General features: G+C 44.6%; 1 long non-coding RNA gene across 1 annotated transcript; it reads left to right on the top strand.

Moving 5' to 3' along the window:
* The first annotated feature begins 24,735 nt into the window (after window positions 1-24,735).
* Window positions 24,736-26,754, top strand: LOC125524227. Its single transcript, XR_007290630.1, has 3 exons — window positions 24,736-25,065; window positions 25,773-25,822; window positions 26,706-26,754. It is a non-coding gene; the product is annotated as an uncharacterized LOC125524227 (long non-coding RNA).
* Window positions 26,755-72,089: the final 45,335 nt, after the last annotated feature.

The raw sequence follows: 72,089 nt of genomic DNA, 5'->3' as shown, positions 1-72,089 counted from the left end.
GACCATTGTATTGAGAATAAAGAGAGAGAGAGAGAGAGAGAGAGAGAGAGAGAGAGGAAGCCATCTAGCTACTGCCTACGGACCTGTAGGTCTATGGTGAACTACTCACGTATCATCGGAGAGGCATCAATGAGGATGATGAACCCCTCCGTGATGGTGTCTAAATTAGATCTCGTGGTTCTAGAACTTGCGGCATCTGGAATTATGTTTCGTCGAATCCCCTAGGGTTTATGGAATATTTGGGGATTTATAGGACAGAGGCGGTGTGGGAGGCCATCGAGGTGGGCTCAACCCACCTAGGCGCCCCAACTATTGTAGATACAACCCGATTGTTGGCGATCAATGCTAGTAGGGGCTTTCCGGGGATGCTTGGTAGCATAGATTGTATGCACTAGGAGTGAAAAAACTGTCCTTCTTCTTGGCAGGGGCAGTATAGGGGCCATGTCAAAACTAGCACTATCATACTCGAGAATATGGCTTCACAAGGTCTCTGGATTTGACACTCTTTCTTCGGCATGGCCGGATCTCATAGCGATATCAACATGCTTCAGTGCTCTTCGGTGTTTGCAATGGTTGTAGAAGGAAACTACATGGAGGTCAATGTGAGATCAGTGGCCACCACTACAACAAAGAATACTACCTAGCTGACGTTATCTATCCTTAGTGGACTACTCTTGTGACGACAATCCCCAACCCTGTAGGAGAGAAGAGGAAGAGATGCTCCCAAGAGCAAGAGAGTGCTAGGAAGGATTTGGGGCATGCCTTTGGTGTTCTTCAATCTCGATGGGGCATTATTCGCTATCCTGCTAGAACTAGGAGCACCAAGGAGTGTGAGAGGTGATGACTGCTTGTGCGATCTTGCACAATATGACCGTAGAGGATGACCGTCAGGATGATATCTATGACCAGGGTTTTCAGTTCCAGGGTGAAATTGTTGTGCCTGAGCATGGAGGAGTGGCAACTTTCGCACAGTTCGCCGAATTTCATCATCAAATGCGTGATTGGGAAACACACATTCATCATTTGGTTGAGCATATGTGGGCTTATGTTGGCAATTAGTACATGTATCCCCTTTTTTTCTTTTCAAATGTATTCGATACAACTTAAATTTTATTTAGCTTGTAAACTATGAGGTATTTATTTGGTTGTGAAACATTGAGATATTTGTATTTTGTTTGAATTATGCGAACTTGGGATGATTTTTTTAAAAATATGTTGCAAAAACAGCTTAAAAAGGCCCCAAACCGTCTGCAAGGACGAAAATGCGTCTGTGCGTTGGGCGCACTTCCAACCCAAATGCGGAATGGGGCGAACTTGCCAACCCAAATGGACAAAAAAGTGGACAAAATACATGCCCGTTTGGGCCGGCATTGGAGTTGCTCTAAGGGCATCTACAACTAAAGTGACCGGCCATCACTTGTTTTTTGGTCTGTTGCAACTACATACCTCAACTTTCAGTCCTCAAATCCATACTAGATCATGAAACACACAAAAGCTGTGTAAATACATCCTACATAGATGAACCTAGCCTACTCATCATTGGAGGTGTAGATGATGCCCATGCAGACCTGGTGGATGGACGCCTCCCGCCTCTCAGGCTCCTCGTCGTCGTCCTCATCAGCAAAGACCACGTCGGGCTTCACGGCAGCCTAGCAGAGGATGCGGCGGTTTGCCTCGACGTCCGCCTCCGATTGGATGGAGTCGAGGAAGGCCTTCTACTCCGATGCCTCCTCTGGTTGGGCCTCTTCGAACTTCGCGAGCGCGTCGGCCATGGCGAAGCCTGTAGTCGGCGATGCCAGTCCACCCCGCCGGTGTCATCTTCATCCTCCCTGACTCTACATCCTCCATGGTCGTGCTCTACCCCTGGTCATGCTTTGTCATCGCCTCTTCCCGCTTCGACGAGTTCAAAGGCAGGTCAGCCGCGATCTGGGATTCACGCCTAGCCCGGATCTCCTGAAGGAGCTCAAGCTGCCGCTCTGGCATGAGCATGGCATATGTCATGTTCTTTTGCCAGTCCATGGCTAGCGGCGGACAGCTTGGGAGTTGGAAGGTGGCGGCACGGAGGGGACGCAGAGGGTAGAAATGGTGACGGGATAGGGTTTGGATGCCGTCGTCCATCTTAAATAGTCGGAGCGGCACCGCGCGGCACCATGAATGCGTCCTCACTTTGCTCACCACATAAATGAGGAATCTACTTTTTCACCAGAAGGTTTTGCCGAGGCATGCATGCGTGGTTAGAGATGGTTTCTTTCTTGTCCAAACAAATTATGCTGAGGTGTTGATTTCCAATTTGGATATACACTTATGAAAGAAAGATGATTCTTTTGATGTTGATTAAGGTTGTACCCTAAATAGCTTTTTCAAAATATTTAACAGATAAAACAACGTCATATTAAGATTGTACACATTTTTCTGACCAATTTTCATATATGACATGTCAAAATAGGAGTTAGGGTTTGGAAGATATGAATATTTTAAAAAGGCATTTGAATCACATTTTAAAAATGTTTAGAAGGTAAAATAACATCACATTTATATTGTGCACATTTTTAAAATTAATTTTCATATATAACATGTCTAAATTAGAATCACAATTTAACAGATATGGATATTTTAAAATTTTATTTAAATCCGCCCAAAAATAATAGATGGACGGTGGGTTGATTTACCAAAAATCATGGGGTTTTCGGGAAGAAAGTGAATCATTTTTTCCATTTAAAATAGGACCGTGAGTTGATTAACTAAAAGTTCGGGAGGGGGGGGGGGGGGCCCAAAAAAAAGAAAAAAAAAGCAGTTTTTTCTCACTTAACATGGTACCACGGGTTGATTTCCCCAAAAGTGGCGATGGACGGGCATAAGCACTCCTCCCTTTCTTATTAGGTAGAGATATCCTTGTGCTATCTTGGTACAATATTCTGAATGTGGGTTAATATACAGGTTCGAGAACTTTGTGTTTGAAGGATGATGTCGGGAAACCTCGGGCTGAAGGTTGAAGATCCACACTTTCTATACCTTACCCAAGAGCTAAGAGCACCACATGAGCTGTCTAAGGCAACACATATTCTACAACATTTTGACTATAAGATCCAAAATTCACACGAGATACGCATATAAGCGTTGCAGCATATGTGTTGTATACTTACGGTTTGTGTCAATAGTGTCGTATATAGATTGCAACAAATCTTGTAGGCTGCCATGTGCGTGTTGCAAATTATGTCAGTTAAAAGACTGTAAAATTACATAATTAAAAATAAAAATTAATTAGAAACGTCAGCACACATAAGAATGTGGCACAAACATGTGTGCTAAACGTTCGAGAAAAGCCCAAATCACTCGTAGTCCATTCCATTTATTCTCCGATCTAGATCACGTCAAATCCTATTCAGCGCCCGTTGCCCCGGTTAAAGTCATCGACACAATTGGACGCACACACCCCACCTCCATCAATGCTGCATGGACCGGCCCATTTACCATGTTTTGTTTAAACTTCAAAAAATGTTGCGGGCGACTGGATCAAATTATAGACCTCTTCTTTCGTAGACTACTTTTGCTTGTCCCTTTTATTATTTCTAACGCTTGTGCCTACTCACTTCATTTGTCCCTTTTATTATTTCTTCAGTTCACGGAAGCCCTCGGTTTCAGGAAGCTTCTCCGGACAGTTTTTCCTGGAATGCTTTTGTTTTGTTTTTTCTTTTTATTTTTCCCTATTATTTTCCTTTTATGTAATGTTTTCTGTTTTCTTTTAGCAAAATGCATGAATTTTTTTTTAATATTGACAATTTTTTTAATATCGATGAACTTTGTAGAATTTTGAATTTGTTTTTAAAATTGATGAACCTTTTTCCCATCGATGAACTTTTTTTCAAAGTCAACGAACTCATTTCAAATTTGAGATTTTTTTTCAAAATTGAGGAACTTTTTTTTTCCAAATTCGTTGATTTTTTAAAATCAATGAGCTCTTTTCAAAGTTCGTGTACATTTTTCAAAATTAATGACATATTTAAAAAAAATCATATTCGTGAACTTTTTGAAAAAATTCATAAACATTTCTAATTCCGTAAAAAATTTCAAAATCTGTGAACTTCTTGTCAAATTCATTCACTTTTTTCAAATGGATGAACTTTTTTCAATTTCAGGATTTTTTTATCATGATTTTTATTAAAATCTACAAAATTTTGAAAATCACAAAAACCAATGGCCGATGTTTTCCCTTAAGCTGAAGCTAAACACATATAAGAAAAAAAGGAGTGCAGAATGGCGAGTTGAGGAAGAATAAATAAGAGATGGACTTGGAGAAAAAAAAACCCAGTAACAAGCCGCTCGACGCCTCGGAGGTGTCACGCGCGAGGTAAACCCTATTTTGCACTTTTTTCAAATGGATGAACTTTTTTCAATTTCAGGATTTTTTTATCATGATTTTTTTTTAAATCTACAAAAATTTGAAAATCGCAAAAACCAATGGCCGATGTTTTCCCTTAACCTGAAGCTAAACACATATAAGAAAAAAAGGAGTGCAGAATGGCGAGTTGAGGAAGAATAAATAAGAGATGGACTTGGAGAAAAAAAAACCCAGTAACAAGCCGCTCGACGCCTCGGAGGTGTCACGCGCGAGGTAAACCCTATTTTGCACATTCTATTTCTTTTCTTGTTCGTTTTTCTCTTTAATTCTTAAATGTGCAAAGTTTTTTTTAAAAATTCGTAAACTTTCCAAAAAAATAAGATTTTTTTTCAAATTCATGAATATTTTTCAAAAATCAATGAAATCTTTTCAAAATCGATGAACTTTTTTCAAATTTGAAATTTGTAATCAAAATTGTTGAAGTTTTTAAAATATCAATGAACTTTTCTAAAATTTGATTTTTTTTCACAATTATGATCTTTCCAAATTCATGAACTTTTTTCATTTTATACATGAACTTTTTTCGAAAATCTATGTAATTTTTGAAATCAAAAGTTTCTTTCATTTTTTGACATTTTCTCTGATTCTTTTTTTTTTCAAAAGTCCAATAGTCACGGGTTAGTGTCTTGACTAGTCAAGGCATGAGTGCTCAAAGGCTGATCTTCAACCTGTTAGAATAAATCCGAGGCATACCGTCGATCATCCGAGGACTAAGCAATCACACAAGCACGACATCGAAATTTGTTAACGAAGTTCACCGATATGGCTACATCCCCGGGACTTGACTACGGGCGCTCCTCCCCGTGACACCGTCACAATACCGCACATCGGACATGTTGGGGATATGACTACCAGGTATGACCCGGCCAGGAGGGGCCGGGTCCCAATGGCAGGTTACTTAAAAGGAAGCCCGAAGAGTATACAAGGTGACGTTCTATAATAAAGCTTGTAGTAGGCCCAAGTCCAGAGGCGGCTTAAGGCCCGTAAGTGTAAACCACCATGTATGAATAAGGCTTGTATGATAAGGCATGTAAGAGTTGTCACCGAGCCGGACACATTGTATGAGCCGGCCGGGACTCTGTAGGCCGCAGGGCGTCAACCCGTGTATATAAGGGGACGACCCGACGGCGGCTTAGGGCAAGAAACAACAGATCGAGAGCCAAGCTAGCGTATTTCGCTCCTTGGTCATCGAAACCTAGCAATACCACATCAACTGGACTAGGCTTTACCTACACTGCAAGGGGCCGAACCAGTATAAACTTCTCGTGTCCTTTGTCCCGATTAACCCCTTTAAGCTTCCTAGTTGCGATGGCTCCACGACTAAGTCCTTTCACTAGGACATCTGTCGTGACAATTCCACGACAGTTGGCGCCCACCGTGGGGCCAGCGCACGGTGGATTTGAGTTCTTGAAGGGCAGCTCCTGAAGGGCTCAAGGGATACGCTGTGGGCCAGATGATCAAGAGTCTTCGCGGCAAGCTCTAAATCGACGACGCAGACTGGGGCCCTGACACCGGCTCAATTGAGTACGGGTACCGGGTCTCCTTCGGCGGAATCCATGTCTTCATCGGCCGGATCGGCAAGCCGGGTGATACGTCTCCAATGTATCTATAATTTTTGATTGCTCCATGCTATATTATCTACTGTTTTGGACATTATTGGGCTTTATTATCCAGTTTTATATTATTTTTGGGACTAACCTATTAACCAGAGGCCCAACCCAGAATTGCTGTTTTTTTGCCTATTTTAGGGTTTCGAAGAAAAGGAATATCAAACGGAGTCCAAACGGAATGAAATCTTCGGGAACGTGATTTTTAGGAAGATTATGATCCGGGAGACTTGGACCCTACGTCAAGAAAGAAAACAGGAGGCCACGAGGTAGGGGGCGCGCCTACCCCCCCCCCCCCCCCCCCCCCCAGGCGCGCACTGCACCCTCATGTGCCCCCCTGTTGCTCCACCGACGTACTTCTTCCTCCTATATATACCTACGTACCCCCAAACGATCAGATACGGAGCCAAAACCCTAATTCCACCGCCGTAACTTTCTGTATCCACGAGATCCCATCTTGGGGCCTGTTCCGGAGCTCCGCCAGAGGGGGCATCGATCACAGAGGGCTTCTACATCAACACCATAGCCTCTCCGATGAAGTGTGAGTAGTTTACCTCAGACCTACGGGTCCATAGTTATTAGCTAGATGGCTTCTTCTCTCTTTTTGGATCTCAATACAATGTTCTCCCCCTCTCTTGTGGAGAACTATTCGATGTAATCTTCTTTTTGCGGTGTGTTTGTTCAGACCGATGAATTGTGGGTTTATGATCAAGTCTATCTATGAATAATATTTGAATCTTCTCTGAATTCTTTTATGTATGATTGGTTATCTTTGCAAGTCTCTTCGAATTATCAGTTTGGTTTGGCCTACTGGATTGATCTTTCTTGCAATGGGAGAAGTGCTTAGCTTTGGGTTCAATCTTGCGGTGTCATTTCCCAGTGACAGTAGGGGCAGCAAGGCACGTATTGTATTGTTGCCATCGAGGATACAAGATGGGGTTTTCTTCATATTGCATGAGTCTATCCCTCTACATCATGTCATCTTGCTTAAGGTGTTACTCTGTTTTTAATTTAATACTCTAGATGCATGTTGGATAGCGGTTGATGAGTGGAGTAATAGTAGTAGATGCAGGAAGGAGTCAGTCTACTTATCTCAGATGTGATGCCTATATACATGATCATACCTAGATATTCTCATAACTATGCTCAATTCTGTCAATTGCTCAACAGTAATTTGTTCACCCACCGTAGAATACTTATGCTCTCGAGAGAAGCCACTAGTGAAACCTATGGCCCCCGGGTCTATCTTTATCATATTAATCTCCTACTACTTAGTTATTTCCTTTGCCTTTATTTTACTTTGCATATTTATCATAAAAATACAAAAAATATTATCTTATCATATCTATCAGATCTCACTCTCGTAAGTGGCCTTATAGGGATTGACAGCCCCTATTTGCGTTGGTTGCGAGGACTTATTTGTTTTGTGCAGGTACGAGGGACTCGCGCGTAGCATCCTACTGGATTGATACCTTGGTTCTCAAAAACTGAGGGAAATACTTACGCTACTTTGCTGCATCATCCCTTCCTCTTCGGGGAAAACCAACGGAATGCTCAAGAGGTAGCACCGGGCCCTGAGTCAGACATCTGCATCGACCTCATCGAGACGGCTCAGCATGTGAGACCTACCTGGACTCAGCCCGCCGTGAGGCTTGCCTTCGTGGGTTGCATCCATGGACGGGAGTTCTCTGAAGGATCTGTGGATGGCGGTGAGACGACCATCTATTCTGACGGTGAGTCGTCCACAAGCGAGACAGATTCATTGTATCAACTACAAGATGGCGGGCTTGGGAGCTGTTCCGATGGCAGCAGTATTCCGGACCCCTTTGAGCTGCCGAACAGAGCAGGGATCTTCATGACTGGTATGCAGACCGCTCAAAACTCTACGGCTGCGGCAGCAATAACCACCGGGACGGCAGCGGCCAGGTCAGGAGACCCCGCGCGCCCACCGGCTCAGGTGCTGATGGATCTCATGGATATGCCGTGGTTGAACCGACGGATAAGGCTCATCATGATTCGAAGGTGGCACGGTTACGTGGGGAGGTAGCGCAAGCCAAGGAAAACTTGGCAGCGGAGGACGTCGGGATGGCTGCAGAGCGGGCGGCTTTGGACGCTCAGGCTCAGCAGCTTCAATCAGAGGCCTTTGAGCTCTCGATGAATCAGAATGCATCAAACGAGGTCATGAGGAGGAGGCACCAGAATACTCAATCACGTCTGTCCCCGACTTACGATCCTAGGAACCTCTTCCACACACCCGGAGCAGGTCCTAGTAACCCGCCGGAGGCAAACCGGATTACAACACCCGAGGCTGGGGCGCCGGGTTAGCCGCGGGCTATGGAGCCCCCTCGTGTAAATACTGCTCCGCCTCGTTATACACTGACAATACCGGTTCACTTTCCTAGCCCTCTGGAGAATCTGATCGCTGCATCGGCGCGTTTGGCGGCTCTCCCCATGGAAGGCGATTCTCCGACGGCGATCGAAACGCGAAGGGTCAGAGAACTTCTTCAGACGGCTCTGGCACAGCAGGAGTCATGCTCTTATAGTCGAGACATAATTCATTCAAACCCTCGCCCAAGCCGGAGCCCAAGTGTAACGCCCGGATAATTTCGCTACAGTAAAACTCTCCTAATGATGCCATTTCATCTGCGATTACTATTGCTAATCTCGGGTTAATTCGAAACGGTTTCAAAATTCAATTCAAATTAATGTCAACAATAAAAGTTTTCAAAAGTTAGAACAAAAATCTTCGGGCTGTGCCAAAAATGGCATAGGTAATTATAGTGCAGCAAACTCATTTTTAGAAATTGCCTAAATGATTTAAAATAAAATAAAACAGAATAGAAAATAAATAAAAGAAAGAAAATACAAAAGAGAGAACCAAAAAAAAGAGAAAGCCCTCCCGGCCCCTTGGGCTTCGGCCCACCAGGCCACAACCGATCAGGCCAGCCCACCAGCCGTGCCCTTATCCCCCCACTGCCCCGAAACCCGAGCCCCACCGACACCCACTCCCCCACTTCCCCCACCCACGACGAATCCCTCCCTCGATCCGATCTGGATCGGGGCACGAACTGCCCCCAACACTCGACGCCGTGCGGCGCCCCCATGCTTCCTTCTTCGTCGTCGTCCCCGCCTTCCTCCCCGAGCATCGCTGCCACGATCCCTACGCCCACAGTGAGCCCCGCCGCCGCGCTCGTCTCCTCCGCCCCCTACTACTCTGCTGCTGCCGTGCGACCTCACCGATGCCATGGCCGCTGGCGTCGCCTCACCTCTGCTCTGCCATGCCGCTTCGCCAGCGCCCGCCCGCGCTGCCGCCCGCGCCATGGCCGCCCCCTCCTGGCCGCGCCGAAGCGCGCGCACACGCACCCCGTGCTCCGCGCGCACCCATAACCCCCGCTTCGCACGCGCTCACCGGCCGCGCAACCACTGCGTCCCTCGCCGCGGCATGCTGCCCGCGCCGTCGTCGCGCACCTGCGCTCGCATGCGACCACGACGGCCCCGTCTACTGCTCTCTACTCCCCATGGCTCTGCTCCGCACGCGCTCGATGGCGCTCCCTTTCCTTCGCACGCGCGCCCGCTCCCCGCCTCGCCGCACTGGTCGCGCCCCAGGCGCACCCGACCCCGTCCTCACGCAGCTCTCCCCGGCCCCGGCCTCTCTCTGCTCTCGACCCCGCCTGGCCTCGTCGTCGCCGGGCAGACCGCACGCGCCCACACCCAGCTGCTGCGCTAACGCCGCCGCACCCTGTTTTCCCCTGCACTGCTCCCCGGCCGCCCCCTCGCGAGAACCCCCATCCTCCGCTGTTGTTCGCCACTCGGACGTCTCGCCGGCGCAGCTCCCGGCTGGCCTCGCCGTGGCCAACGCCCCTGCTCCGGCCCCTGTTGGTTCCGCCCGCACCTGGGCATGCGCCAATTCAGGTCGCGCCCGCCAACGCCCGGCGCCTGCTTTGGCCTTTGGTCCTATGACGAACGGGGCCCATGCCCGGAACAAAAATGCTTAAAAGAAATTAAATAAAAATTTTAAAAAAATAATAAATAATAAATAAAAGTATTAATTAATTAATTAGTTAAATAAATAAATAATTAAAGAATTAGTTAACTTAATTAATTTTGATTAATTAAACTAATCAATTAACTAAACTAATTAAATTTTTAGCTAATTAATAAATTAGTCAATGATAGTGGGGCCCACCCCCTAATTAATACTAATTAGGGTAATTAAAATGTTTAATTAAAATGTGTCACTCACTATTGGGACCCACTGCTCAGGTTGACCAGTCAACCCCTGTTGACTGCTGACGTTAGGATGACATCATGCTGATGTCATAAACCCAATTTCGAATTAAATTAAATAATTAATTAAATTCCAGAAATTAATATAATCTTTAGCAAATCATATCTTTTAATCCGTAACTCGGATTAAATTATTTTCAACATGAAAGTTGCTCAGAACAATGAGACAAATCCGGATACGCAGCCCGTTCGTCCGCCACGCATCCCATTGTTTCATCTGATCGAAAACGCGAAACACCAGGGATACTTTCCCGGATGTTTCCCCCCTTCATCGGTACCACCTCATACCGCGTTAGGGCACACCTAACATCACGCTTTGTCATGTCATGCATCACTATGCATCTGTTTGCTTAATATTTATTGTTTCTTCCCCCTCTTCTCTCGCTAGACACCGAGACCGACGCCGCTGCTACTTAGTACGACTACGGTGTTGATGAGCCCTCTCTTGCCAGAGCAACCAGGCAAGCCCCCCCGTTGATCACCAGATATCGCCTAGTCTTCTCTATACTGCTTGCATTATATTAGTGTAGCATGTTACTGCTTTCCGTTAATCCTATCTTGATGCATAGCCTGTCCTTGCTACTACTGTTGTTACCTTTACCTGCAATCCTAATGTTTTGTATAGGATGCTAGTTTGCCATCAGTGCCCTACATTCTTGTCCGTCTGCCATGCTATACTATCGGGCAGTGATCACTCGGGAGGTGGTCACGGGTATATTCTTATATACATAATATATGATACTTGTGGTGACTAAAGACGGGTCGGCTCGTAGGAGTACCCGCGAGTGATTCACGGATTGGGTCCGATAGGACATTTGTCTCGACGGCGCTCTGGGTGGATCTTTATGGCGGAGCGACAGGGTAGGTTGAGACCACCTAGGAGAGAGGTGGGCCTGGCCCTGGTCGGCTTTCGTGGTTATTTCAAGATAACACGTTTAACGAGATCTTGGTATTTGATCTGAGTCTGGCCACTAGCCTATACGCACTAACCATCTATGCGGGGACAGTTATGGGCACTCGACGTCGTGGTATCAGCCAAAGCCTTCATGATGTCAGCGACTGAGCGACGCGCGCCGGATTGGACTGGAACGCCTGCTAGGCTAGGTCTGCTTCCGGCCGCCCTCGCAACGTGCGGGTGTGCAATGGGCGATGAGCCCAGACCCCTACGCCATAGGATTTAGACCGGCGTGCTGACCTCTCTATTGTGCCTAGGTAGGGCTGCGATGTGTTGATCTTCCGAGGTCGGGCATGACCCAGGAAAGTGTGTCCAGCCAAATGGGATCGAGCATCTTGGGTTATGTGGTGCACCCCTGCAGGGAAGTAAATCTATTCGAATAGCCGTGATCTTCGGTAACAGGACGACCTGGAGTTCTGCCTTGACCTTATGACAACTAGAACCAGATAATTAATAAAACACACCCTTCCAAGAGCCAGATACAACCGGTGATCGCTCTCTCACAGGGCGACGAGGGGAGGATCATCGGTTAGGATTATGCTACATGATGCTACTTGGTGAACTTACCATCTACTCTCTTCTACATTCTGCAAGATCACTAGTAGAAAAAGGGCCTTTAGTCCCGGTTCATAAGGGCCTTTAGTCCCGGTTCTGGAACCGGGACTAAAGGGTCGGTACTAAAGCCTCCCCCTTTAGTCCCGGTTCTTATACGAACCGGGACTAAAGGCCCTCCACGTGGCCGCTGCCTAGAGGTCCACCCTTAGTCCCGGTTGGTAACACCAACCAGTACTAAAGGAAATTTTATGATTTTTTTGAAAAAAAATTGATTTTTTTTATTTTCAAATTTCTGAATTATTTTAACCTCTAATCTCTAATCACCCCTCATCACTGCTCAATTTAACCTTTAATCTCTAATCACTCCTCATCATTCCAAATCATCTAACTTCCCGAACGGTCACCCATCCTCTCACTACTCCAGCCTGAGCACGCTTAACTTCCGGGTTCTATTCTCCCTCGTTTCCAAGTCTGCACTTGTTGTTTTCCTGACAATAGTAAGATGTCAATCCTATTAACCTCAGGAATTTAGCTTGAGCATGAAGTCACACATTTCACTGTTTGAGTTTGAAACTATTGTTCTAAAAAACAATAATTATTTAGTAACACTAATATTTCTTGAATAAGTGGTTTGACCACAGTTTGACCCTAGTTTGACCATAGTTTGACCATAGTTTGACCAGATTTGACCAAAATTCAAATAAAACTGAAATAATTATTTAGTAACACTAATATTTCTTGAATAAGTAGTTTGACCACAGTTTGACCATATTTGACCAAAATTCAAAAAAACTGAAATAATTATTTAGTAACACTAATATTCTTGAACAATTATTTAGTAACACTAACACTTCTTGAATAAGTAGTTTGACCATAGTTTGACCAAATTTAACAAAAATTCAAAAAAAACTGAAATTTGAGCATAACTTTTTTTCCTTTTAGAATTTGGGGATTCTAAAAATTTGCAAACAGGCCATAGGCCGTCAAAAACGGAACCGGATTTTCTTTCTGAACATTTTGATATATTATACATTTTTTTTCTGACATCGTATGCAAAAGTTATAGCCGTTTTACATTTTCCCTACATTTTTTGCAAAACATGTCCAAATTTAAGTTTTTAAATTTTCCTAACTAGTAGATGTAGTAATATAACTACCTCTCGAAGGATTTTATTTTTTGAAGTTTTTATCATTTTCTTTTGATTTTTTCGAAACAAAAAAGGTGATCCACGAGGGGGGAGGGGTAGAGTTTGAAAATGGGACCTTTAGTCCCGGTTTGAGACACAAACCGGGACTAATGCCTTAGCCGCATGAAACGAGACCAATGCTCACATTAGTCCCGGTTCGTGACTGAACCGAGACTAATGGGCTGACCCGGCCTGGACCACCTTTGCCCCCTTTTCTACTAGTGGATGGAGGTGTCCAAAAGCGTAGTCTTCGACAGGACTAGCTATCCCCATCTTATTCCGGCATTCTGCAGATCAGTCCACATATGATACCCTTATTCCGTTTGATACCAATGCATACATATGTAGTGTAGCTCCTTGCTTGCGAGTACTTTGGATGAGTATTGACGGTTTCTTTGCTCCCTCTTTTCCCCATTTCTATTCCCGATTGCTGCGACCAGACGATGGAGCCCAGGAGCCAGACGCCACTATCGATGACGACTACTACTACTCAGGAGGTGCCTACTACTACGTGCAGCCCGCAGACGACGACCAGGAGTAGTTTAGAAGGATCCCAGGCAGGAGGCCTGCACCTCTTTCGATCTGTATCCCAGTTTGTGCTAGCCTTCTTAAGGCAAACTTGTTTAACTTATGTTTGTACTCAGATATTGTTGCTTTCGATGACTCGTCTATGATCGAGCTCTTGTATTCGAGCCCTCGAGGCCCTGGCTTGTAATAGGATGCTTGTATGACTTATTTTGATTTGTAGAGTTGTGTTGTGATATCTTCCCGTGAGTCCCCGATCTTGATCGTACACGTTTGCGTGTATGATTAGTGTACGATTGAATCGGGGGCGTCACTAGTTGGTAACAGAGCCGACTGCCTGTAGGAATCCCCCTTCTACACTCCTTGGCCGAAGTCGAGTCTAGACATTACAAAACTTTTACTAACATGGTTGTGTGCCTTACGGGCCCACGTCGCCATCTGGGTGGTATTAGGATCTTTTACTCCTCGATCCTTACTCTGAGACTCTGAACTCTCTTCTACTCGGGTTAAACAATTTTACTAACTCTAACATTAGGATCCCGTGAACACGTTCACCCCAAAGTTGGATAAGCCCTAGTTATTCTTTAGAGTAGTAATTGAACATTATCCGCATTGTCATTTGACTCCTTTGAAAACATCTTTGTTTTCAGATGGAACCCACGAGACAGGTCATGCACCACACGACGGCCATTGGTGCCTCAGGATCACCTGATGTGTTGGTTGAGATGATGACCTATCTGGGTTATCGCTAGCACCCTGAGTACACCATCTACGAGGAGTACCAGGACTTCAACCAGGAGAATTACCGTGCCATCGTCCACCTCTACTCCCGGGAGTATGACTCCACTACCGTGCTGCACACTGCTCATGGTGTTGGAGTGACTATCGACATGGAGGTCCACGATGCTGCTTATGCTGCTCTGACACGTCTTCGTGGAGAGTACCGGGAGTTGGACACCTCCCCCTTCAGGCACATTGCTGCCTACTCCACTGTCACCCGAGAGCCCTTCTACCATCAGAACCTGGTTCTGCATGCCGATGGGCTGGAAAGAGCTAACTGAGCTCTTCGCCACGAGTTGTACACCACCCGCCAGCACCTGTACCGTGCTCTGACGCTATTTCACCCCTTTGTCCGATCTGGTGATCTGTCGCGTTCTGCGATCTACCCTGCCAGGACCGTGATGCCCCAGGGCGTCGACTGGCCAGATGTGGGAGGCTACTCTCCCGCACTTGGTCCTCTCCTGCCACCTGCACGTCGGGTTCCGCACCAGAGTATCCGCAGACCCTAGCCTACTCGCGTGGAGGTCTTCCCTTCGCGTCACTACCAGCTGTCAGGCTACACCTACCTCCACAATTCCTCCTGAGACTGATGTAGGCTTGTTTGTTAGTGTTAGATGCATTCGCCGCGAGCCTGCGTGCCGCCTATGATGTTCTTAGTCTGTGTACTGAACTCTGTGTACCGAACTCTATGCATGATCACTTTTGTAAGATATGCCAACTACTATGTAGTATCTATCGTGTTCCTTTCATTATGCATGTTTCATCATGAATGATTCTTGTCCTTGCAAATTCTCAATGCTGAACTACCCCCTGTTATATATTAGCAGGATGGTTAGACCAGGTGGTCGTGGTCGTGGTGACCCTCCCCCACCACCGCCTGAGTACATGGCTGGTATGATCCAACAGTTAGAGCCGAACCGCCAATTCATGGAAAACATGATGGCTCAGTTTCCTCGCCCCAATATGAACCAGCAGCCAGCCCAAGTGACTCTGCATGATTTCATGCGCCTCAACCCAACTGTGTATCGCAGCTCAAGTCAGCCTCTGGATGCTGATGACTGGCTTTGTGACATCACCTACGAGATGGAGTCTGCTGATGTAGCCCCTGCCAGCTAAGTCACCTTTGCTTCCTTCTTTTTGAAGGGACCCGCTGCTCAATGGTGGGACAGTCACAGGCGTACTCTGCCAGTTGGAACAATCATCACCTGGCCAGACTTCCAAGCTGCTTTCCGTGCTCGCTTTATTCCTCAGGGAGTCATGGACCGTAAGAAACTTGAGTTCCGAACCTCACCCAAGGCAACAAAATTGTTGAAGCTTATCAGCGGGAGTTTCTGGACTTGTCCTGCTATGCTGAAGAAGACATTGCAACTGATGCACGCAGACAGGAGAAGTTCCCTGACGGCCTTCAAGCTGACATCAAGCTCGCACTTCTAGTGCATGACTTTACTGATTTCGCCAACTTGGTGAACAAGGCCATCAATGTCGAAACTGGTCTGCACGAATACCAGAGCTCTCACAGGCGCAACCGTGACACGAGCTCATCTTCGGGCCCGCCCTTGCAGAAGCGTAAGATATGGATTCCCAACAGCATGTACCAGCCAACTACACCTGCCCGAAGGCAGTCCTATGCTGCGCCTCGTCTGCCTACTCCTCCAGCCAGGCAGCCAAGGCTTCTAGCTCCACCACCCCAAGCTCCTGTTCCCACTCCCAATAATGGTTTGTGCCTCAGGTGTGGTCAACCAGGGCACCGTGCTAGGGAATGCAACCAGAACCAGAATCAACTGGCCCTCCGAGCAACTGGCCGTGGAAGCAACCAGCCCCGCAACAACAATGCCAAGTCTTATGGTCGTGTTCATGCCAACCACGTTGATCTCAATGAAGTTCTAGACCAGCCCGCTACTGTGATGGGTACACTCCTCGTAAATTCAGCACCAGCATCTGTTTTATTTGATACAGGTGCATCACATTCATTCATGTCAGAGGATTTTGCATTCATGCATGGCATTAAAAGCGAGGACATGAACACTTTGCTATTAGTACACACTCCCGCGGGCCAATGTCGGACCTCCATGATTTGCAACGACGTCCCTGTTGAAATCGAAGGACTGGAATTCCTTGTCTCCCATCGTACTGAAGTCCTGTAGAATTGACCTCATTCTGGGAATGGATTGGTTGAAAGCACATACTGCTTCTATAGTTTGCGCCACTAAGGTCGTCCATCTGCTACACCCTTCTAATGAAATAATAGCTTACCAAGCTCATCTAGTTCAGAACGCCGAGGCACGACTTTATGCCTTGAATGCGTTGAACGCTGCACCACTCGAGGGCATTGAAAACATTCCCGTCGTTCTTGAATTCCAAGACGTCTTCCCAGAAGAACTTCCAGGGATTCCCCCTGCTAGAGCTATCGAATTCATCATCGACTTGAAACCCGGCACCACCCCTATAGCCAAACGACCCTACAAGATGCCGCCGCATGAACTCATTGAGCTTAAGGAGGAAATCGATAAATCTCTTGTCAAAGGTTTCATTCACCCTAGTTGCTCTCCTTGGGGAGCACCTTCTCTCTTTGTTAAGAAGAAGGATGGGATGAATAGATTAGTCCAAGACTACTGTCCTATAAACCAAGCTACCATTCAGAATAAATATCCTCTTCCTCGGATCAATGATCTTTATGATCAAGTGGCTGGCTTATCAGTGTTCTCCAAACTCGACTTGAGGTTGGGTTGCCACCAGATCCGTGTTCGTGAAGAGGATATCCCAAAAACTGCCTTCGTGACTCTGTATGGGTCATACGAGTACACCGTCATGTCATTCGGCTTAACGAATGCTCCCGCCACCTTCTCTTGTCTGGTGAACTATATATTCATGGATTACCTCGACAAGTTCGTCATGGTTTATCTGGATGATATCCTTGTATTTTCCAAGAACAAAGAAGAGCATGCTGAACATCTTTGTCTTGTGCTGGAGAAGCTTCGAGAGCATCAACTGTATGCTAAGTATTCCAAGTGTGAATTCTGGCTCCCCGAAGTAACCTATCTTGGGCATGTCATCTCCAAGGATGGTATTGTCGTCAACCCTGAACGAGTTTAGGCTATTCTTGATTGGACTCCTCCGAAGAATGTCAAGCAAGTCTGAAGTTTTCTCGGTCTCGCCAGCTATTGCCGTCGATTCGTCGAGAACTTCTCCAAGATTGCCAGGCCTCTGACTAATCTGTTGCATAAGGGTGTCAAGTTCGAATGGACAGACAAGTGTCAGGAAAGTTTCCAGGCACTCAAAGACAAGTTAACTTCGGCCCCAGTGCTTGGTCCACCTGATACTAAGAAGGACTTCGTCATTTACTACGACGCTTCCCGTCAAGGATTAGGATGTGTCCTAATCCAAGAGCGCAGAGTGAATGCTTATGCCTCTCGTCAACTGCGCCCTCACGAAGTAAACTACCCAGTTCACGACCTTGAGCTTGCCGCTGTCATTCATGCACTGAAGCAGTGGCGACATTACCTTCTCGGTAATCGTTGCGAGATCTTCACCGACCACCAAAGACTGAAGTATCTGTTTACTCAGCCAGATCTGAACCTCCGTCAGCAGAGATGGATGGAGACCGTTGCAGACTTTGACGTGGGTATATCCTATACCCCCGGCAAGGCTAATGTAATGGCTGATGCCTTGAGCCGCAAGTCTTACTGCAACCACCTCCAGGTTCACAAAGTTCAGCCCTCGCTTGTCGAAGAATTTAGAAAGCTGAACCTTCATATTATTCCTCCTGGACTCCCTCCCCCTCCCCCAGAGTTTTAGAAGATGAATCTTCGTGTTGTTACTAAGGGTTCTCTAAATACCCTGGCTGTCGTACCAGATCTCGTAGATGGTATAAAGACGATTCAAGGTTATGACTCTGAAGTCCATAAGATTAAACACCATCTAGCAGAAGGAAATCCCTCATTCTTCTCTATCACTGATGATGGCGCCTTGTACTTCAAAGGCTGCCTAATGGTACCACGTTCGAGGAAAAACCTGGATCAGACTAAAAAGGTTATGAAAGAAGCTCATGATACGCCTTTGTCTATTCATCCCGGTAGTACAAAGATGTACCAAGACATCCGTTAGAGATTCTGGTGGTCCAATATGAAGCAGGACATAGCTCGTTATGTTGCTGAGTGTGACGTTTGCCGTCGTATCAAAGCTGAACATCAAAGGCCAGCTGGAACTCTGCAACCTATCTCTATTCTTGAATGGAAATGGGACCATGTTGAAATGGACTTCGTCACTGGATTTCCCAAATCGCAGAAAGGTAATGATGCTATTCTTGTCGTCATTGATCGGCTTTCTAAAGTTGCACATTTTCTGGCGGTCAAAGAAACAATCACCGCTAGTCAGCTTGCAACTCTCTACATGTCCAGAATTGTTTCACTTCATGGTATCCCACTGGTTATCAGTTCAGACCGTGGCACCTTATTCACTTCAAGATTTTGGGCAAGTTTCCAAGAAGCTATGGGAACTCATCTGTCATTCAGTACTGCGTTTCATCCTCAGTCGCAAGGTCAAGTGGAACGTGTCAACCAAGTTCTTGAAGACATGCTTCGAGCTTGTGTAGTTTCCTTCGGCAAGAAATGGGAGGAATCTCTTCCGTATGCCAAGTTCTCTTATAATAATAGCTATCAAGCTAGTCTGAAGATGTCCCCCTTCGAAGTGCTATATGGACGAAAGTGTCGAACCCCTCTGAACTGGTCAGAAACTGGGGAACGTCCACTCTTAGGTCCGGATATTATCCAACAGGCCGAAGAACAAGTTTGCATTATTCGCGAGAATCTCAAGACTGCTCAGTCACGTCAGAAAAGTCAGTATGACCGTCATCACCAAGACATGGTCTATCAACCTGGCGAAAAGGCTTATCTTCGAGTTACACCAATGAAGGGTGCTCACCGCTTTAGGATCAAGGCAAGCTAGCTCCTCGCTATATCTGCCCCTTCACTATTCTCGAAAGGCGTGGAAAGGTGGCATATCAACTGGAGCTTCCGCCGAACCTTTCTCAGGTTCACGATGTGTTCCACGTGTCACAACTCTGCCGTTGCTTCAAGGATCCAATCCGAGCAGTGGATCATGAAGTGCTCGAATTGCAACATGACCTATCCTATAAAGAGCATCTGGTCCGCATTCTCGACCAAGCTGAATGCCGCACACGTCAGAAGGCGATCAAGTTCTTCAAAGTCCAGTGGTCGCACCATTCTGAAGATGAAGCCACTTGGGAACACGAGGATCGCCGACGTGATGAATACCCCGCACTGTTTCCTTCTGCCTCCTAAATCTCGGGACGAGATTTCTTGTAGTGGAGGAGATTTGTAACGCCCGAATAATTTGGCTACAGTAAAACTCTCCTAATGATGCCATGTCATCTGCGATTACTATTGCTAATCTCGGGTTAATTCGAAACCGTTTCAAAATTCAATTCAAATTAATGTCAACAATAAAAGTTTTCAAAAGTTAAAACAAAAATGTTCGAGCTGTGCCAAAAATGGCATAGGTAATTATAGTGCAGCAAACTCATTTTTAGAAATTGCCTAAATGATTTAAAATAAAATAAAACAGAATAGAAAATAAATAAAAGAAAGAAAATACAAAAGATAGAACAAAAAAAAGAAAAGAAAAAGAGAAAGCCCCCCGGCCCCTTGGGCTTCGGCCCACCAGGCCACAACCGATCAGGCCGGCCCACCAGCCGTGCCCTTATCCCCCCACTGCCCCGAAACCCTAGCCCCACCGACACCCACTCCCCCACTTCCCCCACCCATGACGCGCCCCTCCCTCGATCCAATCTGGATCGGGGCACGAACTGCCCCCCATCGCTCGACGCAGTGTGGCGCCCCACTGTCGCCCGAAGACCTCGCCAGAGAACGCCTCGCCAGACTTCCCCACCGGCCTGCTTCCTTCTTCGTCGTCGTCCCCGGCTTCCTCCCCGAGCATCGCTACCACGATCCCTACGCCCACAGTGAGCCCCGCCGTCGCGCTATTCTCCGCCATCCCCCTACTACTATGCTGCTGCCCGCGACGTCGCCGACGCCGTGGCCGCTGGCATCACCTCGCCTCTTCTCTGCTTTGCCGCTTCGCCAGCGCCCGCACGAGCTGCTGCCAGCACCATGGCCGCCCCCTTCCTGGCCGCCCAGAAGCGCGCGCGCACGCACCCCGCGCTCCGCGTGCGCTCACCGGCTGCGCGCCCGCGCGTCCCTCGCCGCGGCATGCTGCCCTGCGCCACCGTTACGCACCTGCGCTCGCATGCGACCACGACGGCCCCGGCTACTGCTCTCTACTCCCCTGGCTCTGCTCCACACGCGCTCGGTGGCACTCCCTTTCCTTCGCGCATGCGCCCGCTCCCCGCCTCGCCGCACTGGTCGCGCCCCAGGCGCGCCCCGACCCCGTCCTCACGCAGCTCTCCCCGGCCCCGGCCTCTCTCTCCTCTCGACCCCGCCAGGCCTCGTCGTCGCCGGGCAGACCGCACACGCCCACGCCCAGTTGCTGCGCTGACGCCGCCGCACCCCGTTTTCCCCTGCGCTGCTCCCCGGCCGCCCCGTCGCGAGATCCCCCATCCTCCGCTGATGTCCGCCACTCGGACGTCTCGCCGACGCAGCTCCTGGCCGGCCTCGCCGTGGCCAACGCCCCTACTCCGGCCCCTGTTGGCTCCACCCGCACCTGGGCATGCGCCAGTTTGGGTCGTGCCCGCCAACGCCCGGCGCCCGCTTTGGCCTTTGGCCCTATGACGAACGGGGCCCACGCCCAGAACGAAAACGCTTAAAAGAAATTAAATAAAAATTTCAAAAAATAATAATAAATAAAAGTATTAATTATTTAATTAGTTAAATAATTAAAGAATTAATTAACTTAATTAATTTTGATTAATTAAACTTTTAGCTAATTAATAAATTAGTCAATGACAGTGGGGCCCACCCCCTAATTAACACTAAGTAGGGTAATTAAAATGTTTAATGAAAATATGTCATTGACTAGTGGGACCCACAGGTCAGGTTGACCAATCAATCCCTGTTGACTGCCGACGTCAGCATGACATCATGCTGATGTCATAAACCCAATTTCGAATTAAATTAAATAATTAATTAAATTCCAGAAATTAATATAATCTTTAGAAAATCATATCTTTTAATCCGTAACTCGGATTAAATTATTTTCAACACGAAAGTTGCTTAGAACGACGAGACGAATCCGGATACGCAGCCCGTTCGTCTGCCACACATCCTAGCATAGCGAACACGCAACTTTCCCCCTCTGTTTCATCTAACCGAAAACGCAAAACAACGGGGATACTTTCCCGGATGTTTCCCCCCTTCACCGATACCACCTCATACCGCGTTAGGGCACACCTAGCATCACGCTTTGTCATGTTATGCATCACTATGCATCTGTTTGCTTAATATTTATTATTTCTTCCCCCTCTTCTCTCGCTAGATACCGAGACCGACGTCGCTGCTACCCAGTACGACTACGGTGCTGACGACCCCTCTCTCTTGCCAGAGCAACCAGGCAAGCCCCCCCTGATCACCAGATATCGCCTACTCTTCTCTATACTGCTTGCATTAGCAAAGTGTCGCATGTTACTGCTTTCCGTTAATCCTATCCCGATGCATAGCCTGTCCTTGCTACTACTGTTGTTACCTTTACCTGCAATCCTAATGCTTAGTATAGGATGCTAGTTTGCCATCAGTGGCTCTACATTCTTGTCCGTCTGCCATGCTATACTATCGGGCTGTGATCACTCGGGAGGTTGTCACGGGTATATACTTATATACATAATATATGATACTTGTGGTGACTAAAGATGGGTCGGCTTGTAGGAGTACCCGCGAGTGATTCACGGATTGGGTCCGAAAGGACGTTTGTCCCGATGGCCCTCCGAGTGGATCTTTGTGGCGGAGCGACAGGGTAGGTTGAGACCACCTAGGAGAGAGGTGGGCCTGGCCCTGGTCGGCGTTCACGGTTATTTCAAGATAACATGTTTAACGAGATCTTGGTATTTGATCTGAGTCTGGCCACTGGCCTATACGCACTAACCATCTACGCGGGGACAGTTATGGGCACTCGACGTCGTGGTATCAGCCAAAGCCTTCGTGACGTCAGCGACTGAGCGGCGCGAGCCGGATTGGACTGGAACGCCTGCTAGGCTAGTTCTGCTTCCGGCCGCCCTCGCAACGTGCAGGTGTGCAATGGGCGATGGGCCCAGACCCCTACGCCATAGGATTTAGACCGGCGTACTGACCTCTCTGTTGTGCCTAGGTAGGGCTGCGACGTGTTGATCTTCCGAGGCCGGGCATGACCTAGGAAAGTGTGTCTGGCCAAATGGGATCGAGCGTGTTGGGTTATGTGGTGCACCCCTGCAGGGAAGTAAATCTATTTGAATAGCCGTGATCTTCGGTAACAGGATGACTTGGAGTTGTGCCTGGACCTTATGACAACTAGAACTGGATACTTAATAAAACACATCCTTCCAAGAGCCAGATACAACCGGTGATCGCTCTCTCACAGGGCGACGAGGGGAGGATCATTGGCTAGGATTATGCTACACGATGCTACTTGGTGAACTTACACTACTAGGGAAAACCTTATAGACATAAGTTTATTAGTAGCACGGACTAAAAGGGGGCGCTACTGCTAATTAGTAGTAGCGAGGGGTATAAAAACCGCGCTACTACTAAGTTGATAGTAGTAGCGAGGGGTATAAACCCGCGCTGCTACTAAGTGGTGCCCCCAGGATAGGCCATAATAGTAGCGAGTGGTACAAAACCTGCGCTACTACTACATAAGTAGATATAGCGCTGGTAAGACCCAACGCTATTACTAAGCATTTCCACGCCGGCCCGAGTCCACTCCCACCCCACCACTCTCTCTCTCTAATCCCTAAAAAACTCTCTCACGAACTCACCTGTTCCTCGGTCCACCCCACACCGGCTCCTCTCCCCACGATCTCCTTGCCGCCGCCACCACGCACGCCGGCGGGTTCCGGTGTGCACCGGCCGCGCGCAACTCCCCCCAGTTCCTACACGGCCACCCTCTTCTCCACCGCGCTCTCGCACCACTTCATCCCGCTCCCCTCTGCCCCCAGGCCTGCCGCCGCCGCCTCCTTCACCTGTGGCCCGCTGTGCGTCGTGTCGGCGCTGCTGGCGCCGCGGAGGCGGCTCCTGCTGCCCGTGGCCGTGGCCGTGTCGTCCGAGTTCGAGACGGAGGACGCCGAGGGAGAGCAGAGCGAGGGCGAGGGCGGAGGCGACTCCGCGATCGAGTACTTCGAGGACCTCAAGGTCTTTGTCGGCAACCTGCCCTTCACCGTCGATAGCACGCAGCTCGCCAAGATAGGATAAGGTACTGTAAATTTTTCTCGGCATGAAGTAAGTTGGAGTTGGTTCAGTACTTCAGAGGCCTCATAAATTCAGTACTTCAGTGCATTGCCGAGAGCGCTCCAACGGAGTCGGGGGAGTCCGCGATAAATCCTAATCCAAAGGCGGCCGGCTGGATTAGAAGGTGTATCTTGATGCTAACCCATGGGTGGGAATTTTTAGGGGGAGAATTAAAGAATAGAGCATTTGGGGGCAGGCTGTGCTTGTGCGGTTGTGCCTCCCCTGAACCCGTTATTGTTTCTTCATAAACTGAAGTAGACATCTAGAAAAAAATAATTTAGTAGACTGGTCTAGAAATTAATCCTGTGATACAGAAAGAAAGTTTTAGGGCGGAAATTAAAGAAAAGAGCATTTGGGGGCTGGCTGTGCTTGTGCCTCCCCTTTGATAGAGAAAGAGAAGTATTTATGCGAACGAACTGACCAAAATAAAAAGACTTTTGCAGATTGTAAAGTGTAGTTGGTGTTGTCCTTTGCAGCTTATACAGAGATGGAAAACATGTAGGGAGTACAATATAGTTTCAATTTTTCTTCTCTTTGTAAAGTGTAGTTGGTGTTGTCCTCTGCACTGTACTGAAGCTTGTGTTTATACTTTGTACTCTGTAGTGTAGCTTGTGTTATGCTCTTTACTGAACTAAAGCTTGTGCCACGAGCCCACGAGTATAAAAAGTTTGATTCTTGCTCCTCTTTGTAATTATACTTTGACTGCACTGAAGCTTGCGCCTGATTGTAGGCATGGTACTGAACCCATATAGTACTGAACTGAACTATAGTAACAAGAGTAACTTGTGTTAATGCTTGGATCACATGATTTTATTTGCACCATGCTTTAGTTGCTTATAAATGCTTGGGTCTGTCGATGCAGTGCAAGCGTCCATCGCCGAAAACACATGGGTGGTCAGTGGGACTCCCCAGACCAAGAGTATGGATCCATCTCACTTCTCTATCATTTGGCGATGATGATGATGATACAAGTTGTAACATTCTTAGATTGGATTTATGGATGCATCGCTTTAATGCAACAGCTAACCCTCATTCACATCAGCCCTCTTCTCTATGGTGATGGCTAGGTAAGAACTAGGGATCTGTGGCAGCAGCTCATAGATTAGAATTAGATTTGATAATTGGAGATGGATTCCTGAACCAATTTGCAAATTCGTTGGTGATTTCAGTGCTTATACTTATTTGGTTTTGGTGCCTGGTCGGACCTTCTCTATGTTAGTTCCTTTGCTTAGCCAAATTAGTTAGGGATATAGCCCATCCATGATGTTGCGAGGTTTTGATTGCCTTCTAGCAAAAATCTAGAGCGTTGGGTATCTCTGGCTGTAAACTGAATCTGGTTCAGTTAAAAACTGCACTGTCAAATCTGGACAGCCAGCTTCTAGGTGAAAAAGGAGTTAGTTATTCTCAGAATTTCGAGTTGCCTCTATATGAAATTTGTAAAGCAAGTTCCAAGCTTTCCGTAGAGTATTTATTTGCGTCGTTTGGATGTATGGTTTGAGAGCAGCCATCGTTTTAGTTTGCTGTCCCGAAAGTTAGTATCCTGAGCGCATTGTTTTCGTATGCTAGTTTACGGCCTTGTAGAGGCTGTTTTAAAAAAAGTTTCAATACGAATTTTGTAGAGGGTTTGTAGTAGATTTCAAGGCCGATTTCAGTTTCAGTTTGCTCCACCGCTGTGAAAGGTGGACGAGCCTAGATTGCAAGGCCGATTTCAGTTTCAGGTTCGATCGAGCCTAGATTACAAGCCCGATTTTAATACTAGCACTCTCCATGCAGATCCTCAATAATTGTAGTCAATTGGTTGGAAAGTCTTCTTGTTTTCATCATTTCTTTCTAGTTATATATGTAGTTGGCTGGGATTATAATGCTATCTTTGCTTACTGTTAACTGTCCAAATTGATGTAGGAAGATAAACAATTGTTGATCGCTTCCACGATTAGCACCAACTAAGTTTCCTTAGATGTTTGCACCTTAGAAAGTGGTATCTGCTTAATATGAAGATCATTTGTCAGTTATGTATCTGTAATATTACAAGTATGAATGGATATTGGCTATCAAGAGTCTCAACTTTTATCTCATTTACTGAATGCAGACGCAGCATCTTCACTTCTTTCCTTGCACATTCCTATTAAGGAAGCAAAGGTAACCCTGCTATCCTGGTATATACAGATAGAATAAAAATATAATAAAGTATTTGACTACCAATGAAACACATAGAATTAGTTGTTGAACACAGACAATATGGGAAGTTCACCTTCAGGGATCACGGTGTTTTCCTACTTATTCTGCTTGAAGGGATGGCGTTGATAGTGTTGCTACCAGTGTTGCTGTTTTATTTTGTTGAGACTACCAATGCTGCTGTAGTCAATTAATTACAACTCACACTTGTTGAGGGGGGACTGCAACTTAATTCAGTGTCGATGTTCATTGCGAGTTTAGTAGTACCATATGAGGAGGTGAAATAATGTTCTTATAGTTCACAGCAAGTGGTTTGATGGGCCGTTGTTTGTCCTTGTTGGTATGCTTTTGTTTTGGAAAATCATCCTATAAGATTTGTGCTGTCCTATTGAGCAATTGATCTGATAGGTTGTGAGCTTTTGAGCTGTACAGCATCACCCTATGGCGGATAATCATTTCTATTATGTGTTAATGCTTTCCTTTTAATCTACTTCAAAAAAACAAAAAAATTGGATTCTTTTAGCCGTATTATCCTTTGAACATCTATATGAAATGATCTAAGTTTAAGTATATTTAGTTTTGAAAAAAACTAAAGGCAATTAATGTGAAAATTAGATATGTCCTATTACCTGGCAATATATAGTTCATCAAGGCTTGGTTGGCAATATATATTATCTAGACATTAATTTTATTTGTTTGTAGCTATTACATAGGCGATCTCTTGTTAATAGAAATCACTCACTTTTTTGTTTTCGTATATTTATTCCCGTAGCTACTGTACATCACAACATGCAAGGAAATATATGTCTGCTGAAATTTTATTTTATTTGTTCTTTGCTCTTTACAGAAATCTTGGATTCATAAATGGGAGAAGCACATAAGGGAGAAGAAGATGACTGCAAGGATGGTGAGGGAGCAAATCATTTGGAGGGATAGAATGCCACTGTTTGGTGTTTTTATGCATTTGTGTTTGCTTTCAACTATGTTTGTACTAGCTGGGAATAAGTGACTAGGCAATAAGTGTAGATGTATGGATATGCTCTAATGCTCCTGGTTTACTATAAATCTTCGATTTGGAATGATGTGTAATGCTGCTGGTTTATTACAAATCTGGGCTTGTTTTAGTTGTTAGAATTATATGCATAAAATTGAATTGATGGAGTTTTTAATTCCTAAATAGTTAGTAGTAGCGTGGGCATGAAATGGAGCGCTACTAGTATTCAGGATACTAGTAGCGTGTGGTACTATAGACGCGCTACTACTATTCCGTTAGTAGTAGCACGGGTTTACCCCACGCTACTACTAACTATTAGCTGTAGCGCGATACTAGTAGCGTGGGTACCCGCGCTGCTAGTAGCCTTTTTCCTAGTAGTGTTACCATATACTCTCTTCTACATTCTGCAAGATGGAGGTGGCCAGAAGCATAGTCTTCGAGAGGACTAGCTATCCCCCTCTTATTCTGGCATTCTGCAGTTCAGTCCACATATGATACCCTTATTCCGTTTGATACCAATGCATACATATGTAGTGTAGCTCCTTGCTTGCGAGTACTTTGGATGAGTACTCACAGTTGCTTTGCTCCCTCTTTTCCCCCTTTCTATTCCCGATTGCTGCAACCAGATGATGGAGCCCAGGAGCCAGACGCCACTGTCGATGACGACTACTACTACTCGGGAGGTGCCTACTACTACGTGCAGACCGTAGACGACGACCAGGTGTAGTTTAGGAGGATCCCAGGCAGGAGGCCTGCACCTCTTTCGATCTGTATCCCAGTTTGTGCTAGCCTTCTTAAGGCAACTTGTTTAACTTATGTCTGTACTCAGATATTGTTGCTTCCGCTAACTCATCTATGATCGAGCTCTTGTATTCGAGCCCTCGAGGCCCCTGTCTTGTAATAGGATGCTTGTATGACTTATTTTGATTTGTAGAGTTTTGTTGTGATATCTTCCCGTGAGTCCCTGATCTTGATCGTACATGTTTGCATGTATGATTAGTGTACGATTGAATCGGGGGCGTCACACAAAGGTATAGCAGGCATAGGGATTCAGCGGCCGTGTCAAGCTACACCCAGTGCCGTAACCTGCCGCGTAGGCATGACCCGACGCATGATGAGGCTCTTAACTTTGCTGACCAGGAGAGGATTCGCCAAGAGGCTGAGCAGGCGGTTCAACAGGCAGCTGAGCAGGCGGTTCACCAAGTTTTTCCGGTTTATCCAACGACCTCTGTTGAAGCAGGTGTGACCACAAGGACTGGAGGTGTCCCTTGCTTCATGCCGGCTCTGCGTAATGATCGCTTATCGAAGGATTTTAAGGGGCCTCGTAAGGTGCCTAATTACACAGCTAACTTACAACCCGGGGCGTGGATTGAAAGTTACGAGATGGCCATGGAGTTATTGGAGGTCAGTGACGCAGTGATGGCCAAGTACTTCACCATGATGTTGGATGGAACAACTCGCACTTGGTTGAAGGGGTTGCCACCCAATTCCATTGGCTCATGGGCAGAGTTAAAAGCCCAGTTTATTCAGAACTTCAAAGATACATGCAAGCAACCCATGTTGATTATGGACTTGACTAATTGCAAGCAAGAGGAAGGTGAATCCACGACCCATTGGGTGCGCCGGGCGAAGGAAATAATACATTCATCTGATAAGATGGATGCTGGTTCCGCGGTCTTAATGTTGGAGAAAAATTGCTGTTTTGAACCTCTGAAACAGAAGCAGGGGCGGCTCAAGAGTGATTGCAATGACATGGGCCAGCTGATGGCGGCTCTGGTCAAATACGCCGATTTTGAAAGTACCAAGGATCCTGCGTCTGACGAAGAGAAGACAGGGAAAGGAAAGAAGAACGGCAACGGCAAAGGTCATCAGCATAACCCGGCAAATCAAGGAGGTAATAATAAACATAAGGCTGACGGTAGTCTGGAGTTTGTGGCTAACACCAACGCACAGGGCAACAATCAACGGCGTAAGGGGAGGCCACCTCCTCGGTCAGGCGGGTCAGGTCCCACCCTCGAGCAGTTGCTAAATGAACCCTGTCCAAGACACGACACCCGGGAGAAGCCGACCACCCATCTATGGAAAGTCTGTACGATCATGAAGGCGTTCAAGAATTCTAACATGTTCGACGGTAATCATGGACCTGGCAATGGCTCAGGCGGTGGCGGCTTTCATGGCCCGGGCGGCGGCTCAGGCAACGGCGGTTTTCATGGCCAGGGCCCTCAAGGCAATCAAGGCGGCTATAATCAGCAATCTGGCCAAGGTAGTCAGCAACAACAACAATCTGGGTATCAGATTTACCCAAAGCAGCTAAGCAGTGGGCAGTATCACGTATTCACCACAAGTTTATGCAAAAGGGACCAGAAACTTCGTAAGAGAGCTGTGAACACTGTTGAGCCAGCGGTTCCACGTTATTTGAGATGGTCTGAGCAGCCTATTTTGTGGAGTAGGGAAAATCACCCTCCCCGGGTTGATAATCTGGGTCACCTGGCCTTGGTGGTGGCCCCTCAGGTTGGTGGATATAAATTCACTAAAGTACTCATGGACGTAGGCAGTAGCATCAACATCCTCTATTATGAGACATTCCGTCGCATGGGGTTAACTGACAAAAGTCTTAAGACATCCAACACCATTTTCCATGGAGTAGTGCCTGGCAAGTCGGCATATCCAGTTGGTAAGATTGAGCTGGAAGTAGCCTTTGGAGATGAGCACGATTCTATGGCGGAGAAGTTAACCTTTGAAGTGGTCAAAATCAAAATCCCATATCATGCCTTGTTTGGACGGCTGGCTTATGCAAAATTCATGGCACAGCCATGTTATGTTTATCTGCAGATCAAGATGCCGGGTTATAAGGGCACTATCACAGTGCATGGAAGTCAGAAGATAGCTTTGGAATGTGAAGAGGTGATGCTACTTACGCCGAATCTATTTGTGCGACAGAATAGTTGAAGTTTTACAAGGATAATGTCGACCCGGGGGACATGACGTCTTTGAAAAAGCCAACCACGGAGCATGAGCCGGCGCCGAAGTTTAAGTCCGCCGACGATACAAAGATGATTGATTTTGTGCCTGGCGACTCATCCAACCAATTCATTATCAGTGCTAACTTGGACCCTAAATCGGAAAGCGCGCTCATCGAGTTCATCCGTGAGAACCGGGACATCTTTGCATGGAAGCCTTCTGACATGCCGGGTGTACCGAGAGAACTCACTGAGCACACTCTCAATATTGATCCCAAGTTTAAGCCGGTCAGGCAGTTTCTTCGGCGGTTCAACGAGGAAAGGCGCAAGGCTATTGGAGAAGAGGTGGCCCGGTTCTTGGCTGCCGGGTTTATTGTTGAAGTTTTTCACCAAGAGTGGTTGGCTAACCCGGTGCTTGTGCTCAAAAGAACGTCACTTGGCGTATGTATGTGGATTACACAGATTTAAACAAGGCTTGTCCGGCTGATCATTTTGCACTCCCTCGTATTGATCAAATCATTGATGCTACAGCGGGTTGTGAGCGTTTGAGTTTTCTGGATGCTTGTTCTGGCTATCATCAGATCAAGATGGCAGTGAAGGACCAAGAGAAGACGGCTTTCATTACTCCGTTTGGAGCCTTCTGTTATGTGCCTATGCCTTTTGGGCTTAAGAGTGCCCAGGCGACTTATCAACAGTGTATGCAGAACTGTCTTCATAATCAGATTGGGCGTAATGTTCATGCTTATGTGGATGATATAGTGGTGAAATCCAGAGAGAAGGAAACTCTGGTAGATGATCTGAAGGAAACCTTTGATAACCTCCGGGTCTACAAAATGATGCTTAACCCGGCCAAGTGCATTTTTGGAGTCCCAGCTAGCAAGATTTTGGGTTTTTTTGGTGTCTAACAGAGGCATTGAGGCTAATCCAGAGAAAATTAAGGCGATTACGTCTTTGGCTAAGCCGGCGTGCATCAATGACGTTCAGCGGCTGGCGGGTCATGTCGCAGCTTTAAGCCGGTTCATAAGCCGGTTAGGTGAGAAGGCTATGCCGTTGTTTCAAATGATGAAGATGGATAGTTTTGTCTGGAGTGATGCTGCTAACTCTGCCTTTGAAGATCTTAAAAAACAGCTCGCCGAGCCGCCGGTTCTTGCTGCTCCCGTTGAGAAGGGGCCACTGTTGTTATATGTGGCTGCAAACACACGTGCTGTCAGTGTGGCCATTATTGTCGAGCGCAAGGAGGCTGGCAAGGAACATCCGGTGCAACGACCAGTTTATTACATCAATGAGGTGCTCATTGAGTCCAAATAGACATATCCACATTGGTAGAAGCTTCTTTATGGGGTGTTTATGACAAGACGGAAGCTTAAGCATTACTTTCAGGGTCATCCTATCACTGTGGTTAGTTCTTCTCCTTTAGGAGATATTATTCAAAATAGAGAGGCCACAGGACGAGTTGCCAAGTGGGCCAGTGAACTTGGGTCTCATGGTTTAAAGTATGTGCCACGTGCTGCCATCTAATCTCAAGCACTGGTGGACTTCATGAACGACTGGACGGAGTTGCAGATACCTGAAGAAAAGCCAGACAACACATATTGGACGATTCATTTTGATGGGTCCAAATAATTGGAAGGCTCGGGGGCTGGAGTTGTTTTAACTTCTCCTCGAGGTGAAAAATTTTGTTATGTGTTGCGATTGATGTTTCCTTGTACTAACAACACAGCTAAGTATGAGGCCTTACTCCATGGTCTTCGAATGGATAGAGAGATGAGTTTAAGCCGTGTACGGTGCCTTGGCGATTCAGATTTGGTGGCTCAGCAAGTATCAGGCAAGTGGGATTCCAAGGACCCTCTCATGGCGGCTTATCGCCATGAGGTTGACGCTGTTGCTGAACACTTCACGGGTTATCAGGTGGAGCACATCGACCGCAGAAAGAATGAAGCGGCCGATGCTTTAAGCCGGTTGGGATCTCAGCGTAAGCCGGTGCCGCCTAACACCTTTTTAGATGTTTTGCATAACCTTTCTGTCAAGTTGCCTACAGAGGAGGACTTGCCTGTTCCAGACACAGAAGCACAATTGGTGGCGGCTCTTCATGTCATTCCAGATTGAACAGTGCGATATTTGCCTTATATGACCCGAGGTGAGTTGTCGGAGGATGAGACCTTGGCTCGACAGATAACCCGGCGGTCTAAGTCAACGACAATTTCCAATGGTGAGTTGTATCATCGCAGTGTCACCGGAGCGTTTCAACGTTGTGTCTCTCCTGAAGAAGGTCAAGGAATTGTTCATGAGATCCATGAAGGAGATTGTGGCCATCATGTCGGCTCAAAGTCTCTTGTGGCCAAAGCTTTTCGTCATGGTTTTTACTGGCTAACGGCTCACGCCGATGCGGAGGATCTGATCAGTAGGTGCGATGGGTGTCAAAAATTTGCATGATGAGCGCACGTGCCAGCTCAAGAATTGCATATTATTCCAATCACTTGGCCGTTTGCAGTCTGGGGGCTTGACATGGTTGGACCTTTCAAAAGGTCCAAAGATAAGAAGATGCACCTTTTGGTGGCAGTGGACAAGTTCACAAAATGGGTTGAGGCAGAGCCGGTCAGTAAGTGTGATGCGGCCACGGCGGTTCAATTCATGAAGAAGGTGATCTTTCGTTTTGGCTTTCCACACAACATTATCACTGACAATGGCACCAACCTATCCCAAGGAGATATGGAAGAGTTCTGTCAACAGGAGCATATCCGGCTTGATGTTTCATTAGTAGCTTACCCCCAATCCAATGGTCAAGCTGAAAGAGCCAAGCAGGAAATCCTGAAAGGTCTAAAACCCCGGCTTATGGTCCCTTTACAACGGACGCCGGGTTGTTGGGTGGAAGAATTACCCTCTGTGATATGGAGCATCAATACTACCCCTAACAGGTCTACGGGTTATACGCCTTTCTTCATGGTTTATGGAGCAGAGGCAGTTCTGCCCAGTGACATATGTCATGACTCGCCCCGCGTGGCGGCTTACGTTGAAGCTGATAACGAGCAAGCCCGACATGATGCGCTTGACTTATTAGATGAGGAGCGAGCCTTGGCAGCGGCGCGATCAACAATTTACCAGCAGGACCTGCGCCATTATCACAGCCGTCGGGTTAAGTCCAGAACCTTTCAAGAAGGTGACCTGGTGCTTCGGCTCATCCAGGATCCAACTGATGCGCACAAGCTACCCCCACCTTGGGAAGGAGCCTTTGTGGTCAGCAAGAACTTAAACAACGGGTCATATTACCTTATTGATGTTCGAGAGCAGAAAGACTCACGTAAGTCGGAGGAGGAGACCCACCGACCATGGAATATTGCTCATCTTCGGCCTTACTACACTTGAGCCACCAGCTCTCATAATTTACATACTTTGACGTTGTATATATTATGATAAGTAATAAAGCAGGACCTCTATCCTTTTAATCTTCAATGATCTCATATCTTTATTATTTTAATTATTAAACGACCAATTGGGGGCTGATCATACTTGAATCTAGCTTAACCCTCTCGGTCCGGCTCATGATCGTATTCAAATCTAGCCGTTAAAACTTCATGGTCACCAGGGGTTTCTTGTTCAAACATAGGTCGTATTCGAACCAAAGAGAACATAGCTGTCGTAACCATCTTGATCGGTGCAAAGCCAAGCTCACTATGGGGCTTCTTGATCGTATCCGAATCATAGCTTAACCCCTTTTGAGTCCGACTTAGATCGTATTCGAATCAGGCTCGTTAAAAACCTCTCAAAGTCATTTGGGGGCTTCCTGTTCAAACATAGGTCGTATTCGAACCAAAGAGAAAATAGCTGTCGGTACCCTCTTGATCGGTGCAACGCCAAAGCCACTGGGGGCTACATGATCGTATCCGAATCCTAGCTTAACCCCTTTGGTCCAGTTTACTGATCGTATTCGAATCAGAAGCCTCCAAATATTTCTTAATGCTTGATTTACATTGTTTGAAAGATACTCTTTCGTTTTATTGGTTTTTTGTTGTCTCGAATCTAACTATAAGGTTGGTTTCAATTTAAACCGGCTTGGTTCTTTGACAATAAGTTGCCAATGTATAACAGTCATCAGGCATATGGAGTATTGACTTATAAAAATGATTGGGTTGTCACCCTTACTGTCCGGGTCATGTAAGCCGGCAGTCCGGAATCGAAGAACACGGGTATGACATTGTCGTTCATAAACAGACTTATCTGTGTTTTTTCTTTAATCAAAGGCTTTTTCAGCCTTGTTTATCTTTACATCTGGTCCTAATTATTCCACTATGGTAATTTCATAGTTATGTATTGGGTGTTTTGACCCGTCCAACGATAAACCGCCAGGACAGTTTCTCATCTTTTACATACAGGAACAGGTTTAAACACTGCATATATGCTAAAGGATATACAACATATATTGACATGCTGGATAAAATGTCGTACACAGTATGGTATGCACGATGGCATAGGCAGAACATGCAGGTTTTAAAACGAGCCTATTACAAGGCATTGGGAGCCCAAAAGGTTAAAACTGTTCTATCTCCTGATACGTTTCCATCATATCTACTTTTCCAGACACTTTTGCCCTTGTTTTGGACTCTAACTTGCATGATTTGAATGGAACTAACCCGGATTGACGCTGTTTTCAGCAGAATTGCCATGGTGTTATTTATGTGCAGAAACAAAAGTTCTTGGAATGACTTGAAACTTCATGGAACATATTTTTGGAAATAATAAAAAATACTTGTAAAAGATGAAGACCAGGGGGCCCACACCCTAGCCACGAGGGTGGGGGCGCGCTTGCCCCCCTAGGGCGTGCCCCCCTACCTTGTGGGCTCCCTGAAGCTCCTTCGACCTCAACTCCAACTCTATATGTTTGCTTTTGGGGATAAAAAAACATAGAAAAGGATTCATCGCGTTTTACGATACGGAGCCACCGCCAAGCCCTAAAACCTCTTGGGAGGGCTGATCTGGAGTCCGTTCGGGGTTCCGGAGAGGGGAATCCGTCGCCATCATCATCATCAACCATCCTAGATCACCAATTTCATGATGCTCACCGCCGTGCGTGAGTAATTCCATCGTAGGCTTGCTGGACGGTGATGCGTTGGATGAGATTTATCATGTAATCGAGTTAGTTTAGTTAGGGTTTGATCCCTAGTATCAACTATATTCTGAGATTGATGTTGCTATGACTTTGCTATGCTTAATGCTTGTCACTAGGGCCCAAGTGCCATGATTTCGGATCTGAACCTATTATGTTTTCATCAATATATGACGGTTCTTGATCCTATCTTGCAAGTCTATAGTCACCTATTATGTGTTATGATCCGTTAACCCCGAAGTGACAATAATTGGGATACTTACCGGTGATGACCGTAGTTTGAGGAGTTAATGTATTCACTATGTGTTAATGCTTTGGTCCGGTACTCTATTAAAAGGAGGCCTTAATATCCCTTAGTTTCCGCTAGGACCCCGCTACCACGGGAGGGTAGGACAAAAGATGTCATGCAAGTTCTTTTCCATAAGCACGTATGACTATATTCGGAATACATGCCTACATTACATTGATGAAGTGGAGCTAGTTCTGTGTCACCCTAGGTTATGACTATTACATGATGAACCGCATCCGGCATGATTGTCTATCACCGATCCATTGCCTGCGAGCTTTCCATATATTGTTCTTCGCTTATTTACTTTTCTGTTGCTATTGCTATCATCACTACAAAATACCAAAACACTACTTTTGCTACTGTTACCTTTTGCTACCGTTACCACTACTATCATATTACATTGCTACTAAATACCTTGTTGCAGATATTAATTTCCAGGTGTGGTTGAATTGACAACTCAGCTGCTAATACTTGAAAATATTTTTGGCTCCCCTGTCGAATCAATAAATTTGGGTTGAATACTCTACCTCGAAAACGGTTGCGATCCCCTATACTTGTGGTTATCAAGACTATTTTCTGGCGCCGTTGCCGGGGAGCATAGCTCTATTTTTGAGTCACTTGGGATTTATATCTGCTTATCATTATGAAGAACTTGAGAGATCCAAAAACCAAGATTTATCCCTCAACTACGAGGGGAGGTAAGGAACTGCCATCTAGCTCCGCACTTGATTCACATTCTGTTTTGAGTAAGCTTGCGACACCTAAACCTGCTTCTGCTATTCGTTCTGATATGTCGTATGTTATTGATGATGCCATTTCTTCTATGCATGATACTTATGATGAAACTACTTCTATGCTTGATACTACTGTGCCACTTGGTGAATTTTCTTGATGAAAAACTTGCTAGGGTTAGAGAGAGTGAAAATATTGAATCTGATAATATTGATGAAAGTGATGATGAAGACTCTCCCTCTAATGAATATGAATCACTTGTTATTCCTGAGGGTTATGTTTTTGAAAAAGAAGCTGCTCTAGCTATTTTAGCTTGCAAAGATAGATACGAACTCAAGAGGTCATTAGCTAAATGGAAGCATCAATCTCTTAATGCTAGAATGAAACCTGACCCTGCTTTTGCTACTTCACCTATCTGTGTTACTGATAAGGATTATGAATTCTCTGTTGATCCTGATATAATTACTTTGGTTGAATCTGATCCTATTCATGGCTATGAATCTGAAACTGTTGTGGCACATCTTACTAAATTAAATGATATAGCCACCCTGTTCACTAATGATGAGAGAACTCGTTACTTGTATATCCTTCAAATATTTCCGTCTCATTAAAGGGTGATGCTAAGATATGGTTTAATTCTCTTGATCCTGGTTGTGTGTGTAGTCCCCAGGATATGATTTATTACTTCTCTGCTAAATATTTCCCTTCTCATAACAAACAAGCTGCCTTGAGGGATATATATAATTTTGTGCAAATTGAAGAAGAGAGTCTCCCACAAGCTTGGGGGAGGCTTCTCAAGTTACTTAATGCTTTGCCTGATCATCCTCTTAAGAAAATGGAAATAGTTGATATCTTTTATAATGGACTAACCGATGCTTCTAGAGATTACCTGGATAGTTGTGCTGGTTCTATTTTCAGGGAAAGAACACCGGATGAAGCTGAAACTCTATTGAATAATATGTTGACAAATGAAAATAATTGGGCCCTTCCTGAGCCTATTCCTAAACCAACTCCGAATAAAAGAGGTGTTCTATTTCTCAGTCCTGAAGATATGCAAGAGGCAAAGAAATCTATGAAAGAAAAAGGTATTAAAGCTGAAGATGTTAAGAATTTACCTCCTATTGAAGAAATACACGGTCTTAATTTACCACCTGTTGAAGAAACATATGATCTTAATCTTCACCTATTGAAGACACTCATGGTCTTGATAACCCAACACATGTAGTAAAGGTAAATTCTCTATAGATATGATAAAGCTGAAATCCCTCTTACTAAGTTTGCTAGCCCATGCTTCGATGAGTTTGATAAATTTATGGTTAAGGAAGAAGACTTCAATGCTTATTTTGGTAGACAATTGAAATACAATTCAAATATGCTTGAACACTTGGGTGATTATATGGCTAATGTCAAAGGTGAACTTAAACTTATTAGTAAACATGCTTCTATGGTTACCACTCAAGTAGAACAAGTACTTAAGGCTCAAAATGATTTACTCAATGAATTGAATAGTAAGGATAATGATAATGCTGTTAGAGTTATGACTAGAGGTGGTAAAATGACTCAGGAACCTTTGTATCCTGAAGGCCATTGTCGGTGTCAAAACCGGCGGATTGCGGGTAGGGGGTCCCGAACTGCGAGTCTAGGCCGGATGGTAACAGGAGGCAGGGGACACGAAGTTTTACCTAGGTTCGGGCCCTCTTGATGGAGGTAAAACCCTATGTCCTGCTTGATTAATATTGATGATATGGGTAGTACAAGAGTAGATCTACCACGAGATCAGAGAGGCTAAACCATAGAAGCTAGCCTATGGTATTATTGTATGTTGTGATTGTTGTCCTACAGACTAAAACCCTTCGGTTTATATAGACACCGGAGAAGGTTAGGGTTACACAAGGTCGGTTACAAAGGAGGAGATATCCATATTCGTATTGCCTAGCTTGCCTTCCACGCCAAGTAGAGTCCCATCCGGACACGAGACGAAGTCTTCAATCTTGTATCTTCATAGTCCAACAGTCCGGCCAATGGAGATAGTCCGGCTGTCCGGAGACCCCCTAATCCAGGACTCCCTCAGTAGCCCCTGAACCAGGCTTCAATGACGATGAGTCTGGCGCGCAGTATTGTCTTCGGCATTGCAAGGCGGGTTCCTTCTCCGAATACATCACAGAAGAATTTGAATACGAGGATAGTGTCCGACCCTGCAAAATAAGTTCCACATTCCACTGTAGAGAGAATAATATTTTCGCAGATCTAATGACGTTACGTCATGGCCCGGTGATTATTCGAACCATTTCTTTTAACCAGCCCCGCACATAACGCGAGGCAGTTTTTCGACACGTCTTGTCAAAGCAGAGATCGTGTCCCCTTATTACGAGATTCTCATCAATACGGGCGTGGGTAACCCAACCGCGCCATCAATTGCGGCGCTTGGGGGATAAACGAGTTTTACCAGGAAAGTGGGGATGCTTAGTTTTGTCTGCCCATATAAAGGGATAAGGATTCACCTTTCTATCCACGCCTTCTTCCTCCTTTGCTCATGTGCTCCCACACACTCGAGCTCTAGCACCCAAGTCCTCACTTCCATCTCAACCTTCTCCAACCATGTCTGGAGCGGGAGGCAAGTGGATGGTCTCCTCCGTCACGGAGGGAGACATCAAGAAACTAAGGAGAGCCGGATACCTGCTCGACGACATCGCGCACCGGCTCCCAGATGAGGGGCAGCTCATCCCCACCCCCAGGCCCCATGAGAGGGTGGTATTCCTCACCCGTTTCCTCCGCGGACTGGGATTCCCTCTCCATCCCTTCGTTCGGGGGTTCGTGTTTTATTACGGCCTGGATTTCCACGATCTGGCCCCGAACTTCATCCTCAACATCTCGGTGTTTATCGTCGTGTGCGAGGCCTTCCTCCACATCAAGCCCCACGTCGGCTTATGGCTGAAGACCTTCAACGTCAAGCCGAAGGTGGTGGGCGGCCGCCAGGCGGAGTGCGCAGGCGCCATGGTGGGCAAGATGCCCAACATAACATGGCTCGAGGGCTCCTTTGTGGAAACCATAAAGGGGTGGCAATCGGGGTCGTTCTATATCACCGAGCCGCGCGACCCCCCATGGGTAGCGACCCCCGAGTTCCGATCTGGCATCCCCATGCGGCTCACCTCCTGGAAAGAGAAGGGCCTGTCCTGGGGTAGTTCGAAAGAGCACAACGGACTCCAAACATGTATTCAAAACATGGTGGACAAGAAGCTCAGGCTTGTCAACATAGTCCAAGTTATGCTCGTCCGCTGGCTCCCGTGCCAACAACGGGAGTTCACCTTGTGGGAGTTCAATCCGGCGCAGCACCGGACACTGAACAGGCTCTTTGACACGACTCATGAAGACGCCTGGAGGGTGCTGTTCAAAAGTGCCGAGGTCCCCCCCCCTATCACTGAGGATCACGGATTCAGCGCGAAGCGCCAAGCTAGTGCGGTAAGCTTCTTTACCTTTCACAGGATACTTATATTTTATATAGATTGACTCTATGCGAGATCTAAACTCCCGGACCTTTGACAGGACTGGCAGAAGATGGCCGGACAGATCGACTGTCCGGCTCCTTTGCCTGAAGGCCCCGCAGACGCTCTTCTGACGAAGATGCTGTCTCCGGCCCCTTATAAGGTGCCGGAGAAGACCAAGAAGGCCAAGGGAACTCGAAAGAGTTCCCGATGCCAGGTATCGTCGGACTCACCGTCCGATGACTCTGCGGCGCACTCTTCCCCTGAAGACGAGGAAGAAGAAGAAGATGCTCCCCCACCGACTGGGGAAGACAAGAAAAGGAAGGCCGCCCCAACTGGGGAGGCCGGAGGGTCCAAGAAGGGAAGGACTTGAAGGAAATATGCCCTAGAGGCAATAATAAAGCTATTATTTATTTCGTTATATCATGATAAATGTTTATTATTCATGCTAGAATTGTATTAACCGGAAACATAATACATGTGTGAATACATAGACAAACAGAGTGTCACTAGTATGCCTCTACTTGACTAGCTCGTTAATCGAAGATGGTTATGTTTCCTAACCATAGACATGAGTTGTCATTTGATTAACGGGATCACATCATTAGGAGAATGATGTGATTGACATGACCCATTCCATTAGCTTAGCACCCGATCATTTAGTATGTTGCTATTGCTTTCTTCATGACTTATACATGTTCCTATGACTATGAGATTATGCAACTCCCGTTTACCGGAGGAACACTTTGTGTGCTACCAAACGTCACAACATAACTGGGTGATTATAAAGGTGCTCTACAGGTGTCTCCAAAGGTACATGTTGGGTTCGCGTATTTCGGGATTAGGATTTGTCGCTCCGATTGTCGGAGAGGTATCTCTGGGCCCTCTCGGTAATGCACATCACTTAAGCCTTGCAAGCAATGCAACTAATAATTTAGTTGCAAGATGATGTATTACGGAACGAGTAAAGAGACTTGCCGGTAACGAGATTGAACTAGGTGTTGAGAGACCGACGATCGAATCTCGGGCAAGTAACATACCGGTGACAAAGGGAACAACGTATGTTGTTATGCGGTCTGACCGATAAAGATCTTCGTAGAATATGTGGGAGCCAATATGAGCATCCAGGTTCCGCTATTGGTTATTGACCAGAGACGTGTCTCGGTCATGTCTACATTGTTCTCGAACCCGTAGGGTCCACACGCTTAAGGTTTCGATGACAGTTATATTATGAGTTTATGAGTTTTGATGTACCGAAGGAGTTCGGAGTACTGGATGTGATCACGGACTTGACGATGAGTCTCGAAATGGTCGAGACAAAAAGATCGATATATTGGACGACTATATTTGGACATCGGAAAGGTTCCGGGTGAGATTGGGAAAATACCAGATCACCGAGAGGTTATCGGAAACCCCCGAGAGGTATATGGGCCTTATTGGGCCTTAGTGGATGGGAGGGGAAAGGAGCAAGGGAGGGGGCGCCCCCGCCCAAGCCCAATCCGAATTGGGAGGGGGGTCGGCCCCCCTTTCCTTCCTCCCTCCTTCCTCTTCCTTCCCTCTCCTACTCCTAATAGGAAAAAGGGGAGTCCTACTCCCGGTGGGAATTGGACTCCCCCCCTTGGGCGCGCCACCCTCCTTGGCCGGCCCCCTCCTCCACTCCTTTATATACGGGGGCAGGGGGCACCCCAGAGACACAACAATTGATCATTGATCTCTTAGCCGTGTGCGGTGCCCCCCTCCACCATAATCCTCGATAATATTGTAGCGGTGCTTAGGCGAAGCCCTGCGACGGTAGAACATCAAGATCGTCACCACGCCATCGTGCTGACGGAACTCATCCCCGACACTTTGTTGGATCGGAGTCCGGGGATCGTCATCGAGCTGAACGTGTGCTAGAACTCGGAGGTGCTGTAGTTTCGGTGCTTAATCGGTCGGGCCGTGAAGATGTACGACTACATCAACCGCGTTGTGCTAACGCTTCCGCTTCCGATCTACGAGGGTACGTAGACAACACTCTCCCCTCTTATTGCTATGCATAACCATGATCTTGCGTGTGCGTAGGATTTTTTTTTGAAATTACTACGTTCCTCAGCAGTGGCATCAGAGCCTAGGTTTTATGCGTTGATGTTGTGCACGAGTAGAACACAAGTGAGTTGTGGGCGATATAAGTCATACTGCTTACCCGCATGTCATACTTTGCTTCGGTGGTATTGTTAGATGAAGCGGCCCATACCGACATTACGCATACGCTTACGCGGGACTGGTTCTATCGACGTGCTTTGCACACAGGTGGCTGGCGGGTGTCTGTTTCTCCAACTTTAGTTGAACCGAGTGTGGCTACGCCCGGTCCTTGTGAAGATTAAAACAACACCAACTTGACAAACTATCATTGTGGTTTTGATGCGTAGGTAAGAACGGTTCTTGCTAAGCCCGTAGCAGCCACGTAAAACTTGCAACAACAAAGTAGAGGACGTCTAACTTGTTTTTGCAGGGCATGTTGTGATGTGATATGGTCAAGATGTGATGAGATATAAGTTGTTGTATAAGATGATCATGTTTTGTTGAAGTTATCGACAACTAGCAGAAGCTTTATGGTTGTCTCTTTATTGCATAAGATGCAAGCGCCAAATAAGTGCTTTACTTTATCGCTATGCGATAGCAATAGTTGCAAGAGCAATAGTTGGCGAGACGACCATGTGACGACATATTGATATAGATCAAGATGATGGAAATCATGGTGTCATGCCGGTGACGATGGAGATCATGACAGTACTTTGGAGATGGAGATCAAAGGCGCAAGATGATCATGGCCATATCATGTCACATATTATGATTGCATATGATGTTTATCTTTTATGCATATTATTTTGCTTAGTTCGACGGTAGCTTTATAAGATGATCCCTTACTAAAATTTCAAGGTATAAGTGTTCTCCCTGAGTATGCACCGTTGCCAAAGTTCGTCCTGCCCAGACACCACGTGATGATCGGGTGTGATAAGCTCTACGTCCATCTACAATGGGTGCAAGCCAGTTTTGCACACGCAGAATACTCAGGTTAAACTTGACGAGCCTAGCATATGCAGATATGGCCTCGGAACACTGAGACCGAAAGGTCGAGCGTGAATCATATAGTAGATATGATCAACATAATGATGTTCACCATTGAAAGCTACTCCATTTCACGCGATGATCGGTTATGGTTTAGTTGATTGGGATCACGTGATCACTTAGATGATTAGAGGGATGTCTATCTAAGTGGGAGTTTTTAAGTGATATGATTAATTGAACTTTAATTTATCATGAACTTAGTCCTGGTAGTATTAGCATATCTATGTTGTAGATCAATAGCTCGCGACGTTGCTCCCCGTTTAATTTTTATATGTTCCTAGAGAAAACTAAGTTGAAAAATGTTAGTAGCAATGATGCGGATTAGATCCGTGATCTGAGGTTTATCCTCATTGCTGCACAGAAGACTTATGTCCTTGATGCACCGCTAGGTGACTGACATATTGCAGGAGCAGATGCAGACGTTATGAATGTTTGGCTAGCTCAATATGATGATTACTTGATAGTTTAGTGCACCATGCTTAACAGCTTAGAATCGGGATTTCAAAGACGTTTTGAACGTCATGGACCATATGAGATGTTCCAAGAGTTGAAGTTAATATTTCAAGTAAATACCCGAGTTGAGAGATATGAAGTCTCCAACAAGTTCTATAGCTAAAAGATGGAGGAGAATAGCTCAAGCAGTGAGCATGTGCTCAGATTGTCTGGGTACTACAATCGCTTGAATCAAGTGGGAGTTAATCTTCCAGATAAAATAGTGATTGACAGAATTCTCTAGTCACCATCACCAAGTTAGTAGAAGTTCGTGATGAACTATGATATGCAAGGGATAACGGAAACGATTCCCAAGCTCTTCGTAATGCTGAAATCGACGAAGGTAGAAATCAAGAAAAATATCAAATGTTGATGGTAGACAAGGCCACTAGTTTCAAGAAAAGGGCAAAGGGACGACAAGCAAGTTGCTGCTCAAGTGAAGAAGCCCAAGTCTGATCCTAAGCCTGAGACTAAGTGCTTCTACTGCAAAGGGACTGGTCAATGGAAGCGGAACTACCCCAAGTATTTGGCGGATAAGAAGGATGGCAAAGTGAACAAAGGTATATTTGATATACGGATTATTGATGTGTATTTTACTAGTGTTCGTAGCAACCCCCCCCCCCGGTATTTGATACTGGTTCAGTTGCTAAGAGTAGTAACTCGAAATGGGAGTTACAGAATGAACAGAGACTAGTTAAGGGTGAAGTGACGATGTGTGTTGGAAGTGGTTCCAAGATTGATATGATCATCATCGCACACTCCCTATACTTTCGGGATTAGTGTTGAACCTAAATAAGTGTTATTTGGTGTTTGGGTTGAGCATGAATATGATTTGATCATGTTTATTGCAATACGATTATTCATTTAAGTAAGAGAATAAATTGTTGTTCTGTTTACATGAATAAAACCTTATATGGTTACACACCCAATGAAAATGGTTCATTGGATCTCGACCGTAGTGAGACACATATTCATAATATTGAAACCAAAAGATGCAAAGTTAATAATGATAGTGCAACTTATTTGTGGCACTGCCGTTTAGGTCATATTGGTGTAAAACGCATGAAGAAACTCCATGTTGATGGACTTTTGGAATCACTTGATTATGAATCACTTGATGCTTGCGAACCATGCCTCATGGGCAAGATGACTAAGACTCTGTTCTCTGGAATAATGGAGCGAGCAATTGACTTATTGGAAATCATACATACTGATGTATGCGGTCCGATGAGTGTTAAGGCTCACGGCAAGTATCGTTATTTTCTGACCTTCATAGATGATTTGAGCAGATATGGGTATATCTACTTAATGAAACAGAAGTCTGAAACATTTGAAAAGTTCAAAGAATTTCAGAGTGAAGTGGAGAATCATTGTAACAAAAATAAAAGTTTCTACGATATGATCGCAGAAGTAAAATATTTGAGTTACGAGTTTGGCCTTCAGTTAAAACAATGTGAAATAGTTTCACTACTCACGCCACCTGGAACACCACAGTGTAATGGTGTGTCCGAACGTCGTAACCGTGCTTTATTAGATATGGTGCGATCTATGATGTCTCTTACCGATTACCACTATCGTTTTGGGGTTATGCATTAGAGACAGTTACATTCACGTTAAATAGGGCACCATCTAAATCCGTTGAAACGACACCGTATGAACTGTGGTTTGGCGAGAAACCTAAGCTGTCGTTTCTTAAAGTTTGGGACTGCAATGCTTATGTGAAAAAGTTTCAACATGATAAACTTGAACCCAAATCGGAGAAGTAAATCTTCATAGGATACCCAAAAGAAAATGTTGGGTACACCTTCTATCATAGATCCGAAGGCAAGTTATTCATTGCTGAGAATGGATCCTTTCTAGAGAAGGAGTTTCTCTCGAAAGAAGTGAGTGGGAGGAAAGTAGAACTTGATGAGGTAACTGTACCTGCTCCCTTATTGGAAAGTAGTTCATCACAGAAATCTCTTCCTGTGACTACTACACCGATTAGTGAGGAAGCTAATGATGATGATCATGTAACTTCAGATCAAGTTAGTACCGAACCTTGTAGGTAAACCAGAGTGAGATCCGCACCAGAGTGGTATGGTAATCCTGTTCTGGAGGTCATGTTACTTGACCATGACGAGCCTACGAACTATGAGGAAGCGATGATGAGCCCAGATTCCGTGAAATGGCTTGAGGCCATGAAATCTGAGATGAGATCCATGTATGAGAACAAATTATGGACTTTGATTGACTTGCCCAATGATCGGTGAGCCATTGAGATTAAATGGATCTTCAAGAGGAAGACGGACGCTGATTGTAGTGTTACTATCTACAAAGCTAGAATTGTCGCAAAAAGTTTTTCGACAAGTTCAAGGTGTTGACTACGATGAGAGTTTCTCACTCGTATTTATGCTAAAGTTTGTCCGAATCATGTTAGCAATTGCCGCATTTTATGAAATCTGGCAAATGGATAAACAAAACTGCATTCCTTAATGGATTTATTAAAGAAGAGTTGTATATGATGCAACCGAAAGGTTTTGTCAATCGTAAAGGTACTAACAAAATATGCATGCTCCAGCGATCCATCTATGGACTGGTGCAAGCATCTCGGAGTTGGAATATACGCTTTGATAAGTTGATCAAAGCATATAGTTCCAGTGAAGCCTGTATTTACAAGAAAGTGAGTGGGAGCACTAGAGCATTTCTGATAAGTATATGTGAAAGACATATTGTTGATCGGAGATAATGTAGAATTATTCTGCAAAACATAAAGGAATATTTGAAAGGAGTTTTCAAAGAAAGACCTCGATGAAGCTGCTTACATATTGAGCATCAAGATCTATAGAGATAGATCAAGATGCTTGATAAGTTTTTCAATGTGTACATACCTTATCAAGATTTTGAAGTAGTTCAAAATGGAATAGTCAAAGAAGAAGTTCTTGCCTGTGTTACAAGGTGTGAAGTTGAGTAAGACTCAAAACCCGACCACGACAGAAGATAGAGAGAGAATGAAAGTCATTCCCTATGCCTTAGCCATAGGTTCTATAAAGTATGCCATGCTATGTACCAGACCTATTGTATACCCTGCCCTGAGTTTGGTAAGGGAGTACAATAGTGATCTAGGTGTAGATCACTGGACATTGGTCAAAATTATCCTTAGTGGAATAAGGATATGTTTCTCGATTATGGAGGTGACAAAAGGTTTGTCGTAAAGGGTTACATCGATGCAAGTTTTGACACTGATCCAGATGACTCTAAGTCTCAATCTGGACACATATTGAAAGTGGGAGCAATTAGCTAGAATAGCTCCATGCAGAGCATTGTTGACATAGAAATTTGCAAAATACTTACGGATCTGAATGTGGCAGACCCGTTGACTAAACTTCTCTCACAAGCAAAACATGATCATACCTCAGTACTCTTTGGGTGTTAACCACATAGCGATGTGAACCAGATTATTGACTCTAGTAAACCCTTTGGGTGTTGGTCAGATGTCGATGTGAACTATGGGTGTTAATCACATGGTGATGTGAACTTTTGATGTTAAATCACATGGCAATGTGAACTAGATTATTGACTCTAGTGCAAGTGGGAGACTGAAGGAAATATGCCCTAGACGCAATAATAAAGCTATTATTTATTTCCTTATATCATGATAAATGTTTATTATTCATGCTAGAATTGTATTAACCGGAAACATAATACATGTGTGAATACATAGACAAACAGAGTGTCACTAGTATGCCTCTACTTGACTAGCTCGTTAATCGAAGATGGTTATGTTCCCTAACCATAGACATGAGTTGTCATTTGATTAACGGGATCACATCATTAGGAGAATGATGTGATTGACATGACCCATTCCATTAGCTTAGCACCCGATCGTTTAGTATGTTGCTATTGCTTTCTTCATGACTTATACATGTTCCTATGACTATGAGATTATGCAACTCCCGTTTACCGGAGGAACACTTTGTGTGCTACCAAACGTCACAACGTAAATGGGTGATTATAAAGGTGCTCTACAGGTGTCTCCAAAGGTACATGTTGGGTTGGCGTATTTCAAGATTAGGATTTGTCGCTCCGATTGTCAGAGAGGTAGCTCTGGGCCCTCTTGGTAATGCACATCACTTAATCCTTGCAAGCAATGCAACTAATAAGTTAGTTGCAAGATGATGTATTACGGAATGAGTAAAGAGACTTGCCGGTAACGAGATTGAACTAGGTATTGAGATACCAACGATCGAATCTTGGGCAAGTAGCATACCGATGACAAAGGGAACAACGTATGTTGTTATGCAGTCTGACCGATAAAGATCTTCGTAGAATATGTGGGAGCTAATATGAGCATCCAGGTTCCGCTATTGGTTATTGACCAGAGACGTGTCTCGGTCATGTCTACATTGTTCTCGAACCCGTAGGGTCCGCACGCTTAAGGTTTCGATGACAGTTATATTATGAGTTTATGAGTTTTGATGTACCGAAGGAGTTCGGAGTCCCGGATGTGATCACGGACTTAACGAGGAGTCTCGAAATGGTCGAGACATAAAGATCGATATATTGGACGTCTATATTTGGACACCGGAAAGGTTTCGGGTGAGATTGGGAAAATACCGGAACACCGAGAGGTTATCAAAAACCCCCGGGAGGTATATGGGCCTTATTGGGCCTTTGTGGAAAGGGGGGGAAAGGGGCAAGGGGGCCCCCCCCCCCCCAAGCCCAATCCGAATTGGGAGGGGGGCCGGCCCCCCCTTTCCTTCCTCCCTCCTTCCCCTTCCTTCCCTCTCCTACTCCTAATAGGAAAAAGGGGAGTCCTACTCCCGGTGGGAATTGGACTCCCCCCCTTGGGCGCGCCACCCTCCTTGGCCGGCCCCCTCCTCCACTCCTTTATATACGGGGGCAGGGAGGCACCCCAAAGACACAACAATTGATCATTGATCTCTTAGCCGTGTGCGGTGCCCCCCTCCACTATAATCCTCGATAATATTGTAGCGGTGCTTAGGCGAAGCCCTGCGACGGTAGACAATCAAGATCGTCACCATGCCGTTGTGCTGACGGAACTCATCCCCGACACTTTGCTGGATCGGAGTCCGGGGATCGTCATCGAGAAATTGAACCTGCTGTTGATCTTGATAACCCACAATCAAAGAATCAACGTTATGATAAGAAATACTTTGTTGCTAGGAAACATGGTAAACAAAGAGAACCATGGGTTCAGAAACCCATGCCTTTTCCTCCCAAACCATCCAAGAAAAAGGATGATGAGGATTTTGGAGCGCTTTGTTGAAATGATTAGACCTATCTTTTTGCGTATGTGATTAACTGATATGCTTAAAATGAACCCTTATGGTAAGTATATGAAAGTAATTGTTACAAATAAGAGAAAGATACTGGAAGCTGAAATTTCCACCATGCTTGCTAATTATACTTTTATGGGTGGAATACCAAAGAAACTCAGAGATCCAGGAGTACCCACTATACCATGCTCCATTAAAAGAAATTATGCTAAAAACTGCTTTATGTGATCTTGGAGCTGGTGTTAGTGTTATGCCCCTCTCTTTATATCGTAGACTTGATTTGAATAAGTTGACACCTACTGAAATATCTTTGCAAATGGCTGATAAATCAACTGCTATACCTGTCGGTATTTGTGAGGATGTGCCTGTTGTAGTTGCAAACGTTACTATTTTAACGGACTTTGTTATTCTTGATATTCCCGAGGACGATAGTATGTCTATTATTCTTGGAAGACCCTTTTTGAATACTGCAGGGGCTGTTATTGATTGCACTAAAGACAATGTCACTTTTCATGTTAATGGTAATGAGCATACGGTACACTTTCCGAGGAAACAACCTCATGTTCATAGTATCAACTCTATTGGAAAAATTCAATCGATTATATTTGGAGGTTTTGAATTTCCTCTTCCTACTATCAAGAAGAAATATGATATTCTTATTATTGGGGATGTGCATATCCCCATTGAGGTAACATAGTGTTATTCGAAATTTCTCCGGTTCCATGTTATTCGGAATGAGTTCGTTAACAAGACTTGATCAACCTTGTTAGTGGATTCCTTTTGATAAGCATGAGATGGATCAAACTAGAAGGCACAACCTTCTGAACAATCCTTTTACTTTCTGTTATTTATATTAAATAAAATAAAAATAGTATTTCTCTATCTGTTATCTGAATTATCCGTGCAATATAAAAATACCCTGAAAATAAAAGTTCTCCAAATGCCCTGAAATTTAAATATGTTTTTTCAGGAATATTTGAGAATATTTGGCACTGAGAACACAGCAGGAGGGGCATCCACCTGGCCACGAGGGTGGAGGGCGCGCCCCCTACTTCGTGGGCCCACAGTGGCCCTCCTCCACTTATTCCTACACCCACACACTTCTTCTTCCTCCCACAAACACGAATATCCAGCTCAAGCACGAGTTCTAGCTCATTTTGCTGCGATTTTCGATCTCCTTGCTCAAAGCACCTCTCACAAAATTGCTTGGGGGGATTGTTCCTTGGTATGTGACTCCTCCATTGGTCCAATTAGTTTTTGTTCTAGTGCTTTATTCATTGCAAATTTGTGCTGCTTAGGTGACCCTGTTCTTGAGCTTGCATGTCAAATTTATATGGTCAAAAGTAGTTCTAATGCATGATATAGGCTCTAGGCACTTGTAGGAGTTGTTGCTATCAATTTTGTTGAGCTTGGTTCACTTTTTTTTGAAGTTACTAAAAATTTCAGAGGAAGAAATATGCTTAGGAAAATGTACCAAGGTGGTTCTTCAAGGAAGCAAGGACCCAGGCTTGCAATGCGTGATACTGATGAAGAACCACCAAGAGACGCTCCAGTGCGTCCTTGTGAATGGCCTTCGGAAAACTTTATGGATCGAGTAGTAATTAAGGAACAATTTAACGAATATTTGCATAACCCTGATCTTGTGAGCTTCAAGGAAGAAAAGTGCGGCCAATATCACTATCTCACTAGTTCCTTTGTGAGGAGGTTTGAATTTTCATCTTCACGTAATTCTCCAACTGTCATGTTTGATCTTTATGAAAATTCTTACACTTTGGACTTAGAGGATTTTACCACTGCTTGCAAACTTCCACAATGGGGTAGTGTCAGGGAACCTCGCAAATCTGAATTTAGAGATTTTCTTGCTAGTATAACTCTAGGGGAATCTAGAGATACAACACAAGCTACCATAGGGAGCATTCACTTTCCTGCTATACATTATTTTTCTCTCTTCATAGGTAGATGCATTAATGGTAAAGATGAGGCATGTCACATGTGTGTCCCTGACCTCAGTATTCTTAGGAGTGCTGTGTTAGGAGATAAATCTTATAATTTTGGAGCCATTGTTGCACGTAGGTTGCATCTTAATAGATTTAATGGAGATTTCTTTGGTGGAATTTATACAACCCGCATAGCTAATTTTCTTGGTACAGCCATACGTGAAGATGATATTGAGTTGCCTCCTGCTTATTTGGATTATGAGGCTATGGTTCACCACCAGTTTGTCGAGAGGAATGAATCACCTCTCCAGTATCGCTTAATGTTTGACAGACGCCGTGATGTCCGTATTACTCTCCCTGCTCCTGCCTTCTTTGATTATCAGGCAAAAGGAAGATATGTTATCACCAGAGACGAGGCAGATGAGTACGAGAGGAGGGCGGAGGCTGCTCGTCGCCACGCTGCAGCTCAGCAGGCGATAGCCGCTGCATCTCAGTACGACCCCAACTATTATTATGGATATCCACCAGGCCAGCCGTGGCCATAGACCAACTTAGGCCAAAAGCCTAAGCTTGGGGGAGTACGTATTTCTCACCGACATTATATTCATGTTAACACACTCATTGCTAGATGTCGGTGCTCATACTTTTTCATTGTATCATCCATGCTAGTTTATTTTCCTTTTTATGCTTTCTTCTTGTGTGTTTAATAAACCTTAAGAAAAACCAAAAAATTACTTGTAGCTTTTAATTAGTTTACTTTGCATGCTTGTAGTAGTAATTAAAAAGAAAACCCAAAAAGATTTCCTGTTCTTCTTTTACTTGTTGGGAGCTTTCCCGTGTAAATAGTTTTAATTTTTTTCTTTTCTTTGGGGGTCGATAGGAGAAGACCACAATTAAATTGTTGAAGTAGCTCTTATATGCATTATTGTTGATCTGACAAAAGAGCCCATATTGCCTTGTCTTCTCCTGTTTATTGAGTGCTTGCAGATTCCAGCTTAGTCCAATGCACGTGCAATATTATTATTATCCACATCGTTCGGTCGTGCAAGTGAAAGGAAATTATGATGATATATGATGGACTGAGTGAGATGAGAAAAGCTAGTATGAACTCGACCTCTCTTGTTTTTGTAAATATGATTATTTCATCGTTCCTGGTTCAGCCTATTATGAATAAACATGTTTGCAATGACAACTAGAGATCATAGTTTCTTGCGCCATGCTTGATTAGCTAGGAGCTTATAATGGTTTACCTTGCATGCCAACATGCTATTAAAATGGTTGTGATGTGGTATGATAGGGTGGTATGCTCCTCTGAATGATTTATGTGACTTGACTTGGCGCATGTTCACACATGTAGTTGAAACAAAATCAACATAGCCTTCATGATATTTATGGTCATGGTGGATTATATCCTACTCATGCTTGCATTCGGTGTTGATTAATTTTAATGCATGTTCATGACTGTTGTCACTCTCTAGCTGGTCGCTTCCCAATCTTTTGCTAGCCTTCACCTGTACTAAGCGGGAATACTACTTGTGCATCCAACTCCATTAACCCCAAAGTTATTCCATATGAGTCCACCATACCTACCTATATACGGTATCCACCTGCCATTCCAAGTAAATTTGTATGTGCCAAACTCTAAACCTTCAAATAAATATCCTGTTTTGTATGCTCGAATAGCTCATATATCAACTAGGGTTGTCCGTATCTTCCATGTTAGGCGGGTTATTCTCAAGAGGAGTGGACTCCGCTCCTCACTCACGAGAAAGTGGCTGGTCACCGGGATGCCCAGTCCCATGCTTTATGCAAACTAAATCAAAATAATTGCAAACAAAACTCCCCCTGGGACTCTTGTTAGTTGGAGGCACTCATTGTTTCGAGCAAGCCATGGATTGATGCTTGTTGGTGGAGGTGGAGTATAAATTTTACCATTATGTTTGGGAACCGCCTATAATGTGTGTAGCATGGAAGATATTGCCATCTCTTGGTTGTTATGTTGACAATGAAAGTATACCGCTCAAAATATTATTCACCTCTATTTCAAAACCGAGCTCTGGCACCTCTACAAATCCCCGCTTCCCTCTGCGAAGGGCCTATCTATTTACTTTCATGTTGAGTCATCATCCTCTTATTAAAAAGCACCAGTTGGAGAGCACCGCTGTCATTTGTATTCATTACTGTTAGTTTACATTGAGTATGACTCGACTAGATCTCTTTTACCATGAATTACAATGTCTAGTCAGTCCTTGATCTTTAAAGGTTCTCTGCATTTATGTTTTGTGGTCTCAGAAAGGGCTAGCGAGATACCATCTTGTTATATCATATTATGATTGTTTTGAGAAAGTGTTGTCATCCGAGATTCATTATTATTGCTCACTAGTTGATTATGCCATTGATATGAGTAAACATGAGACCTATGCGTTATTGTGAATATGGTTAGTTCATAATCTTTGCTGAAAACTTGAATGCTAGCTTTACATATTTACAACAACAAGAGTTTGTAAAAGTTTTGGTTTATCACTTTCAGTTTCTCAACTGAATTGCTTGAGGACAAGCAAAGGTCTATGCTTGGGGGAGTTGATACGTCTCCATCGTATCTACTTTTCCAAACACTTTTCCCTTGTTTTGGACTCTAACTTGCATGATTTGAATGGAACTAACCTGGACTGACGCTGTTTTCAGCAGAATTGCCATGGTGTTATTTATGTGCAGAAACAAAAGTTCTCGGAACGACCTGAAACTTCACGGAACATCTTTTCGGAAATAATAAAAAATCCTTGCAAAAGATAAAAAACCAGGGGGGCCACACCCTAGACACGAGGGTGGGGGCGTGCCCCCACCTCGTGGGCCCCCTGGAGCTCCTCCGACCTCAACTCCAACTCTATATATTTTCTTTCGGGGAGAAAAAATCAGAGAGAAGGATTCATCGAGTTTTGGGTACAGAGGCTTGCGGCGGCGGAACGTCTGATCTAGGGTTATTTCTGATGGTTTCTCTATTTATAGGAATTTTCACCGTTGGAATCACGCGAAGATTGGCCTCGAGGTGAGTAGAACCCACCTGGGCATGCCTGAGCCTCCTGGCGCACCCAGGTGTCTTATGCTCACATCCTTCACCTTCTGGTCCTCTCATGAAGCTTCTAGTGCCTCTTTTGTTCCAAAAAATTGTCAAAAAGTTTCGTTGCATTTGGGGAACTATTATTTCTGCACAAAAACAACACCATGGCAGTTCTGCTGAAAACAACGTCAGTCCGAGTTAGTTCCATCTAAATCATACCAAAACCATATAAAGTTGTTGTAAACATGACATGAATACTTCAAAAATTATAGATATGTTGGAGACATATCAGACAACAACACACACAAGCAATCACAGAAATCCTCTACAAGGAAGCCATAGATCAGACCGATGCCCTGTTGGATGATGGTGTTTCATGCTGGGGTTCAAGATGTCATGTACACCTCACCTTACACCACTTGGAGACGGTGAACGCTCCATGCCTGGCACAATTGGGAAACAATAGGGAGAGGATGCAACATGCACACTGCCTGGGGAGGGAAAAAGAAGAGGCATCACGCACCGCCGGTAGCAAGGAGGAGTACTGGAGGAGGTGGCGCTGCAGATTGGATGGGAAGTCGCCCGTGTCGCCCAGTTAGGTGACGCGGGGGCGATCCGATAGTTCCAGGCATTTAGTCTAGTCCCCTATAATTTAATTAGCATCACACTCTAAGTTCATAAGTTTTATCTTGGCAAAGCATTGGAAGTTCTGAAACCTCAGTTAGGCCTTTCATTGGATAAGTAGTACAATTTTATCATGTCAGTAACTTGTACAGTAGAAAGTGTGGATACCTTAAATCCCACATGTCACTATACATAGCCATTAGATAAATGGATGTGAATATGGATATGAAGATTGTAACTCAACGGGATAAAGCTACCTAATGCTCAATGTACAGTAATGTTTCTACAGATAATTACCACATCTATAGAGCTTTTATGGCTTGTTTAGGCATAATCATATATTGAATGAGTACTTTAGGACATGTTTAGTTGATGAGTGACTGGTCTTCTTGTAACACCCACTATGCGGATATATCTCCCACGTGTCTGGGCACGACTTAGAGGCATAGCCGTATGGTAGTTTAGTCACAAGTGGGGTAATCTTCACACAATGCCATGTACCGAATAAGAAAGGGATAAAGAGTTGGCTTACAATCGCCACTTCACACAAATAGCAAGTTAAACATACATCATCCAGAATACAATCAAGGTCCGACTACAGAACCAAAATAAAAGAAGACAACCCCAAATGCTAGATCCCAGATCGTCCCAACTGGGCACCACTACTGATCATCCGGAAAAGACACAAAACAACGACTACGATCTTCATCGAGCTCCCACTTGAGCCCATTTGCGCCACCTGCACTGGTATCATCGGCACATGCAACTGTTTGGAAGTATCTGTGAGTCACGAGGACTCAGCAATCTCACACCCGCGAGATCAAGACTATTTAAGCTTATGGGTAGGAAAGAGTAGTGAGGTGGAGCTGCAGCAAGCACTAAGGATGTGTTTGGTTCGGGAACGAAGTGTAATGGAATGTCATAGTTCCATTCCACTAGAATTGGTCGGTACCATCCTTGTGTTTGGTAGACACAATTCGAAGGAATGGAATGGTTACGTTTCGTTGTTTGGTGTGAGAGATGAAATGGAATTGATTTAGTCATCTCACCTTGAATTCTGTTGAATTTCAATCAAACAAAAATCACTGAATAAAGTAATCATCCATCCAACCATGCAACAAAGGCGTGTGAGCATGAACGATTCACGAACTGAAGAATTGAGTACGCTTCATCAAAAACAAATCGCGGCGAACCAAGAAGATAATATCGGACTCATGCTACAAGATCAACAACATCCACCAAACACAACACAAGATCCCAGCGTGCTACAAGATCGATAATAGGCACCTACAAGATCCCGACGTGCTCAAGCGCGGCCAACAGCCGATGCTGGGAGCGGCTGCTCCGTCAAGCGAGGCGGCACGACACTTCCCGGACTGCCACCAAGGGCTGCGGCAGGGTGGCCTCCCCGGCCTCCGCCGGCTCGACACAACCGGCGCAACGAACGAGGACACGGCCCCCGCGTCTTCTGCATTCCGATGGCCGGCGGTCTCCTCCACCGACGAGGAAACTTCGGCAGGGTATGAGGTTAGAGGGAAGAGAGAGAGGGGGGGGGGCAGAGGTTCATGGGTCGCCATCGAGGGAGACAGAGAGGGGCGACCCGAGGTCATGGGCAAGCGAGGCGTTCCGCGTCGTCCGCTAGATTTGGGGGAACTACTTGGTTCGGCATATAGCAGGAATATTCCTCTCCTGAGAACCAGTGCGTTCCATTCCGTTTTCCAACCAAACACAAGAACGACCTCCAGGGACGGGTCCGACCCATTACGCTCCGCTTCATTCCACGAACTGAACACACCCTAAGCATATATGGTGGCTAATATACGCAAATAAGAGCGAGAAGAGAAGCAACACAATGGTCGAGAAGCTAGAAGTGATCAAGAAGTGATCCTGAAACTAACGTTCAAGCATAACACAAGAACCATGTTCACTTCCCGGACTCCGCCGAAAAGAGACCATCACGGCTACACACGCGGTTGATGCATTTTAATTAAGTCAATTGTCAAGTTCTCCACAACCGGACATTAACAAATTCACATCTGCCACATAATCGCGGGCACGACTCTCGAAAGTTTATACCCTGCAGGGGTGTCCCAACTTAGCCCACCACAAGCTCTGACGGTCAACGAAGGATATTCCTTCTCCCGGGAAGACCCGATCAGTCTCGGAATCCCGGTTACAAGACGTTTCGACAATGGTAAAACAAGACCAGCAAAGCCACCCGATGTGCCGACAATCCCGATAGGAGCTGCACATATCTTGTTCTCAAGGCAACACCGGATGAGACATCCTACGAGTAAATCCAAACCTCAAGTTTCCCCGAGGTAGCCCCGCAGTCTACTCGGTTCAGACCAACACTTAGAGAAGCACTGGCCCCGGGGGGTGGGGGGGGGTTAAAATAAAGATGACCCTCGGGTTGGCCGACCCAAGGGAAGGGTAATAGGTTGTTAGGCAAATGCAAAACCAAGGTTGTGCCTTGCTGGAGGAGTTGTATTCAAAGCAAACTGTCAAGGGGTTCCCATAACACCCAACCGCGTTAGGAACACAAAATCAAGGAACATAACACCGGTATGAGGGAAACTAGGGCTGCAAGAGTGGAACAAAACACCAGGCATAAGGCCGAGCCTTCCACCCTTTACGAAGTATATAGATGCATTAGTTAAAATAACAGATATTGTGATATCCCAACATATCCATGTCCCAACATGGAACAAACTTCAACTTCACCTGCAACTAGCAATGCTATAAGAGGGGCTAAGCAAAAGCGGTAACATAGCCAAACAACGGTTCGCTAGGAAGGTGAGCTAGAGGCTTGACATTGCAATATGGGAGGCATGATATAACAAGTGGTAGGTAGCGCGACATAGCGATAGAACGAACAACTATCAAGAAAAGATAGAAGTGCTTTCGAGGGTATAGTCATCTTGCCTGAGATCCCGCAAGGAAGAAGAATGAGTCCGTGAAGAAAACAAATGGACGTAGTCGAACGAATCCTCACAACTCCGGAACGAAACCGAAGCTAACGAGAGGAGCAACCCGGAAAGAAGTAAACAACATAGTAAACAACCATCACATAAACATGGCAAAATGCACAACCAAGTATGATGCATGTCCGGATTAATGAGGCATGGCATGCCAAAGTGCACAAACAAAACTACAAGTTAAGTGGAGTTCAATATGCAACGAGTTGCATATAGATGAAACACCACATGACTTATTTAGTTCTCTCTCGTTTAGGTAACCATCAAATATTAAATGTTGTTAAACATGGCAAGAGGAAGCATATTAAAACTACCTATCTAGGCAAGTTTAAATGAGGCCGGAACAACAAGCAACAAGTCCGGAAAAATCCTCATGTGCATATTTTAAAGTTAGTACTATTCTGCCCTAAACATAATTTTAGAGTTATTAAACATGCAAAGTAATTCCACCATGTTAATATATGCGTTTTCCACCCAATTTACATATAAAGTTTATTTAAAATGGAGCTACGATTATTAAGTTATGAACTAAAGCATTTTAGCATGGCATTATGCAAAATAAACACAAACAACATTTTAAACATTCTCAACATGCATAAAAGTTGGATATTATGAATCTACACAAAATTCTAAGCATTTTTCATATAAGGTTTGTTTAATTTGGATGCACGGTTTGAGAGTTATTAAATGCATGAGCTTGAAGGGGTTTTCTGTAAAACAGGTAATTCTGGAATAGTAGGAAATTCACTGAAAGAAAAAAAGAACAACACTGGGCCAAATCTGGGACAAGCCCAATGATACGTCTCCAACGCATCTATAATTTTTGATTGTTCCACGCTATTATATTATCAACCTTGGATGTTTTATATGCATTTATATGCTATTTTATATGATTTTTGGGACTAACGTATTAACCTAGAGCCCAGTGCTAGTTTCTGTTTTTTCCTTGTTTTAGAATATCGCAGAAAAGGAAAACCAAACGGAGTCCAATTGACCTGAAACTTCACAGAACATATTTTTGGATCAGAAGAAGCCCAGAAGACTTGGAGTACACGTCAGGGGATCAACGAGGAAGCCACGAGGCAGGGGGGCGCGCCCACCCCCTGGGCACGCCCTCCACCCTCGTGGGCCCCTCGTGGCCCCCCTGACGCACTTCTTCCTCCTATATATCTCCATATACCCTAAAACGATCAGGGAACACAATAGATCAGGAGTTCCACCGCCAGAAGCCTCCGTAGCCACCAAAAGCCAATCTAGACCCGTTCTGGCACCCTGCCGAAGGGGGAATCCTTCTTCGGTGGCCATCTTCATCATCCCGGTGCTCTCCATGACGAGGAGGGAGTAGTTCTCCCTCGGGGCTGAGGGTATGTACCAGTAGCTATGTGTTTGATCTCTCTCTCTCTCTCTCTCTCTCGTGTTCTTGAGGTCATATGATCTTGATGTATCGCGAGCTTTGCTATTATAGTTGGATCTTATGATGTTTTCTCCCCCTCTAATCTCTTGTAATGGATTGAGTTTCCCCTTTGAAGTTATCTTATCGGATTGAGTCTTTAAAGATTTGAGAACACTTGATGTATGTCTTGCCGTGAGTATCTGTGATGACAATGGGATATCACGTGATTCACTTGATGTATGTTTTGGTGATCAACTTGCGGGTTCCGCCCATGAACCTATGCATAGGGGTTGGCACACGTTTTCGTCGTGATTCTCCGGTAGAAACTTTGGGGCACTCTTTGAGGTTCTATGTGTTGGTTGAATAGATGAATCTGAGATTCTGTGATGCATATCGTATAATCATACCCATGGATACTTGAGGTGACATTGGACAATCTAGGTGACATTAGGGTTTTGGTTGATTTGTGTCTTAAGGTGTTATTCTAGTACGAACTCTAGGGCTGTGTGTGACACCTATAGGAATAGCCCAACGGATTGATTGGAAAGAATAACTTTGAGGTGGTTTCGTACCCTACCATAATCTCTTCGTTTGTTATCCGCTATTAGTGACTTTGGAGTGACTCTTTGTTGCATGTTGAGGGATAGTTATGTGATCCAATTATGTTATTATTGTTGAGAGGAATTGCACTAGTGAAAGTATGAACCCTAGGCCTTGTTTCCTTGCATTGCAATACCGTTTGTGCCCACTTTTATCATTAGTTACCTTGCTGTTTTTATAATTTCAGATTACAAGTACCTTTATCTACCATCCTATACGACTTGTATCACCATCTCTTCGCCGAACTAGCGCACCTATACAATTTACCATTGTATTGGGTGTGTTGGGGACACAAGAGACTCTTTGTTATTTGGTTGCAGGGTTGCTTGAGAGAGACCATCTTCATTCTACGCCTCCTACGGATTGATAAACCTTAGGTCATCCACTTGATGGAAATTTGCTATTGTCCTACAAACCTCTGCACTTGGAGGCCCAACAACGTCTACAAGAAATATGTTGTGTAGTAGACATCAAGCTCTTTTCTGGCGCCGTTGCCAGGGAGGTGAGTGCTTGAAGGTATATCTTTAGATCTTGCAATCGAGTCTTTTAGTTTCTTGTTTTATCACTAGTTTAGTTTATAAAAGAAAATTACAAAAAAATGGAATTAAGTTTGCCTCATACGCTTCATCTTTTTAATATCTTTCGTGAGTATGATGGAAAGGAAAATTGTGCCAAAGTGTTAGAAGAAGAATGCATTAACATATTTGGCACTAAATATTTGAATGATGAGCATGATTGCAATGTTTTTAGTATGAATTCCTTGAATATCCATGATGCTAATGATATGCAAAGCCACAATCTTGGGGAAGCTATGTTTCATGAAGATGATATTTTTTGTCCCCCAACTTTTTGATGGGCAAATTTATTATGATGAAAGCATGCCTCCTATTTATGATGATTATATTGATGAAAGTGGATTTGGAGAGGTCATGACTTTATTTTGTGATGAATCCACTATTCTGGAAGAGGTTCCAATTGATTATGAGAACAAAGTTGCTATCTATGATGATTATTGTGATGACTTGTATGCTATAAAGAATAATGATATCCATAAAACTTGTCATCATGATTTTAGTTTTCAATTGGATTATGCCTCACATGATAATTATTTTGTTGAGTTTGCTCCCACTATTATTCATGAGAAGAATTTTGCTTGTGTGGAGAGTAATAAAATTTATATGCTTGTAGATCATGAAAAGAATGCTTTAGGTGCTGGTTATATCATTGAATTTATTCATTATGCTACTGAAAATTACTATGAGGGAGGAACATATGCTTATAGGAGTTGCAATAATATCAAGTTTCCTCTCTATGTGCTTAAAATCTTGAAGTTTTGCTTGCTTTACCTTCCTATGCAAGTTGATTATTGCTCCCATAAATTGTTTGCTCACAAAATCCCTCTGCATAGGAAGTGAGTTAGAATTAAATGTTCTAGTCATATTCTTCATGATGCTCTCTTTATGTTTCAATTCTTATCCTTTATGTGAGCATCATTGAAATCATCGTGCCTAGCTAGGGGCGTTAAACGATAGAGCTTGTTGGGAGGCAACCCAACTTTATTTTTGTTCTTTGCTTTTTGCTCCTGTTTAGTAATAAATAATTCATCTATCCTCTGTTTATATGTGGTTTTATGTGTTTAATTAGTGTTTGTGCCAAGTAGAACCTTTGGGAAGACTTGGGTGAAGTCTTTATGATCATGCTGTAAAAAACAGAAACTTTAGCGCTCACGAGAATTGCTGCCATTGTTTACTGGAGAGAGCTATTTAGTTAATTATTTTTTAATATGATTAATAGACAAATTACTCAGGTCCAACAATTTATTTGAGAATTTTATGAGTTTCAGAAGTGGTCGAAACCTACAGATTACTACAGACTTTTCTGTTTTTGACAGATTCTGTTTTCTATGTGTTGTTTGCTTATTTTGATGAGTCTATGAGTAGTATCGGAGGGTATGAACCATAAAGAAGTTGGAATACATTATATATTACACCAATATAAATAAAGAATGACTTCATTACAGTAACTTGAAGTGGTGTTTTGTTTTCTTTCACTAACGGAGCTTACAAGTTTTCTGTTAAGTTTTGTGTTGTGAAGTTTTCAAGTTTTGGGTAAAGATTCGATGGACTATGGAATAAGGAGTGGCAAGAGACTAAGCTTGGGGATGACCAAGGCAACGCAAGGTAATATTCAAGGACAACCAAGAGCCTAAGCTTGGGGATGCCCCGGAAGGCATCCCCTCTTTCGTCTTCGTTCATCAGTAACTTTACTTGGAGCTATATTTTAATTTACCACTTGATATGTGTTTTTCTTGGAGCGTCATTTTATTTTCTCTTGTTTTTCTTGCTGTTTGAATAAAATACCAAGATCTGAAATTATTAAATGTTAGAGAGTCTTCACATAGTCACATAATTATTCGACTACTCATTGAGCTTCACTTATATCTTTCGGAGTAGTTTGTCATTTGCTCTAGTGCTTCACTTATATCTTTTTAGAGCACGGTGGTGGTTTTATTTTGAAGAAATAATTGATCTCTCATGCTTCACTTATATCATTTTTATAGTCTTTAGAACAGCATGGTAGTTTGCTTTTGTTATGAAACTAGTCCGAATATAATGGGCATCAAAGAGGGATATAATAAAAACTTTCATATAGAGTGTATTGAATACTATGAGAAGTTTGATACTTGATGATTGTTTTGAGATATAAAGATGGTGATATTATAGTCATGCTAGTTGAGTAGTTGTGAATTTGAGAAATACTTGTGTTGAAGTTTGTGATTCCCGTAGCATGCACGTATGGTGAACCGTTATGTGATGAAGTCGGAGCATGATTTATTTATCGATTGTCTTCCTTATGAGTGGCGGTCGGGGATGAGCGATGGTCTTTTCCTACCAATATATCCCCCTAGGAGCATGCATGTAGTACTTTGTTTCGATAACTAATAGATTTTTGCAATAAGTATGTGAGTTCTTTATGACTAATGTTGAGTCCATGGATTATACGTACTCTCACCCTTCCACCATTGCTAGCCTCTCTAGTACCGCGCAACTTTCGCCGGTACCATAAACCCACCATATACCTTCCTCAAAACAGCCACCATACCTACCTATTATGGAATTTCCATAGCCATTCCGAGATATATTGCCATGCAACTTTCCACCGTTCCGTTTATTATGACACGCATCATCATTGTCATATTGCTTTGCATGATCATGTAGTTGACATCGTATTTGTGGCAAAGCCACCGTTCATAATTCTTCCATACATGTCACTCATGAGTCATTGCACATCCTAGTACACCGCCGGAGGCATACATATAGAGTCATATTTTGTTCTAAGAATCGAGTTGTAATTCTTGAGTTGTAAGTAAATAAAAGTGTGATGATCATCGTTATTAGAGCATTGTCCCAGTGAGGAAAGGATGATGGAGACTATGATACCCCCACAAGTCGGGATGAGACTTCGGACGGAAATAAATAAATAAATAAATAAAAGAGGCCAAAGAATCCCAAATAAACAAAACAAGAGAAAAGAGGCCATAAAAAAGAGAAGGCCCAAATAAAAAAATAAAAAAATGAGAGAAAAAGAGAGAAGGGGCAATGCTACTATCCTTTTACCACACTTGTGCTTGAAAGTAGCACCATGATCTTCATGATAGAGAGTCTCCTATGATGTCACTTTCTTATACTAGTGGGAATTTTTCATTATAGAACTTGCCTTGTATATTCCAATGATGGGCTTCCTCAAAATGCCCTAGGTCTTCGTGAGCAAGGAAGTTGGATGCACACCCACTTAGTTTCTTTTGTTGAGCTTTCATACACTTATAGCTCTAGTGCATCCGTTGCATGGCAATCCCTACTCACTCACATTGATATCTATTGATGGGCATCTCCATATCCCATTGATACGCCTAGTTGATGTGAGACTATCTTCTCCTTTTTGTCTTCTCCACAACCATCATTCTATTCCACCTATAGTGCTATGTCCATGGCTCACGCTCATATATTGCGTGAAGATTGAAAAAGTTTGAGAACATCAAAAGTATGAAACAATTGCTTGGCTTGTCATCGGGGTTGTGCATGATTTAAATACTTTGTGTGGTGAAGACGGAGCATAGCCAGACTATATGATTTTGTAGGGATAGCTTTCTTTGGCCATGTTATTTTGAGAAGACATGATTGCTTAGTTAGTATGCATGAAGTATTATTATTTTTATGTCAATATTAAACTTTTGTCTTGAATCTTATGGATCTGAATATTCTTGCCACAATAAAGAAGAATTACATGGATAAATATGTTAGGTAGCATTCCACACCAAAAATTCTATTTTTATCATTTACCTACTCGAGGACGAGCAGGAATTAAGCTTCGGGATGCTGATACATCTCCAACGTATCTATAATGATTGTTCCATGCTATTATATTATCAACCTTGGATGTTCTATATGCATTTATATGCTATTTTATATGATTTTTGGGACTAACCTATTAACCTAGAGCCTAGTGCTAGTTTCTGATTTTTCCCTGTTTTAGAATATCGCAGAAGGAAAATCAAACGGAGTCCAATTGACCTGAAACTTCACGTAACTTATTTTTGGATCAGAAGAAGCCTAGAAGACTTGGAGTGCACGTCAGGGGATCAACGAGGAAGCCACAAGGCAGGGGTCGCGCCCACCCCCCTAGGCGTGCCCTCCACCCTCGTGGGCCCCTGTGGCCCCCCTAACGCACTTCTTCCTCCTATATATCTCCATATACCCTAAAACGATCAGGGACACAATAGATCGGGAGTTCCGCCGCCAGAAGCCTCCGTAGCCACCGAAAGCCAATCAAGACCTGTTCCGGCACCCTGCCGGAGGGGGAATCCTGCTCCGGTGGCCATCTTCATCATCCCGGTGCTCTCCGTGACAAGGAGGGAGTAGTTCTCCCTCGGGGCTGAGGGTATGTACCAGTAGCTATGTGTTTTATCTCTCTCTCTCTCGTGTTCGTGAGGTGATACGATCTTGATGTATCGCAAGCTTTGCTATTATAGTTGGATCTTATGATGTTTTCTCCCTCCTCTACTCTCTTGTAATGGATTGAGTTTCCCCTTTGAAGTTATCTTTTCGGATTGAGTCTTTAAAGATTTGAGAACACTTGATGTATGTCTTGCCGTGCGTATCTGTGGTGACAATGGGATATCACATGATTCACTTGATGTATGTTTTGGTGATCAACTTGCGGGTTCCGCCCATGAACGTATGGATAGGGGTTGGCACACGTTTTCGTCGCGATTCTCCGGTAGAAACTTTGGGGCACTCTTTGAGGTTCTATGTGTTGGTTGAATAGATGAATCTGAGATTGTGTGATGCATATCGTATAATCATACCCATGGATACTTGAGGTGACATTGGAGTATCTAGGTGACATTAGGGTTTTGCTTGATTTGTGTCTTAAGGTGTTATTCTAGTACGAACTCTAGGGCTGTTTGTGACACCTATAGGAATAGCCCAACGGATTGATTGGAAAGAATAACTTTGAGGTGGTTTCATACCCTACCATAATCTATTTGTTTGTTCTCCGCTATTAGTGACTTTGGAGTGACTCTTTGTTGCATGTTGAGGGATAGTTATGTGATCCAATTATGTTATTATTGTTGAGAGGACTTGCACTAGTGAAAGTATGAACCCTAGGCCTTGTTTCCTAGTATTGCAATACCCTTTGTGCCCACTTTTATCATTAGTTACCTTGGTGTTTTTAAAATTTCAGATTACAAATACCTTTATCTACCATCCATATACCACTTGTATCACCATCTCTTCGCCGAACTAGTGCACCTATACAATTTACCATTGTATTGGGTGTGTTGGGGACACCAGAGACTCTTTGTTATTTGGTTGCAGGGTTGCTTGAGAGAGACCATCTTCATCCTACGCCTCCTACGGAATGATAAACCTTAGGTCATCCACTTGAGGCTAATTTGCCACTGTTCTACAAACCTTTGCACTTGGAGGCCCAACAACGTCTACAAGAAGAAGGTTGTGTACTAGACATCACCCAACAGTGCACAGGGGGCTGGAGGGGGCTGCTCACATTGGGCTTGGCCCGGTTGGTGGAAGAGGCAGGCTGGGCTGGAGGCCGGTGCGTGGCCCACCTGGCGCACGAGAAGAGCAGCACGAGCGTTCCCCATCTCGCTCGACAGAAACAGAGAAACGCGGCGCGGTTGTTCAGGCGGACGGAGGCAATTACGGCGGGGAAGTCAGGAGTGGACGGCGGCGAGATCCTGGACGGATTCCGTCCATGGCGTTGGGGACGAGGGTAGGCAGCGGTGCTCGGGCGGCGAGACGCGGGCGTCCTCCTCCTCTGCTCAAGGCAGAGGCCGGACCTGGCGTTGGTGGCGCACCCGAAGAGGACGAGGGAGAGGAACGGCGGCGAATGGACGGAGGGCCTCGGACCCGGTCAAACCTAGCAGCGGCTGGTGATGTATTTGCAGGACGGTGGAGTCGAGCGGGACGGCGATGGCTCGGCTCCTATCCAGCAACACAACGCGGTTGTCGCTCCTACGAGGCAGAGAGGTGTGGCGTTGGGGCTCCAGGTCCACTGCTGGGACGGGATGGAGGAAGCCGGCGGCGGCTGCTGCTTGCGACACGGCGTCCACGGCTGCTACTGCTGCAAGAAGAGAACGAGGGAGAGACATCATGAGAGAGAGCTAGGGGAGGAGACAGGTGAAATAAAAGGGGAATGGAGAAGGCACGGCCTGGCCGTGGTCTTGCCGGCGGCGAGGTTCACTGGCGGCGGCGGGATCACGAGGTGGAGGAGCGCTCAGGCCGAAGGGGGTTTCGGGACTGTGGGGTCCGGCGGGGATGGACGCACATGAGGCACGGGAGCTCTCGGCTCCATGGAGGTGCTCGAGAGGGAGGGGATCTAGGGAGAGGTGGAGAAAGGCAGGGCCGTCGGGCCTGCTGCGGCTGTGGCCTCGATCCCAAACTTGATCGAGCGCCTCCAGGGGAGGATCGGTTAAGAGGAGACTGCGAGGCTGGGGTGCTGCGGGTGGATCACGATGGAGAGGTGAAGTGGAAGGAGAGGTGGCTGGCTAGGGTTGGTGTGGTGGTGAAAGTGAGGAGGGGATTTTGGATCGGGGATGAACCCAAGGAGGAAGAGACATGAGGAGTGGCGGCGCTAGGAATTAGGGAGTATGGGACAACTCTCCTCAATTCTAGGGTTGGTCAATAAATATCTCAGGGAGATTAGATTAGGAGCTATTTGGACCCTCTGATTTAAATCAGACGGTCGAGAATAAATAGGTTACATAGTTCAAATGAGAAAACGAAGATACTGTATAGATGTTTGGGGATGATCCAGACCCAACGGTGATGACTGTCCGGGTTGGGTTCGGGGGAGTTTTCGGACGCGCACGCGAGGAGAGCCGCGGGCTGATGAGAGTGGTTAGGTTCGGCCTGGCGGTAGGTAGTGTACTATGTAGACGTTCTAGGGAGGAAAGAGAGGGAAAGCCCGGCAACAGTTTTCGGAGACCGAAAACGTCTGACGATTTAACCGACTATATTGTCGCTATAGTTATCCGTTGGGGCATCAAACGGACTCCGAACACGATGAAACTTGGCAGGCGGCCTACCTACAATATAACAAGACCGCACGCCAAATCTCATCCCATGCTAAGAACGTTTTCCATCCACTTATAAAATAATATTTCGGAGGTGCCGCGGGCGCGTGCAAGTGTGTCTGGACTTAGAATGGACAGCGGAAAGAACGAGGAGACCGGGATGGATGCATGTTTTGAAAACATGCAGATGCAATGCACATGATGACATGGCAAGATGCGACACGCAAGCAAATGACAAGGCAACAACAACGAAAAACTGGAAGACACCTGGCGCATCGGTCTCGGGGCGTCACAACACTCCACCAGTACAAGAGGATCTCGTCCTGAGATCTAGGATGGCATCAGAGAGAAACGGAAGAGAAAGAGAAGAGGTAAAACTAAGTTGCTTCTTTAACAAATGAGTGAAACCAAAGAACCTTGCGAGGTTGAACAAATTTAAAGAAGGAATACAACGAAGATGAACACAGTTGAAAGCACTCTGTTAGAAAATAGGAACAAGGAACATTACTAGATCCTTGTAGGTTGAAAGACATAAGAAAAAGGTGCAATGGATAAGAAGTACATGCAAGCACTCCAGTTGAAACGAGATGTACAAGGAACGATAAGGATCAATTACGACAACACTCCAGTTGGAAATGGAAGGCAAAGAATATGAACTTGGCAAAATGAAAGCACTTGGATGAGGGTCCAGTTAGAAAAGGAATGATAGACACAACACTCTGGTTAAAACAAGATAGAGAAGGAAAAAGAATGATATAATTTGGGCAGCACTCCGACTGTAAATGGAAGGAATTGAACATGATCTTGACAAAACAAGATGATGGTTCGAAGAGAGCAACATCACAATGCCTCTGGAACAAATGTAAGAACGGAATGAAAAGAACGGAGATGAGAGAACCAACATCTCTCACAACTGAATTTGAGAGAGCACTCTTATGAAGGGTTGAACAGAGTTGTTGGAACTCAACAACAAAAGATATGATTTCCAATGGCCTTAAGGAAAACATCCCCAAATTATGAGGTGAAGACCAGCCACTAACGAAATCAATCAATTGGATTGAGATCAACAAGGAGATGAAAATTCCTTCATCGAGATGTGAAGCGGAAATTGGATCATAGATAAGCACCATAATGGCAACATTCCCAATGGAAGGCTTTAGGTGAAATCTATACCATGATAACTCTAAGGAACAAAATGATGGGTTTAAATATGCCATAACACCACCTCAAAAGATAATGTAAAAGAATTGCACTTCGGAAGGTAAGATGAAGAATGCTTGAAATCCTCAAACAAAACATGTGTTGGGCACCATGTTTATTTCAGAGTATAGCTTGGCGGATCTAACTCCGAGAAAAATCTTGACGAACAATTGAAGGATGAAAAGTATCCTTGCAAACCATCATGTTGAGCCTTCGTGAAGAACTCCGGTAATAAAATGATGATGGAAAGAAAGAGAAGTTGAAAGAACAAGGTGAAGCCTTGCAATGATTTAGATGGAGCTTCGCGACGAGATAATTGAGAGAGCTTGGAACTCCGAAAATGAACAATCTCCGGAAGAAAAGAATTGAATCACCTCGAGGAAATAAGAATATGAATTATTGTATGCTTATCCTTCATCAAATTAAATTGGTGACAAGCAATGGATTTGGCATACTACTTATTCCCATTGAAAAGGATTAAGGAGAGATATAGCGCAAACTTGAATAAGTCTTCAACGAATCACCGGTAGAATTAGAAACAACGAATAAGTGATATGATAACAAGGAAGGGAAAACTTGAACGAACCACCGTAAGGATTGAACAAGAAAGTAGCAAAAGCACAATTCACCGGGAAGAATTGGGAAATGAATGAGGATACTTGCTAGGATTTAGATACATGAGAACGAAGAGATCATGAACTGATTAGAGGATATTTGAACGATGCACCGGTAAGATTTGGAGAACGAGAGCTAAAAGATGGGAATGAGTAATATTTGAAAAGATGGCCTTCGGGGGAAAGAAATGGAAACAACTCATGAAATGCTCCGAATGGGTGAAAAGAATTCTCACAATCGAAAACAATTATGAGGGGATGGCCTCAAGATAGAACCATAAATTTCAAGAGAAAAGATAAGATTTGGAGGAAAAACTCTTCTTCGGTCTTCAAATGTTGAGAAAGATGATGAGAACCACCATGAAAATTGATGAGCCACTCCGTTACAATGAAGACTAGAAATGATGAACCAACGGTGACAAGAATTTGAAAGATCTAGGATAAAGACATTTGACTGATGATAACTCATTCTTACGTCAAACTTTGAAATGAATTTGTGAATAACTCAAGAAAAATTAGAAGAGTCAGGTAAGATCCTGGGAAAAGACCTGTGGGTTAGGGCCCACTCAAGAAAAGCACCGTTGAAATGATTTAAAGGAGAGATTGCACCGGTTGAATTAAATGGCTTGAATGAGATAACAACCTCGAAATAGGTTGAACGGATCTTGAATGAAAAGACGAGCCTTCTGAGATATCTTCAGCACTCCAGAACAAATGAATACTGAGAAGTGAATGATTAAGAGATGCACTGACATGAGAAGGCACTCTAGATAAAATGAATACCGAGAAGTGAATGATTAAGAGATGCACTGACTTGAATCCACCGGAGAAGAAAAAGAATGAAGAATGACGAACTTGAAATTACGTTAGTATCTTCCTGAGAATCACCGGATAAGAACATTGAAGGAAAGGAATGAAGAAAGTTCACATGAATAAAATGGATACTTGATTAAGATATATGAGTCCTTGAAGAAAAAGGGTGGGAGGGTGGGAAAACAAAGGCAATTTGGGCAGATGGAACAAACACCGTTGGGAGAACTGAGAGGTGATCTTGCGAATGTTGAAATGATCGGATCCATTTGACGAGAAGCGCGTCGGTTGAAAAGGATTGACAAGACAATCTCGATGATCAAGAAGGATCAGCATTCACATAAAAATATGAGAACACCGCTAAGGAAAGGTATGGAATCCACATTTGACTTCGAAGCAACTCGAATACCACAAACCAAAACAAAACAAAGGATTGGCATGGAAAATAAGCCGGAAACAAACATACGATAGATCCCAATCGTATCATGTGTCCGTTGGAAAGATATCCTACGAGCTACTTGAATTCCCACCTATAAAACTCCCAAAACTTTCTGGTTATGCAATCAGGTGTTGGGGATATAGGGGAAGCATAATATCTCACCCAAACCAACAATCCCTACATCCAGCTGTATCCATCCTTCAACACATAACCAAGAAACCTTCGGAAATCGTGTACCTCAACCTTTGAAAAGCATCCGTTATACGAGTTATGGCAATAATCTCGAACTCCTGCCCCAGTACTGGGTGGCATCGAGATTATCTGACCAACAAGTGCATAAAAGAGATTTTCAATGCTGGTGAAACTCAAGTATTCCAGAATTGCAACGATAATTGTGACGACAACACCTCGGAGATCAACTCCCCGGGACACTGCCACAACCCCTAAATGTCAGGAGGCACGAAGAACAATGTTCTCATCAAAAGAATATCAGAACGATTCCAAGATACCTGCGTGATCCTAAAAAAATCGTGAAATTTGAGGAGAGAAAAGACAAAACTTCTATGTTAGGAGGCCTCACCAGAGCGATGAAGGGACTGAGGAGTAAAAAGAATCCTACTCTCTGATATATATAATCCTAAGACTCAAAACATTTTGTTCTAGACTCAAGAACGTCAGAAATTCGATCAAGCAGGGGGCTCCTAACTCGGGGATGGCTCTGATTACCAACTTGTAACACCCACAATGCGGCTATATCTCCCATGTGTCGGGGCATGACTTAGAGGCATAGCCGCATGGTAGTTTAGTCGCAAGTGGGGTAATATTCACACAATCCCACGTACTGAATAAGAAAGGGATAAAGAGTTGGCTTACAATCGTCACTTCACAAAAATAACAAGTTAAACATACATCATCCAGAATACAATCAAGGTCCGACTACAGAACCAAAATAAAACAAGACAACCCCAAATTCTAGATCCCCGATCGTCCCAACTGGGCACCACTACTGATCATACGGAAAAGACACAAAACAATGACTAAGATCTTCATCGAGCTCCCACTTGAGCGCATTTGCGCCACGTGCACTGGTATCATCAGCACCTGCAACTATTTGGAAGTATCTGTGAGTCACCAGGACTTAGCAATCTCACACCTGCGAGATCAACACCATTTAAGCTTATTGGTAGGAAAGGGTAGTGAGGTGGAGCTGTAGCAAGCACTAAGCATATATGGTGGCTAACATACGCAAATAAGAGCGAGAAGAGAAGCAATGCAATGGTCGAGAAGCTAGAAGTGATCCTGAAACTACTTACGTTCAAGCATAACACAAGAACCGTGTTCACTTCCCGGACTCCGCTGAAAAGAGACCATCACGGCTACACACGCGGTTGATGCATTTTAATTAAGTCAATTGTCAAGTTCTCCACAACCGGGCACTAACAAATTCCCATCTGCCACATAACCGCGGGCACGGCTCTCGAAAGTTTATACCCTGCAGGGGTGTCCCAACTTAGCCCATCACAAGCTCTCACGGTCAATGAAGGATATTCCTTCTCCCTGGAAGACCCGATCAGTCTCAGAATCCCGGTTACAAGACGTTTCGACAATGGTAAAACAAGACCAGCAAAGCCACCCGATGTGCCGACAATCTCGATAGGAGCTGCACATATCTCGTTCTCAGGGCAACACCGGATGAGACATCCTACGAGTAAAACCAAACCTCAAGTTTCCCCGAGGTGGCCACGCAGTCTACACGGTTCGGACCAACACTTAGAGAAGCACTGGCCCCCCGGGGGGGTTAAAATAAAGATGACCCTAGGTTGGCCAACCCAAGGGAAGGGTAATAGGTTGTTAGGAAAATGTAAAACCAAGGGTGGGCCTTGCTGGAGGAGTTTTATTGAAAGCAAACTGTCAAGGGTTTCCCATAACACCCAACCGCGTTAGGAACGCAAAATCAAGGAACATAACACCGGTATGACGGAAACTAGGGTGGCAAGAGTGGAACAAAACACCAGGCATAAGGCCGAGCCTTCCACCCTTTACCAAGTATATAGCTGCATTAATTAAAATAAGAGATATTGTGATATCCCAACATATCCATGTCCCAACATGGAACAAACTTCAACTTCACCTGCAACTAGCAACGCTATAAGAGGGGCTGAGCAAAAGTAGTAACATAGCCAAACAATGGTTTGCTAGGAAGGTGTGTTATAGGCTTGACATGGCAATATGGGAGGCATGATATAACAAGTGGTAGGTAGCACGACATAGTGATAGAACGAACAACTAGAAAGCAAAGATAGAAGTGATTTCGAGGGTATGGTCATCTTGCCTGAGATCCCGCAAGGAAGAAGAATGAGTCCATGAAGAAAAAAAATGGGCGTAGTCGAACGAATCCTCACAACTCCGGAACGAAACCGAAGCTAACGAGAGGAGCAACCCGGAAAGAAGCAAACAACATAGTAAACAACCATCACATAAACATGGCAAAATGCACAACCAAGTATGATGCATGTCCGGATTAATGAGGCATGGTATGGCAAA

This window comes from Triticum urartu, chromosome 7 (assembly GCF_003073215.2).
Source record: "Triticum urartu cultivar G1812 chromosome 7, Tu2.1, whole genome shotgun sequence".
Lineage (NCBI taxonomy): Eukaryota > Viridiplantae > Streptophyta > Magnoliopsida > Poales > Poaceae > Triticum > Triticum urartu.
This window is presented reverse-complemented; position numbering and strand designations above follow the sequence as displayed.